The sequence below is a fragment of the Bos mutus genome, chromosome 16 (assembly GCF_027580195.1).
Source record: "Bos mutus isolate GX-2022 chromosome 16, NWIPB_WYAK_1.1, whole genome shotgun sequence".
Taxonomy (NCBI): domain Eukaryota; kingdom Metazoa; phylum Chordata; class Mammalia; order Artiodactyla; family Bovidae; genus Bos; species Bos mutus.
The window spans coordinates 45,235,870-45,296,817 of NC_091632.1; the positions used below are offsets into that span (position 1 = coordinate 45,235,870).

At 39.5% G+C, this 60,948-nt stretch overlaps 1 protein-coding gene across 4 annotated transcripts; it reads left to right on the forward strand.

Annotated features, from left to right (window-relative positions):
- Positions 1-17,368: 17,368 nt before the first annotated feature.
- TNFSF4 (TNF superfamily member 4) lies at positions 17,369-49,754 on the forward strand. Of its 4 annotated transcripts, XR_011467151.1 has the most exons (4): positions 17,369-17,633; positions 34,859-34,907; positions 36,649-37,482; positions 49,686-49,754. XR_011467151.1 is itself a non-coding variant. In XM_005888157.2 (3 exons), exons 1-3 carry the CDS (start codon positions 17,478-17,480, stop codon positions 36,996-36,998), a joined length of 555 nt encoding a protein of 184 aa, XP_005888219.2. In that variant the 5' UTR covers positions 17,369-17,477; the 3' UTR covers positions 36,999-39,322. The 4 variants fall into 4 exon arrangements, 3 of the variants coding, with proteins under 3 accessions (XP_005888219.2, XP_070240576.1, XP_070240577.1); XM_005888157.2 differs by lacking the exon at positions 49,686-49,754 and having other exon boundaries at positions 36,649-39,322; XM_070384475.1 differs by lacking the exons at positions 17,369-17,633; positions 49,686-49,754 and adding an exon at positions 19,077-19,350 and having other exon boundaries at positions 36,649-39,322.
- The last annotated feature ends 11,194 nt before the right edge of the window (positions 49,755-60,948 follow it).

A 60,948-nucleotide genomic window follows, 5' to 3' on the forward strand; every position in this document is an offset into this window, starting at 1 on the left:
ATTTATCACTTTTTGTTGTTGTTCCGTTGCTAGATCTTGTCCGGCTCTTTGGAGCCCCACAGACGGCAGCATGCCAGGCTCCTCTGTCCTCCACTATCTCCCGGAATTTGCTCATGTCCATTGAGTTAGTGAAGCTATCTAACCATTGCAACTTCTGCTGTCGCCATTCTCCTTTTGCCTCCAATCTTTCCCAGGATCAGGGTCTTTTCCAGTGAGTCAGCTTTTCACATCCAGTGGCCAAAGTATTGGAATTTCAGTTTCAGCATCAATCCTTCCAATGGATATTTAGGGTTGATTTCCTTTAGAATTGACTGGTTTGATCTCCTTGCATATTTATCACTTACTCTCATACTTTATTATGGAGAATCAAATCACATGATCACAAATGCTAGTGAAGCTGGGAAATGTAGTCTCTACCTGGATGACAGAGCTCAGGAATAAGAGGAGGGACGACTAGTCATCTGCCCCACGAATATTTGTACAAAACTGACTCTGATCATACTCTGAACAATATGTGGTGTAAGGGATGATGTACCTGTAATTAGGTATGCCAAATTATGCCCCAACCAAATCAATACCTGATTTGTTTCTTTAAGAAAGATCATCAGATCAGATCTGTCACTCAGTCGTGTCCGACTCTTTGCGACCCCATGAATCGCAGCATGCCAGCCCTCCCTGTCCATCACCAACTCCCAGAGTTCACTCAGACTCACGTCCATCGAGTCAGTGATGCCATCCAGCCATCTCATCCTCTGTCATCCCCTTCTCCTCCTGCCCCCAATCCCTCCCAGCATCAGAGTCTTTTCCAGTGAGTCAACTCTTCGCATGAGGTGGCCAAAGTACTGGAGTTTCAGCTTTAGCATCATTCCTTCCAAAGAAATCCCAGGGCTGATCTCCTTCAGAATGGACTGGTTGGATCTCCTTGCAGTCCAAGGGACTCTCAAGAGTCTTCTCCAACACCACAGTTCAGAAGCATCAGTTCTTCGGTGCTCAGGCTTCTTCACAATCCAACTCTCACATCCATACATGACTACTGGAAAAACCATAGCCTTGACTAGACAGACCTTTGTTGGCAAAGTAATGTCTCTGCTTTTGAATATGCTATCTAGGTTGGTCATAACTTTCCTTCCAAGGAGTAAGTGTCTTTTAATTTCATGGCTGCAGTCACCATCTGCAGTGATTTTGGAGACCAAAAAGATAAAGTCTGACACTGTTTCCACTGTTTCCCCATCTATTTCCCATGAAGTGATGGGACCGGATGCCATGATCTTCATTTTCTGAATGTTGAGCTTTAAGCCAACTTTTTCACTATCCACTTTCACTTTCATCAAGAGGCTTTTGAGTTCCTCTTCACTTTCTGCCATAAGGGTGGTGTCATCTACATATCTGAGGTTATTGATATTTCTCCCTGAAGTCTTGATTCCAGCTTGTGCTTCTTCCAATCCAGCGTTTCTCATGATGTACTCTGCATATAAGTTAAATAAGCAGGGTGACAATATACAGCTTTGACGTACTCCTTTTCCTGTTTGGAACCAGTCTGTTGTTCTATGTCCAGTTCTACTGTTGCTTCCTGACCTGCATACAGATTTCTCAAGAGGCAGATCAGGTGGTCTGGTATTCCCATCTCTTTCAGAATTGTCCACAGTTTATTGTGATCCACATAGTCAAAGGCTTTGGCTTAGTCAATAAAGCAGAAATAGATGTTTTTCTGGAACTCTCTTGCTTTTTCCATGATCCAGCGGATGTTGGCCATTTGATCTCTGGTTCCTCTGTCTTTTCTAAAACCAGCTTGAACATCAGGAAGTTCACAGTTCCCATATTGCTGAAGCCTGGCTTGGAGAATTTTTAGCATTACTTTACTAGCGTGTGAGATGAGTGCAATTGTGTGGTAGTTTGAGCATTCTTTGGCATTGCCTTTCTTTGGGATTGGAATGAAAACAGACCTTTTCCAGTCCTGTGGCCACTGCTGAGTTTTCCAAATTTGCTGGCATATTGAGTGCAGCACTTCCACAGCATCATCTTTCAGGATTTGGAATAGCTCAACTGGAATTCCGTCACCTCCACTAGCTTTGTTCATAGTGATGCTTTCTAAGGCCCATTTGACTTCACATTCCAGGATGTCTGGCTCTAGGTCAGTGATCACACCATCGTGATTATCTGGGTCATGAAGATCTTTTTTGTACAGTTCTTCTGTGTATTCTTGCCATCTCTTCTTAATATCTTCTGCTTCTGTTAGGTCCATACCATTTCTGTCCTTTATCGAGCCCATCTTTGCATGAAATGTTCCTTTGGTATCTCTCATTTTCTTGAAGAGATCCCTAGTCTTTCCCATTCTGTTGTTTTCCTTTATATCTTTGCATTGATCACTGAAAAAGGCTTTCTTATCTCTTCTTGCTATTCTTTGGAACTCTGCATTCAGATGTTTATATCTTTCCTTTTCTCTTTTGCTTTTTGCTTCTCTTCTTTTCACAGCTATTTGTAAGGCCTCTCCAGACAGCCATTTTGCTTTTTTGCCTTTCTTTTCCATGGGGATGGTCTTGATCCCTGTCTCCTGTACAATGTCACGAACCTCATTCCATAGTTCATCAGGCACTCTATCTATCAGATCTAGGCCCTTAAATCTATTTCTCACTTCCAAGGTATAATCATAAGGGATACATACCACTATTACTCACATTTTGTAACTTAGGTAAAATAAACTTGTTTTGAGGATTTACTAGATTACCGGGTGCCTAATAGTCTTTGTTTCGTTGTTTCATTTTCTAGTAAAATGACTAGAAGATTCTTATTCCTCCTCCACATCTGTAGCTGATAGGAGTCTTCTTGCACAATCTCTGTGTTCAAGAATTGTAACCAACCTAATTTCTATTTTTAACCTTTACTTATTTTTGCCCAGGCATGGCCACTTAATTTCAATTCATGGTTCCTCTTTTTGCTCAGATCGAACCTAAATTCTAGGGGCTTACACAGCACACAGAAATTATCGGGGCTATGTCTAACCTGGTGTTTGTTAAAACAGCCATCATCCATTTGGACCTTATTCATTTAAAAAATTTGTAAAGTACCTACATGTCAGGCACTGAGAAACACGAGTCCTTCTCCTTTTGGAACATATCATCTAGTGAATTTTGGTGCATTTTGAAAAATATCTGGCCCAAGAGCAAGGTCAAACTTGGGTTAAGCATGTGTTAGAGACAGAAGTCACTTTGAAAGATTGGTTCAAAGTGAGGAGGAGGAAATTAATGACTAAAATTAATGACTAAAAATCTGGGGGTTATTTATATTTTTCATTTTGATGAATTTGTCATTCCATCATGGTCTTTGAAAATTAAGAGTTGGTGATGTTTAGAAGTCAGAAGAGACTTAGAAGAGGATGTGTGTGTGTGAGAAAGGGTGGCTTCTGTTTCTCCTGGGGAATTCCTCTTTCGATGTTGGGGTCAGGGGAGGAAGAGCACTATAAACACGCGGCCTAATGCAAGAGGGTTTAACCAATCTCTCACTACATGACGGTAGCCTTCTAGTCACTCTGGGATGACAAAGGGACCAAGAGCCACAGTTGTGAAAGTCGCTTAGAGTCTATCCAAAGAAAGGTTTCAGCCTGCAGAGACCAGCAAGAAAGAGAGCATACTGGTAAAACACTGTTTTGCAAATAAAGTATAACTATGACAAAGGCTAATTTATAGATTGGCAGAGAGGAGGAGGAGATGGTTATAAGTGGCAGAATAGTGTGGCCAATTAATTGCAAAAGGGGCAAGGACCCTGTGTACAGGGGGCCGAAGTGTCAGGGAGGACAAGCCTGGCTCGAGCCAAAGACTGGGTGGGAAGGTTTGCTTTTGCAACCATGCTCTCTCTATCTGCTTGTGCTGCACAGGCCTGCAGGTCTGCTCTTCCACTCTCAGTTTATTCCCATTACTGTTTACAGCCTCAGGAGCTTTGCAGCCAGAAAGACCTGAGTTTCAGTTTTGGCTTCACTACTTACCCCTACGTGGCCCTTACCTCTCTGAACCTAGGTTTCCTTATTGCCTTGCAGGGTTTTGATGATTGTAATGAGCCACCATATACAATGTATCCAGTAGAGTTTTCGAAGTACTCAGGAGGACTAGATACTATGGCCATATACAGCCTGACAGTGCGATGATGAGTACTGGGACCCAGGTGGCAGGATGGAGCAAGAAGGGGTAAAGTGTTTTAACCTCAGACAGTCCCGAGTTCACATTCCAGCAATATCATTCCCCTTAGAGTTCCCACACTGCTGGGATTATGTGAGATCATGAAGTTGCTCCACACAGGCCTGGTACACCAGCAATGCCTTTAAAAAATGTTTGTTTCCAAAAACCTGAAAAAAAATATACATATATAAAAAAATGTACAAATATATTGAAAACTGAATCACCTTGCTGTACAGTTGAAACTAACACATTGTAAATCAACCATATTTCAATAAAAAGTTGTTTTGAAAAAATAAAAAGGAAATGTTTGTTAACTTCTACATATCCACTTTTTTGGAAAAAAATTATTTATTTTTAATTGGAGGATAATTACTTTACAGTGTTGTATTGGTTTTTGCCATACATAGGGCTTCCCAGGTGGCGCTAGTGGTAAAGAATCTGCCTGCAATGCAGTAGACACAAGAGTTGCGGGTTTGATCTCTGGGTTGGGAAGATCCCCTGGAGTAGGAAATGGCAATGTGCTCCAGTGTTCTTGCCTGGAAAATCCCATGGACAGAAGAGCCTGGCCGGCTGCAGTCCATAGGGTCACATAGAGTCAGACACGACTGAGAGACTGAGCACACACACTGCCATAAATCAACATCAACCAGCCACGGGCGTACGTATGTCCTCCCCTTCTTGAACCTGCCTCCTGCCTTCTACTCTTTTTCTTTGTTCTCCAACATTCAGCTTCTAGATTTCTAGTTACATGTTTGTGCAGAGAGTAGGACAATGGATGTTGATGAGGGCTTGTCTTGACTTGCCCTTGGTATGAGCTGTTGAGCAGCATTACTTTGAGTAGTCTTTCTTTTCCCTCACAAAGAATCTTGTTTTGGCAGTAAGTTACCCTAGTACTGCCATTACCTTCCTGCCCTCCAGTCTTAGCTTTCTAGCTATGATCCCACGCTGCCCTTTCTGGGGAGGAAATCACCTGGGGGCTTTGGACTGGGGCATATCCCTCCAGAGAAGCTGGGGAGTTGACAGGCATCCCCCCAGGCAACCACCTCGTTTGTGTCTTTATTGTCAGGGGGTCCCCAGGATTGACTGGCTGGCTGTCTGCTTTCGGTCACCACTTACTCTTTCCCCTGGGGTTTCTCTCCTCCTGGAGCTCTTACTGAAACAAGATAAAGACACATTATAGTTTCTCCCCTTGCCTTTCATATTTGCTTCCAGCCAACACAGCTTTTCTGGTTGCCTGGGTTTCCTCTGATATGTTTGGGAAAAGAAAGAAGAAGAATAAAAATAATTTACAAGAGGAAGTCACGATTCTTTACGACAGATTAGAAATGATCTTAACCTTCATAGGCATGTAAAAGTTGGCCTTTCTTACCCCTCCTCACTGATTCTTCTTTTTCAAAGAACTCATGAAATACACTTCTGTCCAGTCTTCCTGTCTCTGTTTTTTAAATTTTTGGGACTTTAAGTAATGGTTTCCTACTAATTTTTTAAAGCAATTTTGGAGTGGCCCTTAGTGAGTGCTCAATAAATATTCGTTTCTAGAGTGGTGGCAAGCCACAGAAGTGGACTGAAAAGGAAAAAATTCATGACTTTTTTATTTTTTAAGACTTATTCCTACTGAGAAATCCTGGTTTAATCAGAATGAAACCACAGATAAAGATATAATAATGTAAATGCCTATTAAAAGCTATGTGCCAGGTACTTTACATGCATTACCTCACTGACATCTCACAGCAACCTTGCAGAGTTAGATACTAGATTCAGTCACTGTATCTTTCCCTCATTTATTATTGAGAAAAACAAAGGCTTTAAAAGGTTAAGTAATTTGTCCAGTTACTCCAATAATTCTTCCATTATGACTATAAAGCTTGAGGCAAGCTGGAATTCAGACTCAGGCAGCCTGCCTCCAGAACTCTTGCTCTTAATAGTTCTACTAGACTGTCTCCCCAGACTGCAGGCACCAGAGACCCACCCAGAGGTGTAGCCAGGATCCAGCCTGGAGGAAACCTGCCTGGGGTGGGGTGGACCCTATACTTCTGAAAAAAGGCATGACACATCAGCCATTTTCACTTGTCTCTTTGTGGTCTTGCTTTTGCCCTACTTCCTCTCATAGCTTTTCATACCAAAATTAATACTCGATTTACTTTTCTAAGTTATTGAAAAGGCACCATTTTGGTGACTGTGTAGTGGGTCATTCCCCTTCCCTATCCCTGCTCTCCGTTGTCACTGATTTTTTACTGCTGGTGTTTTTGGCCGTTGATGGAGAAGTGGTGATATCACTGAAAACATTCTGGAGTTAGGGTATCCATTGGGATGGTGGAAGAGGTTGCTACTCAGGGAAGGAATTTTCCAGGCATTTAAACTAGAATGTCTCAATCTTGCTAATTTTGAACCAGTTTTTCCTGTGAGGTCAGACTAGGGGACAGGCTCTTGAATACTCCTCACCTTTGGTTTTCCAGTATCAAGATCTCTACTGCATGATTGTATCATGTGTGTGGTTATTTTTTTTTCACTGATGCAACTAACTTTCCCTGATTAAGGTTGGGACTTTTTCTCTTTGGTCATTTCAGACCTGTTCAGTGGAGTTTTTGTATCTTGTCTTTTGTCTCTGATGTTTCCTTTACTTAGTCAGGCTTTATTTCAGGTTTCATTTAGTACATCTCTGTCCCCTTCCTCCCACCCCACCTAATTTTTAGATGTTAGAATATATACATCATAGGCAATTAAGTTGTCATTCTGGTATGTAGTCTTCATAATGAGTCATAACCAGTCTTCAGCTAGTGCCAAAGCTGAAGGACAGTTGGATAGAGAAAATATACCTCCTACTGCTGCTACTGCTAAGTCACTTCAGTCGTGTCTGACACTGTGCGACCCCACAGACGGCAGCCCACCAGGCTACCCCATCCCTGGGATTCTCCAGGCAATATACCTCCTAGATGGGTCTTTTTAGTTGGAGTACACCCAAGATCATAGTGCTGCAATATTGCTGACTTTGAAAGCGACCAACTGTAGTATTCGCTAATGTTTAGCCAACATTTATTGTATGCTGTGTCTTGCACATTGCTTGTCTTGTCTCACTTAACCCTCACACGGATCCTGAAACTCTCCATTTTCATGAGGACAAAAATCACACCTCAGAGAAATTAAATGCCTTGTCAGAGGGTCGCACGACTAGTATATGGTGGTACTGGGATTCAGATTCAGCAATCTTAACCTCTGGGCTGCTGTGTAGAGGGAAATATCACATGGAGTGAGTTAGCCAGATGATCTTGGTCAAATTACATAACCTCTCTGTGATTTATTTTCCTCATCTGTAAAATGGGGAAAATAAAATGAGGCCTGGAGTCCTTTTAAACACCTTTCTGGTGTTTGAATGAGGAACTGTCCAAAGCAGAGTTCCTGACTTGCAAACTGCCTCCCTTGTCTGCTTCTCCTGTCTTCCTCTTATGCTCAGTTAATGATACCACTGCACAACGACTCAGCCAAATCACTCAGAAATCACCTTTGAGTCCTTGATTTCCTTCACCTACCACATCTAATCCTGTAAGCCTTAGTGTTCTGCCTGCAGAGTCTAGCCCACATCTGGTCATTTGTCACCATCTCTATTACCATGACCCAAGTAGTCAAGCCACTTCACATCATACCTCGACTACTGGGTCTTAACTGCTTCTATAAGTATTAATAAGCAGGTAAAAAAAAAAGAAGTAAATCTTTCTCCCTCTTATTTATCTAAGCAGTAACTAAAAGACTCAGGAAAAACATTATTTTTACTAAACTTTCAATAACAGAACCTCATATTTAACACATTATGAAGCAGCTTTAATGAACAAGTTAGAGGTGGGGGCAGTAGTTAACATCCAAAGTAGTTTTTTGTATGTTAGGGTAATTTTGTCCCTTGTGGAATTTTCTCCTCTCTCTGGGCCAGGAATAGATCATGAGGTCTCAGTAACTGGGGAGAGAGTGTAAAAGAAGAAGGGACTTATGTGTATAAGGAGCCTTAGGATTTTTTCTGGAGAAGGCAATGGCATCCCACTCCAGTACTCTTGCCTGGAAAATCCCATGGACGGAGGAGCCTGGTGGGCTGCAGTCCGTGGGGTCGCTAAGAGTCGGGCTCGACTAAATGACTTCACTTCCACTTTTCACTTTCATGCATTGGAGAAGGAAATGGCAACCCACTCCAGTATTCTTGCCTGGAGAATCCCAGGGACAGAGGAGCCTAGTGGCCTGCCGTCTGTGGGGTCGCACAGAGTTGGACACAACTGAAGTGACGTAGCAGCAGCAGGATTTTTTCATTGGTGGGCACTGAGTTGTCTCTTACCTTGCCACCTGGAACTGTGATGAAATGGATAGAGACCCTTAAAATAGAGATACTGGGCTCTTGGGTCCTGTGAGTAGACATTTCTAATAACTATGGAAGGGACCTAACCCACAGCAAATTGAACAAGAATATAGAGAGATCAGTCTGGAATGTCAAGGTGATTGGATGATGACTCAGGAAGAACAATGGTTCACAGACAGAACTGCTGATAAAGGTGGCAGATATCAACGTGGACCATTTTTTGGAGCACCTGCACTCTCCCTGGATGCCCCAAAATACCTGGGAACCACATTCTGGGGTGTTGATGGGTTCATGCTAGCATGTGGGTAAGGGTCTGTATAGCCCAGCACTATCCAAAAAGAACATCGCAATGTAATCTAAAATTCTTTAGTAGCCATATTTAAAAAGTAAAAAGAAGTGAAATTAATTTTAATAATTATTTAACCTAATAGATCAAATATATCATCATTTCAATATACAGTACTAGCCTAATGGTGTGCTGGTAAAGCAGCTGTCTGAAAAAAAAAAATCCCAAGTGTTAACTAATTTCAGTGATATAAATACTCTCACCATGGCAATTTTCAAGTTACAATAATGATACTAACAGTGACAATTAACAATTGTTGAATGCTAACTTAGATACTCACTCTGACCTGTAGTAGATGAGTGCATGAAGGCTGGGAGGTTAAATAACTTGTCCAACGGCAAGTAGCAAAGCTTTGATTTGCATACAGGTCTTCTGACTTTTGTCCAAAGTGTCAAGAATAAAAGCAAAGTGGAATCAAAGAAGAAGCTAGAAGGATAGAAGAAAAGAAGGCTAAAAGCTCTAAAGAGCTGGAGTACAGTTGTAGCCCCAGTTCAGTCTGATTCACCTACAGTTTTGAGCACAGCCATGGACAGGTGCTGGGGGAGCAAAGGCATATGAGAATGAAGAGGGCGTGGACTCTCTTCCATGTGGCAAGACAGGCACACACACGCAGAACTCTGACATAGGGCAGACTGTGATGTGTGATAAAAGAAGAGCCTAATCCATCTTCCCCAGACTTAGCCTAGAGCAGGAGGAAGGTGGTGTGGTGAAGAACCGCACACTCGGGCAGAGGGATTGGAGGAACCTGGAGCATGAGCAGTTCCTAGCATGACATCCTTTGGGACTTCAGGATCAGTTATAAAACAGGAAGTTGAGATCTAGGCCCCAAGTTTAACCAAGATAAGTTTGAGCTAATGCAGGAAGAAAAATGGAAGGAACTGCAGAAAGCACCAAGGAACACAGCAGAAAGTAGGAAGGGGAGGCCTGGAGGAATTCCCTAAGCTGATTTGCATAAAGCTGTAGGGGTTTTTGTGTGTGTGTGTGTGTGTGTGTGTGTGTGATTTTTGCAGAAAGATATACCCCAAGGGCTTACCAGTACAGTTTAGGGAGGCAGAAATGAGTGAACAAACCATATACAGTGGTATTGGGGATAGAGACATAGGGAGTACTACATTCACAAAGAGAGAAACTGCTGATTGAACCTTCCAGAAGCTTTAAGGAGTGGTTAATGTAAAATATCAGTGAAAGGATAAACACTGAAAAGCACTTACAGGTTTAAAAAAACACAAAACAATACCGGCTATTTAGGGCCTACTCTGTCTAGACACATTGCTTGGTGTATTGTATAGCTTGTTTCATTCTAGCTACCACATAGGAGAACATTCAGAAAAGAATTCTTAGAAGGACATTGAAGATGACAGGGTGAAATTCGTTAGAGTGGGTATATCTAAGGGTAGAAACGAGAGTTTAAGAAACAATGCTCTTCTGGTACAGTTTTTATTATTTTCAGCTGTCTTGGTCTGGTTGGGTTGCCATAACAGAATACTGTAGAGTGGGTGCTTAAACAACAGAAATTTCATTTTTTTTTTCACAGTTTGGAGCCTAGAAGGCCATTAAAGAGCCAGCAATGGTCAGCTTCTGATGAGAGCTCTCTGCCTGGCTTGCAGATGTCTGCCTTCTCACTGTGGCTTCGCTTGGCAGTAGAGAGAAAAAGCAACTGGTACTTCTTCTAAGAGCGTTTATCCCATCTGATCAGGGTCCTGCCCTCAGGATCTATTACCTCCCAAAGGCCGTATATCAAAATACCATCATATTGGGGGTTAGTGCTTCAACATACAGATTTTGGAGGGATGCAGACTTTCATTTTAAAATACCAACTATTGAGGGTTTGGTACAATTAAATGAACAGACAAACCCAGATGATCTTGGTTTAAATCCCAACACTGTTGTGGTTAATTTTCTCTGAGACTCTGGTTCCTCATGTTAAAGATGTGGTTAGTAATTACCATGCACAGTGTTCCTAGGAAGATGGAATGAAGAGAGGCTTTAGTGCTATGTACAAACAAGACATATAAGAACATAAGATATACTCCCATTCACCAATAATTTGAAAATAATTGAAAAAAAAAATCTCTGATAAAAAGAAGTTATTTTCTCTTATTGAATAGTGGTTGTATACATTTGGCATGTTAATATCTGTTTAGATGTATTGACTGTTTACTGAGTTGAGACACAGAGCTTATATCTTTATTTAGAAAAATCAATAGTGTTACAAAAATAAATAGTGGAATTTAAGAACAGGCTCTGGAGTAAAAGAACCAGGTTTCAAATCCCAGCCCTGCTACACACTTATTGTGTGACCTTGACCAAGTTAGTTCACCTCTCTAAGCCTCAGTTTCTTTCAATTATAAAATGGGGAAGAAAATAGTGCCGTCTTCATAGGTTTGTTTTTGGGCATTGGAGAGACATTTAAGGCAGGACAATAAGCAAATGTAAAGGCTCAGAAAGTGAATATTGTATTGCCTCATTTAATCAGTTATGGACATGGACATCTATACTAGGGTTTCTCAGCCTCAGCATTACTGATATTTTAGGCCAATAATCTTTTGTGGTAGTGGGCGCCGTCCTGTACATTGTAGGATGTTAGCAGCAAGCATGCCCAGCCTCTAACCACTGGATGTCAGTAGCACCCACCCCAAATCCGGGTAACAAAAACCATCTCCAGATATTGCCAAATGACTCCTCGGGTGGAACAGTTAAAATCACCCAGTTGAGAATCACTGGTTGACACAATTTATACCCAATTTAAAATATTTTGGAAAGAGAAGGGAATTTCTTATGTATTCAGTTTAAATTTGTTTGTGGAATGATTGTTATTTAAAGAGAATTTTCTTTTGGGAATGAGTAAATGTTCTGTATGTGACGGTGGTTTTCTTGAGAGTGTACAACTGTCAAAATTCATCTAATTGTTAACTTGAAGTAGATACAGTTTTATCTGTAACTATTTCTGTAAAGTTGATTTTTAAAAAATGGCCTATACTGTTATTAGTTGAAAGATTTGCTTACAATTTTTTATATATTCTTGGCATTGCATACATATTTTAAATGCACAGCTTAAAATGTAATTTTATGAGCCAAAAATACTGTCTATATATTTGCTTTCCATAATGGTGTAGTACTTCACGGGGATATTTCCATAGAGAGAAAAAGATTCTGCAGCAGTTCTCTGCCACTAAGTTTTAGAATCTATCATCATGCCCTAAAATAACTTCCAGTGGTCGATTCAAGATAAAGAAAAGGAACAAACATGAAGAATGAAAGGGAAAATCAGTATCGGAAGAAGAGAAATTGACAAATAAGGGGCTAATGAGTCTGAAACCCAACGGAATATCATTATACGAGTTCACATGTACATTCGTACTAATGGTGTGCATCCGGTTTCAATGAAAAGTACACATTTCAGGTTTGCTAATCTTTCACATCTAAGATCAAAGTCCACTTATCAGGAGACTTCTGTATTTAATCGTGCCATTTTCAGTTTTGTTTAGACTCTCATTCTTCTTTGGTCCTGAAAATAGCATACTTCACATCTGTTGCAAGCAAATTTAATTTAATTTGGCAAATCTTTATAGAAAGACTATACTACTTTGGCCATGTGAGTGTGTGCAATAGAAGACTCTTGACCTCAAGATCTTTCAGTATCATGGAGGCGGGGGCGGGGGGATGGAAACAGATTTGAATAGTTGTGTAAGACAAGACAGAGCATGAAAAATGCTGTCTACACAGGAGCAGGAACAACCGCATCCTTCTGGGAGGCCCTGAGCAAGGATTTATATCATAGAACTGTAACAATGAAACAGACTTTAAGTAGTCATTTGGGGAGATTCACAATTTTGGCTCTTATGGAAGCTTTTAGAAATACAGATTCACAGGCACTATTCCAAACTTATAGAGTTTCTAGAGATAGGGATTAGGAATCTGACTTTTTCAAAAGCTCTCCCAGTGATTCTGATGATCAACTAGGCTTTGCGAACTTCTGATCCTACAAATCCCCTACTCAGTGCCAGAATTCTGTGACTAGTACTCATCCCTTCAGGATTTTTGTTTAGACCCTTTGGAGTACCATAAGCTCACTACCTACAAGGCAGCTAGTCCTTCATGGAAAGTGTGTAGGGTGTAGGATTTTGATCATCAGAGATGGAGGATAAGGATATTTGAGGCAAAATGATCATCAGAAATAAACAGAAAATGGAGATAAATTTGGAGACTTGGGGTTTCATTACAGAGTGACTTGAGTGTTGTGCTAAAGAATTTCAACTTAATCCTCTGTGAGATAGATACTGATCCTGTCAAAGCAGTGTGGATTAGACATCAAGGAGAATGGAAGTAGGGAGAAGTATGGAAATAGGGAGAGAATGGAAGTAGCTGTAGGTTTAATTCAGAGATTCAAATGAGATGTAATACGGACTTGGGACAGAAGCAAAGCTTAGTTCAGTAAATATGATCTGTATTGCAAGGGTTAGGCCTAGAAGTCTGACTGATTGAGGCAAGGAGGAATGAAAGCTGATTCTGGCGTTTTGAGATTTTGGAGTGCTAAGTTAACGTTAAGTTAACTAGAATGGGAACATTAAGATCAAGAGAAGATTGTGACAGCAGATGGCAGATCAGGTGTTTCTGATATTTGAAATGCATTTGTTTCTATCACCTCCCATCTTACTCTGTCACCTGTCCCAGGTCAGAGCTTAGTTATGACTCCCTTTGTACACTTTAGGGTAGCACAAAGTAAGCGCTGAAAATGTTTGATGAATTTGTATATCCGCTGTGAATATCTTCTCTCTTAATCTCTCTGCTCTAGACCAGGACCTTGTAATATTTCTCTTGAATAATTACAGGCTTGAGGACCACCCCTGCTCTTACCCTAGCTCCCATTCTTTGGGTGAGTTAGAACAAGGAGCCCTGTCTGAGTTTATGAATTAGAGAAGGGTACAGTTATATGTGTGGAGGCAACCCTTTGTTCAGGACTTGGGAAGCAGGGCACACCTTTGTGGGAAGGTAAAGGCTCCCCTTCATAGAATGAAACCTCCTATTCTAGGTCAGCAGGCATGGAGAGCCGAGTGCAGAGGTGGGCTTTTAGGCTTACCCATCCCCTCAACTGGCACAGAACACCCTGGAAAAGTCCCCCAGTTGATCTTATGGATCCCACCCTGCCATTTTTGTTTCATTCAGTGATTTTTTCCTAAAATGTAATACTGTTGTGTCCTGCTTTCCGTATTTCCCCAGTGCCTTCAGGATACAGTTCAAAGTTCTTAACCCAGCCCTGTAGAACCACCTTGGACACAGTCCTTTCCTGACTCTGCTAGTTCTCCCTTCCTTTTTGTTCATTTATTTTCCCCCAGCACCACAGTGTAGGCACCTGGCTCATGCTTGTCAAATAGACTGATGACTTAAGAAACAAGTGAAAAGTGTGGATTTTACCACCCCCCCAAATCAAAACAGTTTTCCCCCAAACTAAACAACAAAAAAGGCAGACACCACCCTCCTACACAAAAAAGTTTTGCTGCTTCCTAAACACGATGTATTCTGTCAGTTGTCAAAGCTTTTTCTTAACCCCTTCCGCTATACTTTTCTGTAGTCTTGAAGTGGCTGTTTATTTGGAGATTGAAGATCTGTGAGAAGATAATTGCTTTGAATGAAATCTGAGGCTGCCAATCCAAGGCTGATTTGCTCTGGCGGGTCTGTGTATTGGATCTTTGTGAAATGCTTTTAAAAAATTGCACACAGATTCAGGTGACATCAGTTCAGTTCAGTTCAGTCGCTCAGTCGTGTCTGACTCTTTGCGACCCCATGAATCGCAGCGCGCCAGGCCTCCCTGTCCATCACCAACTCCCGGAGTGCACCCAGACTCACATCCATCGAGTCAGTGATGCCATCCAGCCATCCCATCCTCTGTCGTCCCCTTCTCCTCTTGCCCCCAATCCCTCCCAGCATCAGAGTCTTTTCCAATGAGTCACTCTTCACATGAGGTAGCCAAAGTACTGGAGTTTCAGCTTTAGCATCATTCCTTCCAAAGAACACCCAGGGCTGATTTCTTTTAGGATGGACTGGTTTGATCTCCTTGCAGTCCAAGGGACTCTCAAGAGTCTCCTCCAACACCACAGTTCAAAAGCATCAATTTTTTGGCGCTCAGCTTTCTTCACAGTCCAACTCTCACATCCATACATGACTACTGGAAAAACCATAGCCTTGACTAGACAGATCTTTGTCGGCAAAATAATGTCTTTGCTTTTGAATATGCTATCTACATTGGTCATAACTTTCCTTCCAAGGAGTAAGTGTCTTAATTTCATGGCTGCAATTACCATCTGTAGTGATTTTGGTGACATACTTGACCTCTAAAAAACATGTCAACTTTGGAGATAGAGGAGTGTGTCCATCTGCCCAACACTGATCTCTGATTGATGGCTTCATTTGTTCCAAATGTTTAGACCAGCCTAATGATGAACTTTTGAAATGCTTTCATAATCTTGTCAAAAGTTCTTGCCCAGAACCCCCAACCCAGTTGCTATTTATCTTTCCATGTGTGTTTCTCCTCTTTCCACAAAGAATGTGAAAAAGTTGTGAGAATGTATTCAGTTTAAAAAGAAACAGTTAACTGTAAACATCATTTAAGTGTCAATAAAAAATTGTAAGTAGGTAAAACATGGCAGGTAGGAGATGGGAGGTGTGCCTCAGGTGTGCAGGCCCAAGTGTTGGTATAGTTGGTTTAACTTTCCTGGGACATCACCAAACTGGAAATTCATTCTGTTGCAGAGTTTTCATTGGTCTGTAAAGACAGTAATTTGTATATCAGTATTGTCCATTTTGCTTCATAGAAGCCAAGCTAACGTTAACAATGAGAAAACATGCTGCTTAGGCCACAAGGGTGAACTCTGTAAATATTTATTTTTTTATTTAAAAATATTTTTAATTTTCAGCCTTAATAGTTTTCACTATTTATTTTTCAGATGGTCTCTATTGTTTCCAACAGTTATATTAGGCTTTTTTGTTGTTGTTGTTGCTGTGGCTTTTCTAGTCAGTTTTTGAAATAGTTACCAATTTTAATGTTTATTTATTTAGAACTATTAACTACTACTCAAGAATTAGACTCTCATAGGAATAACTGTTTAGAATTAAGTTTAGATGGAACTTGACTTCCAGTTTTGGCTTGGAGTATGTAGTGTAGTGTCTTAGTCACCGCATAATTCAGACGAAAACTTAAAGACCAGTATGTTCTGCAAATGCAAGGTAAGATGATTATAATGAGGGTATCAATTCATATACTAATTGATTCAAACTGTTATTGTATTAATAAATGTACTTTCCATTTCCTATAAGCTGTTTCCCTTTTGATTGTGCCTCATAACCAATTTTCTATAAAAATAGGTTGCATATGACAGCTCATTTATTTTGTTGATATTAAAAAATTTTTCTCCCTTCCCTTCTTTAAATATCTGTTGAGCAGCTGTTGGGGAGCTCAGAGAGACATACTGGCCCGTGGAAGAGTTGTTGTATCTTAAACAGCCCCTTCCAGTGTACCTGTGCTGTCCAGTATAGCATAGCACTTACTGTGTACTCAGTAAATATCTATTAATTTGAACTTGCCATTATCAATAATTTTATCATTTATTTCATTTAATCATTCATTTCAGTGGTAAAGGGTAAGTAGTGCCTACTGGTAGGGTACTCTTACTTTCCAAATTCTAAGTCTACCCCTGGCCTCAAAGAAAGATACAACCTTCAAAGCTTATTTGAAGCTATTCATTTGTTCATTCACGCAAAAATTATGTATGAAGAAATGTAAAGTAGAGAAGAGGGGAAAAAGTCAGGATACTCTTCTGCTTCTTTCCTGCTATGCTTAAAATTAGTCATATAAGTATTTACTGAATTTGCCTCAAAGATGAAATGAGAAAAAGATAGTAGACTGTTTAGCACAGGGTCTGACACATTGTATATGCTCAGTATATACTAGTTTATTTATTATAATACCTTGAACTAAAACTAGAGGATCGCACTCCTTTATTCTGCATAATTTGCCATCCTATCTTCATCTTTTCTTTTTCTTTTTTTCACTTCAAGGATGGTCTTTGTGTGCCTTTTTTTCCTGAATCTGTAGAATGGGTTCTATGCTTAGTTACCCAATGAAGTTCAGGCAAGAACTTAAGCTAGAATTTTCCTTAAATTTCTTCTATGATTTAAGACACCTTGGGGAAGAGATAGGTGAGCTTCTACATCAACGGATGATGATTTTTATCTTTATCAAGTGACCCACAATTTGGTTACTGGTGCAATGAGAAATTAAGAAAATAGCACACTTTTATGACTGTCTTTTCACAGTCACTCAAATCAGAACTGGAATGCCACAAAAACAACTCCCTGTTAGCCCAGAGAAAAAAAAAGAAAGAAAGTAAAGGGGAAATTCAGATTAGTCACAAAGAAGTTCCCCCGCCTGCCTGCAAAAGCTGAAGCATTAAAACTGAGAGAGTCCTCTCTGCTCTTTCAATCGCCTCTTATCTCTGGCCCTGGGACCTCTGTGTGTCTTCTGATTGATACACCTTGTGTTGGCTTCATCTCCTTCTTTGTGGGGAAGAAGTCGGTTCTCCCTCAGGTTTCCCCCTGTCACGGTTTTCATCGTCCCTGCATCCAGATTATGAAGATGGAAGGGGTCCAACCCCTGGACGAGAATGTGGGAAATGTACCAGGCCGGAGATTCTTGAGGAACAAGCTATTGCTGGTGGCCTCCATAATTCAGGGGCTGGGGCTTCTCCTGTGTCTCACCTACATCTGTCTGCACTTCTATGCTCAGGTAAGATGCACCAACCAACATGTCCTTTCCTCCAGCTCAGGCTGATGGCAGCTCCAAATGTCACTTGGAAATAGTCTGACACCAAAATTGTTTTCCCTTTTCTGCTCAAATATTGTAAAATGTGGTCAAGCACCCTTGTGTCTCTCTTTTCCTTCCTTTTTTTCAGCAGTGGCCGTGGTGAGGCACAGTGGAGATAGGGCAGGGGCACTGCTTCTGAATTAATCTTTTTCTTTAAAACACAAAAATCCTGGTATTCTTTTGTGAACTATCACTTTGAAGCTTTGAGTCCCTGACATACCTACTTGGTTTATCTGTTCTGCTAGTAAGCGACTGATCAGGGAATTAATGTAAAAAGGAAATAATAAATTTTTTATTTCCTTTTTACATTATTATACTTTCTCATTGTATTCATAAACACCATAGACTCAAGGAGATATGCTTTCTGAAGAATGCTGAAGGTATCAATATTAAGTTCTTTTAAATAGCTAACCTGTATATATTTAAGAGCAGAGATATATATGTTCATGTCTGTATGTGCACATGGCTGAACGTTTATCCCAACAACTTAATCAGATATTGTTTTTCAGTCTTTCTCTACCAATCACAACTTACTGACATCACTTTGTCCAATACATTATGTAGTGGAGGATCATCATTTTAGTATTCCCTCCCACCCCTTAATGAAGAAATTCTTTCCATTTTTCCATCTCTTTATTCTGGTCCCGTTTACATTATTATTTTTTTCATAGTTGTTCATATATAAAAACATTATTAGCTTTTTAAGGATGTTCTTGACTGCAGGAGATTCCACTGAAAAAGAAAATAAATGTGTAGTGGCCTTGTGTTCCCTTGTTGGGGCTAGTCTGATAATTCTTGTTTGCCTGGTGGTTGCTCTTGGTTAGAAAAGACTCTCACTTGTATAGGTCAGACAATGAGAACTTTCATTTCTGATGGCCAGGTCAGAGACTGGGTACCTCAAATTAGATCAGGATAAGATGAGCAGAGTCCTAGAAGATGCCTGGGCTTGTCTCTGTCTACAGGAAACGGGTTTTCGGTTCCTGCAGTCTAATGGGGGTGCGGTCGTGATCACTGTCCCACAGAGGGTGCTCGTGTCTCCAAATTCCCGAAGGGTTCTAGTGTCATGCTCAAGTCTGCAGACCAGTGAGCACCCGAGCACACCCATACTGTCTTCATCACGCCACACATTTCCTTCTCTGCGCAGAACCCTTTGGGTGAAATTAGAGTAGGTGATTTTGGGGAGAGGGTGTCGGGGGAGGAGCAAAGTGTCCATGGCAGGATGCCCAAGACAAAGACCGGAATTAGGCTCTTCCGAGAAGAAAACAAAGAGAGTAACCCAAAATAGAACAGCTGAGTTTATTCACCAGGTCCGGGAGCCCTGAGACTGCTTTTTGAAACAACCGCAGTGTTACATATTTCCTTGCACTGTGGGATGATTAAAAAAAAAACAAAACAAAACAGAACAGATGGCCCCAGTCAAGTCTCAACAGTTAATTGCACTAGGGCTCAGAGAATGGGAGAGAGCAAAACATGAAACAGATACAGATGTGTAGCTAGCTGGTGGCAGGGGGCCACCCTGGAATATCAATACCCAGAGGAGGCAGAGGAGAGGGGTTCTTTCTAGCAAGTCACCCAGCAATTCTGTGCTAGATCGTGGAAGGACAGCTGAATGCTGGCTTCTAGGATACTGGAATTCACGGTGAGCTGATCTTTGGGAGAGAATTAGCTTTCTCTGGTCCTGGCACAGAAATGGAAGCAAAGATGGAAGAGGTACGTTTGAGCTGTTTGCTCAAAAAATGTCTTCTTATATACTCTAGATACAAAATTTTCTGTGGCTCAGATATTTGAAATTGTTCACTTGACATTAATTATTTTCTCATTTCTCACTAGACTGTTTTAGCTAACACAGTTTCTTATACTATTAAGGAGACCCAAGGCAGCACGATGTGTCCTTAATCGTAATCTCATACACTTTGTTAAGGGAAAAAATAGCTTAGAGAGGTCATGTGTGTTTTTCCCAGAACTTGATCGGTCATGGTGGCAGCAGTGTGTAGAGGAGAGAGACTGAGAGAAAAGGGTATAAAGTAACTGCTGAAGAAGGAACATAGACTAGGAGGTTTTCTAAATTCATGGGTAAGATTGTTTTGGATTTTGGTTGAAGGATAGATAGGTGGGGATGCCTATCAAAGCTCTACTTTTATAAGACATTGTATTACAGTGATCTATAGAGGAGATGAAATAGAGCTGAAATACTCATCATTTACCTAGTTAAATTGGATCTCTTTTATTGTAGGAGAAAGATATTTGGGCAATAATCATGATTTTTCCTCATTTCTTAGATTTAATTTTTAACTTCATAAAAATTTTCCTGTGTGGATGACTCTGTGAAAAAAAAAAAAGATATGTAACTGTTAAACTCCATTTGGCAGTCAGCCTTCCTTTCAATCAAGTTTATTTAGTAATCTTTGTTTTCTTACCACTTGGTTAAGTTTTACTATGTGAAAAGCAGAAGTTTTTGTTTTTGAGATGGCAGATAAAAAGACCTTACCCACTCCTTATATAATTCACTTCCCTCTTTGGACCCTGATTTTCTCATCTGAAAAATGAGGCAGTTGGATCAAATGGTCAGAAATATCTCTTCCAGGTCAATATCCTGTGAATACTCATAAAATGGGTATGAGGATCTGAGAAATACAAATCTAAGTGAACAGATTTTTGTGCCTAAGCTTATAGAAACCCTGGTTCCTAAGAAGGGACTGGAGGAAATCAGATTTGTACATATACATGTAATCTGTATTTATTCATATACTATGCACATTTCTAAATAACTTATTCTGGATTAGCAAAATACCTTATTTAGAAAGGGGAAAGAAATAGACACTAGAATAATATCCATGATGCAAGTTACAAAATTGAGTCACAAAAACCAATACAATTATTGGGGCTGCCGCTTAAAGTATCAGGCTTCCAGGCTTCCCTGTAACTTCAGCTGGGAATGATGGCAGAAAAAAGCTGATGTATAAGGTGAGAAGCTTTTGTAAATTATACCCATGTATCTCAGAGCTATTGAAGCTGGGCTCTTCCAAGATCTGTATCAGAGCACTTGAAAGATGTGCTTTTAGTGATTATTTGTCAGCAAATCCCACCCACAGTTAAAAGTTTATATTCTTACCGCTTTTATTCCTGGAGAAGACAGAAAGGGAGGTCATTGAGCTGACCAGTTCTGTATCAACAATGGCCAGAGTTAGAATTCAGTTTCTTGGTGAAGTTTCAGACTATAACTTGGACTTTATATCCTTTAGAAAGAATAAGAGGCATTTTTGCTTAAAAATTTTTGTCTCAGATTTTAGGTCAAATTAAATGTGTCCCCATGTGATTTTAACAAGTTTTTAAAGACATTTTTAATGATAGACATGGAAATAAATAATTTTCAGTGCAATTGAATTTGCATTTTATAAGCAGTTTTATGGGCTTCCCTGATAGCTCAGTTGGTAAAGAATCTGCCTGCAATGCGGGAGACCCCGGTTCAATTCCTGGGTTGGGACGATCCCCTGGAGAAGAGATAGGCTACCCACTCCAGTATTCTTGGGCCTCAGAAGCCTGGCACAATGTAGTCCACAGAGTTGCAAAGAGTCAGACGTGACTGAGCGATTGAACTCAACTGAAGCAATTTTATGGGCTTCCCTGGTGGTTGAGATGGTAAAGAATCTGCCTAAATACAATACAGGAGGTCCAGGTTCGATCCCTGGTTGGAAAAATCCCCCTGGAGGAGGGAATGGCAATTTTATGGGAATTAAAAAGAAACACCTGAAGTATTGAACTGATTTGTCATTAAGTATTTTGAGGCTCTTAAAGGAGATACTACTGAAAATGTATAGACTTATTAGGTTGAACAGACATTAGACACAGTCCACTTGCAGATAGGAAAACAGAAACTCAGGGAGGATAGAAGCTGGAGAAGGAGGTGATGCTTCAGCTGATATTAGGAGTAGAGGGACTTCCTGGTGGTCCGGTGGTTAAGACTTTGCCTCCCAATGTAGCGGGTGCAGGTTTGATCCCTGGTCGGGGAACTAGGATCCCACATACCTTGGGGCCAAAAAACCAAAACATAAAGCAAAGACAGTCTTGTAATAAATTCAGTAGAGACAAAAAATGATCCACATCAAAAAGTCTTAAAAAATAGTAGAAATTCTTTAAATAGACAAGAGGAATGATGGTGGCTGGGTAGGGGCAGAAGGCTTTCTAGGTAAAAAGGCAAGTTGTTCAGAATGGTTGCAGGTGAGTGTTCATTGGAGAAAGTGGACGAAGATAAAGTTGAAAATCTAGGTGGAGACAGGACACAAAGGGTCTTGTGACGTGTGCTAAGGGAACAAACGGCATTCCATTCTGTATAAAAGAAAATACAGGAAAAATTACCCAAGTTGTTGCTTCTCCAGATTTCACTTCTTTTGCATGGTCTGCTGCTGCTGCTAAGTCACTTCAGTCGTGTCCAACTCTGTGCGACCCCATAGACGGCAGCCCAGCAGGCTCCCCCGTCCCTGGGATTCTCCAGGCAAGAACACTGGAGTGGGTTGCCATTTCCTTCTCCGATGCATGAAAGTGAAAAGTGAAAGTGAAGTTGCTCAGTCGTGTCAGACTCTTTGCGACCCCAGGGACTGCAGCCCACCAGGCTCCTCCATCCATGGGATTTTCCAGGCAAGAGTACTGGAGTGGGTCGCCAGTGCCTTCTCCGCTTACATGGTCTACATGCAGGCAAATACAGAAAATGTGTCTCATCTCACGTAGCGCTAGGGGGCACCACAGTAAAACTAACAGTTCTCAAATAACTTTTAAAGAGAACCCACTCTTTTTTTTTTTTTCCTGAGGAGTTAAGATTAGAACACTTTTCTCAAGAAGCCAAGTGCTCATCCATGTGTAAGAGGATGGACAATATCAGGAGCACCTAATATTGTTCACTGTTTATGCAGTGATGATATTTTCTACAAGAAAAATTTAGATATCGGTTCTGACCCAAGTACCCAAAATAGGACAGAGATTGGACAGGAATCATGCTGGAAAATGTCAAGTATATACACATGAATAGAAACAAATGCACAGACTCAGAGGAGAGATGTAAAGTGAGCAGAGAGGCTCTTGGTATAGACCTTGGAATATAACCTCCCTATTCCTCTGACATCAGCTCCTAGCTGCTAGCCCTGAGTAGACCTAGCCTTGCCTAATGCCTGACCACATTGCCCTTCCAATTCTGTTTCTTTTAATAGAAATTATTTCTGTATCCCTCACTCTCAGAGAACCCGCAGGTTCCCACCCACTTCAGGAATTTTGCATTCATGGCTAATGAATGTTAATCTTCTGGGACCATTTAGGTTGAGGGAGCCATGTACAGTATTCAGTTCAGTTCAGTTCAGTTCAGTCGCTCAGTCGTGTCCGACTCTTTGTGACCCCAGGGACTGCAGCACGCCAGACTTCTCTGTCTATCACCAACTCCCAGAGTTTACTCAAACTCACGTCCATTGAGTCGGTGATGCCATCCAACCATCTCATCCTATGTCATCCCCTTCTCCTCCCGCCTTCAGTCTTTCCCAGCATCAGGGTCTTTTCAAATGAGTCAGTTATTCGCATCAGGTGGCCAAACTATTGGGAGTTTCAGCTTTAGCATCAGTCCTTCCAATGAATATTCAGGACTAATTTCCTTTATGATGGACTGGTTTGATCTCCTTGCAGTCCAAGGGACTCTCAAGAGTCTCCTTCAACACCACAGTTCAAAAGCATCAATTCTTTGGCACTCAGCTTTCTTTATAGTCCAACTCTCACATCCATACATGACTACTGGAAAAACCATAGCTTTGATTAGATGGGCCTTTGTTGGCAAAGTAATGTCTCTGCTTTTTAATATGCTGTCTAGGTTGGTCATAACTTTTCTTCCAAGGAGCAAGTGTCTTAATTTCATGGCTACAGTCACCATCTGCAGTGATTTTGGAGCCCCAAAAGTTAAAAATCTGTCACTGTTTTCATTGTTTCCCATCTGTTTGCCATGAAGTAATGGGACCAGGTACCATGATCTTCATTTTCTGAATGTTGAGTTTTAAGCCAACTTTTTCACTCTCCTCTTTCACTTTCATCAAGAGGCTCTTTAGTTCTTCTTTGCTTTCTTCCATAAGGGTGGTGTCATCTGCATATCTGAGGTTATTGATATTTCTCCCGGCAATCTTGATTCCAGCTTGTGCTTCATCCAGTCCAGCATTTCTCATGGTGTACTCTGCATATAAGTTAAATATGCAGGGTGACAATATACAGCTTTGATGTACTCCTTTCCCAATTTGGAACCAGTCTGTTGTTCCACATCTGGTTCTAACTGTTGTTTCTTGACCTGCATACAGATTTCTCAGGAGGCAGGTACAGTGTTGTTATTCCTATTTAGGAAATGAAAGGATAGCAGCTGAATAGCAAAGTAGAAAGGTTGTTTCTCATAGTCACAGATAAAATATATGGTAGTGTTGGGATGGAATTGGATTCCCCAATATCTCATGGCTTGTGTGTTTTGTTTGTAGCTAAATGAAGGAATTAAAACACTTTTTATAAAAAAATGCAACATATCTTCTCAAAATTTTAGGGAAGTCATTGAGGTATAGGAGAGAATACATTGGATCAGGAACTAGAAGATTCAGTCCAGTGTTTTAGCTTTGTGACTCTGGGTAAATTCCCTGAAATTCCCCAAGTATCAATGTAATCATCTCCAAAACTGGAATTTGATTATTGTGAGGAACAAATCTGTTACAGAGCTTTGTGAATGTTAAATTTACTATTATTTATAAACATGCTTCTATAAGCATAACACCCACTAAAATGTTTACCTTGTAGCACACATGCAATGCCATAACTCAGATCTCAGAAAGCATATCATAGGTAGGGTCAACCTTAACTTCATGAATTTGGCTTTCCTACTGTAATTTTTAAGATTAAGAAAAACCCCTTGAAATAATTTTAGTTTATTTGAATTTAGATGTCTAATTAAGATGGCCATGGCTGTATTAGCAAAGTAAAAATGAAGGGGAGAATTTATGAGCATATAAAATATTATCAGGTTAGTGTCTGAAAGTGGCTCAGAAATCTAAAATGACACACTTAGAACACATGGCCCAGATGGGTTCCAGCTCCCCTTATATTAATGTAGTTCATCCAATTCTCTAATAACTTGGTTGCCAAGTAAGGCAAGTTTGATGTGTTATTAATTTGTATAAATTTGTCTCGCTTTGATGACATTGAAAATGCTAGTTAAGAACACACTCTGACAGAAAGAGCAGCAAGTAGACCCAAACTTTAGTTCTTCCAGTACTAATTGAATAAGGGCTATGGATAGAAAGCTTCACTCCTAGGATGTTATATAGGTGGGTATCTGGGGGGATGAGTGTAAATGATATACCCTCCGGCTGGGCTGTCCTGTAGGTCACATAGCATGAGCCTACAGAACCTAAGATCAAAATGAAAATGACAATTAACATTGCAAAAAATTATAAGCATCAAAATAGTCACCAAGGGAAATTATAAAATCTTTACTGGGTTATAAAAGAAGTCGTAAAAGACATGTTTTACTGCTCAGTAATGTAAAGTATATTTTGAGTTAGCAGTGTGTTGGGTGGTTAATGTTTTTAATTTCCAAGGCCTGTAAAATTCTTAATCTGGCCCTGAATGTGGTATGATGAAGGCTGGAAACCCAGCTCTTTTTAGGGAGAGGTTGACAGGCATCACTCCTGGTGCTACTTGCAATACCATCTCTGGTTTTGTGATCTTGTCCCTGCATTGTCCTTACTTCTTCACTCTGACCTTGGATGGTGATAGATATTCGTAGGCAGTTTTACAATGAGGAAATCTGAGGCATAGAGACTTGTCTAGGTCAATATAGGAAGGTCTGGTTATAAATCAGGACTAGGTTTAAATTCTAGTCCTGTCTCTTTCCATTACACCTGGCCAAGACTCCGTAGCTCTAAGCTGTAAGCATTTTACCTGGCTGTTTTAAAATTTTTTCCTTTCCTGACATTAATTGCTTATGTAGAAAAACTGGGGGAAGATTTATAACCTGGAATCAAAGGGAGAAAGATTCTTTTAAAAAAAGAATCTCCTGCCACAAATTCAAATAACACAATCAATGAAGCTTTAACAAATGTGTGATACCTTATAGGTTAGTATGATAAAACAAATCATTGCCATGTATGATTCATTCATAGAAGAGAAAGGGGACTGGGATTGGGGCATTGGCTCAGTCATTTATCCACTCCAAGCTCTACTTTTTTTTTTTAAACAGGAGATGAGACTATATAATCTCCATGGGCCTTTATAGTTCTGTCAGACTGATTTGAAGAATTATTTTAATGTTGTAAGTGTGATTTTACACTATATGCAAATATCTTTTCAACCAGGGTGGCACTGCAAATTTGGTGGCTTAAAAGAAATGTAACCTTTCACAGTTTTGGAGGATAAGTATTCAAAGTCAGTGTGTCAGCAGTACCCTGCTGTGTCTGAAGGCCATAGGGAAGAATCCTCCAGGATCCTTCTGTGCCTCTTTCTAGCTTCTGAGGGCTCCCAGCAATCCTAAGCGTTCCCTGGCTTGATAGTACTGGGTAACCTAGTTGAATACAGCTCTTCAGTAAGAATTTCACAGAGGGCTAGATTCAATAGCTAGTTTCTTGATTGGGATTATAAAGCGAGCATACTTTGATTTTTGCATCAGGTGCTTCATTTCTCTTCCATTATTTAGCAGGAAGGCTTTAGTTTAAAATGTCATTATCATTATTGTTATTGCCACCACCATCATCGCTCCACTGCTGTTCTGTGATGATTTTTACTAGTCACCAGTCTTAGTTCACACCATAATGTAGCTTGAGGATTATTTAGCTTTACTGCAAATGAGGCTAAGAGCCTCATTGCATAAACAATACAAAAGATACTCATGATTCTTTATTAACTATCAGAGGGAGCCACTTGGGGAGAAAACCTGTTCTTTTGTTACGGCTGAGGGATTTATTATCGTGTATTATTGTGTTGAAAAGATCTTGGGTTCAAACGATCTTCTTATCCACCAATAGTTTGGTTTTTTTCTTTTGAATGTTATGATTTTCCTAATCTCTGGTATTGAAAAAGTCCTTAGATAGTCCCCATTCCACTCTGCTTATTCAACCATCTTAATTGAGAGTTAAAAAATGAGGACATAAAAATAAGGAAATTCAAAACTGAGAAAAGGAAGGACTTGTTCTGGCTTACGACCAGACCTGAGTGTTCCATTCCCAGCCCAATGCCTGGTCCATTTCTACTAGGTTGCCTTTCCAAGGCAACAGTGCCTACTCTTTTATACGGCCAATGAGATGGGGAATGAGTAACTTCAGATAGAAAGATACTGATCATAATAATTGTGCTATCCCCTTTGTACTCAAGGATGAATGGGGCAGTTTAAAAAAAACCTCGAGCCACATATGGTTTTGGCTAGTGTCCCCTGGAAGAGGGCATGGCAACCCACTCCAGTATTTTTGCCTGGAGATTTTCCATGGACAGAGGAGCCTAATGGGGTACAGTTCATGGGGTTGCAAAGAGTTGTACATGACTGAGTGACTATGCATAGCACAGAGCAAGTGTCAGGGTACAGTCTAAGAGACTCAGTAACCATTTATTTATAAATGCCATTATGTTTAAGGCATTGTAAGATTTATGATAATGCAGTGGGTACCTTGTAAGCCAACTTTTCCAGTTGCTTTGCTGCTGCTGCTGCTGCTGAGTCGCTTCAGTTGTGTCCGACTCTGTGTAGCTCTACGGACTGCAGCCTGCCAGGCTCCTCTGTCCATGGGATTCTCTAGGCGAGAGTATTAGAGTGGGTTGCCGTGCCTTCCTCCAGGGGATCTTCTCGACCCAGGGATCCAACCTAGGTCTCCTGCATTGGAGGCAGATTCTTTACTGCTGAGCCACCAAGGTAAAGACTAGGATATTTTGAAAATTACCTGATTCCCAAGGTGAGGAAGGGAGTTGTTTCTTTTTTTTCAATTTAATTTTTTAAAATTGAGGTATAGTCAATGTACAAGATTATGTAAGTTTTTTCAGGTGTATGATAGTGATTCACAATTTTTAAAGATTGTATTTCATTAATTGTTATTATAAAATGTTGGTTTTACTCCTTGTATTGTACGGTACATGCTAGTAGCTTATTTTACACATGGTAGTTTGTACTTTACAGTTCCTACTTCCCTCTCCTCTCACTGGTAACCAGTTTTTTGTTCTCTATATTTGTGAGTCTGTTTCTTTTTTTTTTGTTATATTCACTATTCTATGGGAGTTCTTAGAAATGTTTTGGCAGACCCCTCTGTTAGTGTACTTGAGGAATTTACAAGCAAATGTGGAAAGGGAAACCCAGATAAAAGAAAATCTTCCCCTTGAGGATATGCAGAATTGCAAATCACAAAATTTTGAAGGTGCGTTCATGTCACATGGATGCTTTTGGTTCATTTGGTTGTTTTTCTGAATACCTGATACTCCTTTTAGCGATCCATTAATTGCTAAGCGTTTGGGACAGTGAAACCACAGTTCCTGTTCTCTGAGATAGAGAGGAGAGGGTCAGTAAGTAGAGGCTGGCCATTACTAAATAAATTTGACAAGAAAAATGCAAGTGGTTAGAGAGAGGGGGCTATATTAGAATATCACATGGGCTGTGTAGTAGAGAGTATAGTAAGAATTTAAAAAGAGGGATTACAGCAAAAAGGTGCTGGCAGCCATGGTGAAGGGTGGTGATAGAGAAAAGAAAGTCTCGAATGACATTTAAAATGGCTTTTCTTTGTGTTCTTTCATCTTAATAGACTCTTTATTCAACATGATTTTCAAAGTCACACATCTTCATGTCTAAGAAATATCACTTTGAGGATAAACTCCTGATTATGGAAGACTGGTCAAATAACCAGTTTTTGTTCATTTCTATTCCTTTCTCTGAGTTGGATTCTGAACTTTCCTGATCAGAAGTCGGGGCCCTACTCTTTGTAAGGGAGTTTCCATCGAGTATACACTAAATCCACCAGGAGAAGAGTCTGCCTTCCCAACCCACTGTAATGGGTAAATATGGAAAATTCCATCTTCCTCTTCGGAGGCTCATTCAGAAACACCCTCAGAGCCTATAAGACTTTGCTTTCACAATCTCTCAGGTCTTCTCTGATTGACGTGAAGCCCATTGCTGGGGGAGGAGACATTCATATCCCTGTGAAGGTTGCATGCTGAACCACGATTCCCATCGCATATCTGTTTCTGCACTGTCCTCCACTGACTCACATCTCATCCCACTCCAACCTGGGATCTTGACTGATAGCAAGTGAGGAAGGGCAAGGCCCACATAGTGAATGCAGAGCCCACTTCCTGGTTTCACATTTGATGAGTATCATTCCCTCCTGCCACAGATACACCCCCTCCAGGACAAATGCCACATGAGTATAAGGCAGCCTCATGCCACATCCCAGTGAGTCAGAATAAGAAATTCACACATTCTAGAGATGAGCTCATGAAGCAAGCAGCACCTTTTGGGGAACATGGTACAGGCTGCTGGATAAATGCTGTATATCAGACATTTCCCATCTTTGTTCTCAGATAGTTCAGTGTTTCAGGTACTGAGAGAGGTCAGGAAAAAGGACATTATTCTGACTCTTCTTTGCATCACCTACTTGCTGCCTACTTTATTTGTCCTGCTGCCCCTTGCCAGAACAGATGCGTCTAATTAGAGTCCAGCTAATGGCTTTGTCAACCTGAACTATACAAACAACCTTGGAGAGTTGACTAAAGAGCTCTTTTCTGAAGAATGTTTAGATACTTTGAGATACATCTGAGTATTTTGACAACTATCAAAAACCTAATCTTTTAATCTTGTTTAGAGTTTAAAATTAAAAATAAATTAATCTTGAACTCTCAGAAAAATGTTTTCATAGGGGTTTTTTACTCTTAAGATAGAATAGAATAAAGAGAAAGGATGTTATCATGAACTTGAGGTTCAATCAAACTCAAGTTAATACCTGTTTATTCCTGAGCAAGTTCTTAACAACACTGATTCTCATTTCTTTCTATCTATAAAACATGAATAATTATTATTTCTGCTTAATGGTATTATTTTGAAAGCAAAAGTTAATGAGTTTCAGAAAGAGTAATGCACTGCATGGCGTGTTTTAAGTTCTGAGTAAGTTTTTACCGTTTTTCTTGAATATACCAAAAATGGTCTAATTTCTAGACCCTTCCTCTAGGCAGTGCCTTTGGATTCTCTGGGTCCTCTTTCTCTTTCAAGGCCTAAGCCCACATCTTTCCTCCTTGAGCTGCCAAAGCCTGCAGTGGTTTTTTCTGTTCTCTGGAACCTTGTGGCATAAATTGCCTATTGGTCTTTACCAGTGGTTTTATGTGGAGGAATTATCTCCCCAATTGACATACAAGTTTGTCAAAACTAAGGACTGTGTATTCTTTCCCTTTGTGTTCTTAGAGTTGAATGTAATATCTGCCAAATAGTAGGTACTCAATAGTTATCAATGCTATTTCAAGTCACCAGTAATATGACAATCATCTAATCTATTCAATCAACTATTAAATAATACTGATAGTTGAGCACCAGCTTTAGGACAGGCATGATTTTTGCCAAGGGAATGGTTGAAGATATATTTTCTGGATTTGGACCTTTAGGAGTTCACAGTAGAGTGTAGTAATTCTCAAATCTTGAACCTTGGGTGTTTGTAAAAATGAGATTACTGCGTCCATCTAGACCTTTTGAATCAGAATCTTTATGAATAAACTGGAAGTCTACACATTTTTACAGATTTCCCAGGTGACTCTAATGTAAAGGATAACTCTGGACCAGCTGAACTTCAGTTGCATCATCAGCTGCTCCTAGACAGGGCATACACATTACTCAGGCAGTTGGTCAGATAGCCCATGTATCAGCTGCCTCTGAGTACTCTGTGTTCTTGGCTCTATTTATGACAGCCCGCAAGCCTAGGAGGGAAGCCTAAACTTTTGGATTCCCATGATGAGCTCATCATGAGACCATCACCCTGCCAATCTGCTGTGCATGATCACATCTTCCTTCCTCCAACTTGGCACTAAAGTGGACACAAGGAATGGACTATTAGTAAAATCTTCAAAGAAATTTCCCTCCACTTTAAATTTGCATGAGGAGAAGAAAAACTGTTGTTGTGTGAAACAATGAAAGTTGTTCTGGGTTCCAGGGGGCTGGAGTTGAATCCCTTTCCTTCTGTGGGTCTCATTTTCTTCATCTGTAGAATAGTGTTCTGTTGGAAGATGACTTCTTTTATACTCATGCTTCTGAGGCCATCTCACTGAAACTTCAGGACTGTACTTTGATCCTGGTGTACTGACTTACAAGAATTTCTAGTCCCCTTTGAAGATAGTATGAGCTCTTCAGACTTTGCAGATTGAAGAAACTTTGTTCTGTAGCTTGTCCTTACATGAAAGTCCTTTGGGATCTTTGATATAGTCCATTTTTTTCTATTATCTGGTGAAGATATGAGGATTTTTATTTTCTTGATATATATATATATATAAAACTATGCCTGTGGGTAAAATTAATATTATCTGATTTTTTTTTTCTGGTAATTTTTCTTATAAAGCCAGAATCATTTTGTGGTGTTCTTCTGGGCTACAAAGAGCTGGTATTTTAGGGATTTGGTTGTACTTCCTTTCTTTTTTATTAGTTCTCTCATTCTGTAGTCATATATAAAGCTAAATTAGTGTTATATAGGCTAAATTAAGAACATGACATGGATCTTGTCTCCCATGAGCATCCAAGAATAATAGCTGACATTTATCAGCTCCTTACAGTGTTACAGGTCAGGTGCTAAAAATTTACGTATGTGATCTCATTCACAACAACCTTCTGAGATACTGGGTTTACTCTTTCCATTTTATAGATGAAGGAGCTAAAAGTCAGCAAAGTAATGACATTTTCCCAAGAGCACACAGCTAGGTAGTCTTGCAGCGGAGAGGAGACATGTATCTGGTGGTGGTAGAATGAAAATCAGTAGAGTGATTTAAGTTTTTTTCTTACATCAGGGTTCACTCTTGGTATTATACATTTTATGGATTTTAACAAATGAACAATAACATGTACCCACCATTAGAGTATAGTGTAGAATAGTTTCACTGCTCTAAAAATCTTCTATCTTCACCTATTCATCTCTCCCTCCTGCCTCACCCCTGGCAACCACTGCTCTTGAACTGTCTCTGTAGTCTTGCCTTTTCCAAAACATCACACATTTGAAATCATACATTATGTAGTCTTTTCAGATTGTCTTCTTTTATTTAGTAATATACATTTAAACTGTGTCCATGTCTTTCCGTGGCTTGAAAGCTCATTTCTTTTTAACACTGAGTGTTACTCCATTGTTTGGATATATCACAGTCTGTTTATCCATTCAACCTACAGAGGGATATCTTGATTGCTTTTCCTTGACAAGTTTTAACAATAAGAAACAAAGCTATTATAAACATCCATGTGAATAGAGTAATTTTTAAGTACTTGCTATGGGAGACCAGAAGCCAGGGATTTGATTTAGGCCTTGAAGTTGATATTTTCATGGGTAGACATAGATGAAGGGACATTCTTGGTGGAGAGAACAAAGGAAGCAAGTATTTTTTTAATGCTTACCACGTGCCAGGCAAACTCCTGAGTATTTTCACATATGTTAACTTATTTGAGCTTTACAGTCATCTCCTTGAGCATTCCAATAATAATATTCCTTATTTTTACAGACGTGAAAGCTAAAGCTCAGAAGTGGTATATAACATCCAAATTCAACAGAACTAGAGAAGTTACAATTTGAACAAAATTTTATTTCCAGGCCTGCACCCTCTTGTTTTGTCCTACCAGGCTTTATTTAAAGGATTAGAGGAAATAGTTGATTAGAGCATAAAGCACAGAAAGGATATAGGTAGCAGTAATGCTTGACAAGGAGGTTGGCACCAGGCCATAGAAGGCCTTGAAGTGGGCACTGTGGGGGTATTTCTGGGCAGTGGGGTAGTCAGCATGAAGTAATCAGGTTTGGAGGATGAAGGGCAAGGTTGTGGAAGGTCATGGAACAAGAGAAAGAATCATCTTATTTCACAAAATGGCCAAGGCCTGGTGGTGTTGACGCTAGGAAGATGAGAAAATGTGAATTTCTAATCCTGGGTAACCTTCAGGAGGAAAGGAAGCCTGGGGTCAAGTGAATCTACCTAAAACAGGAAGTCCTATGTACTTTCCTTGCTGCCTGTCAGCATCTTGGTCTCAGAATGTCTTCTTGATCATTACCGCTCTGACTTCTCCATCACAGTATTTCAGAACATTGGGAAATGTCATTGTTTTGCAGGAACCTTACGGAAAGTTTACACAGTCAGTCAAATAATCAGATCATGAGGACTTTTAAGTCAGAGAGTTTGACGTAAATTTGGGATGAAGAGGCTTCCTGTTTCTCTCTTTCATTGAAATTGGTGTAGGGTTGCAACTTTTAAAATTTAAATCGTTAACAGTGGTAAAAGGGATGTCTCTGATCTTTGAGGAATTTCTAAAGATGGAAAAAACTGACACCCAGAGGTTATGCAACTTGCCTGAGTACTTGCCTGGCTGGTGTTAGGACCAGGTTGCTGCATGCTGAGCGCTGTGCTCTTTGTGCAGCTGCACAGGCTGTTTCTAACTTCAACAAGGTGGCCAAGAGACCAGCCTGCCCGGAGAGCAGTAGGGGCATTCATTTACCCAGGGAATTATGGTGTTTGGGTAATGTACCTTTTGAGAGGCCTTCTTCTAGAACATCGCTTTAAGCATGAAGGACACTAGTCCAGTCTCACAAACAGTCCACAGAGGGGAGAGAGCCAAAGACTGTCGTCCTGAGTCAGCACCTCTCTGTGTGCTCACCACTGACTAATATTGCTCTAGGGGCCCAGCCACTGGCAGGGCTCAGCCAGGCTCTCCCTTCTTCCTACACCGCCTGTTGGTTTCAGCTTGATGAGGCTTGTGACTTTACGTACAAGGGAAGTAGGGGATTCTTCATCCGCGTGGGCAGGCCCCAGTGGACTCCGTTTGACTGCTGCTATGAGTGTGCCAGAAAAGTGGGAAGCAGGGACTCCACACCCCAGAGCATGAAAACAAATTCCTCCCCAGACCTTTGATCCGGACATCTTGCCAAAAATAACCTGGTGGGAGGAGCTGCTGTTCTCTGCAGGCACAATAGGTGGTAGGTTTTTCTGTTTGTTTGTTAGTTTCTATTTCCCTTCTTAGTAGGTAATGTAAAATTTTAAAAATACAAGAAAGTAAGCCATGGAAAATACATGTGCCTCCCACTCCTGTCCTCAGGCTTCTAGTTCCTTTCTCCAGAGGCAGCGCTTTATTCTTCTAGATAAATTCTGTGCCCTCACAAAAACTTTTTTTTCTTTGAACACAAATGGAAATGTACTTTATTCTCCCCTTTGCTTTGGCTTTTTTCACTTAATATATTTTGGAGTTTGCCCCATATTGAAGTTTGTTCTTTTAACCACCAAATTTCCACAGATGTTTTATCTATTAACTTTTCTTTCTTTGTTGCTTTACTTCTTTCTTGCTTTCGAGTTCAAGTTAGGTTTTACACACGACTAAAGAGTAGAGAAAGATCCAACATTTAAAAAATTTACACACAGATCTACTCATCTCTGAAGGGTTTGAAGAGTTTTTATTGCCTGTGGGCCCTGAAGGTAGGACACTCTTAATCCTGTTTTACAGTGAAAAAGAGAGCAGCCAGGAGGCTCCCAGACTTCACTCCTAGTCCATTCTGGGAGTCTGTGACCATGAAGGATTGACTGGTCACAACCTTGTCCATGAAGAATCTCTATGACTGAATGGGTTTCTTAACAAGATAACTTTTAAGTGCTCTATTATCTAAAATGGGAAATTGGGGCTCAGGGAGCCAAAATAATATACCAAGGAAGAGTTTGGCAAGTGAGGACAGATCTTACTTAGATGCTTGCATGAAAGAGCAGAAGACTCCTAACTTACCTTATGAAATGTTACAGAAAAGCAATGGGGGCAGGCGGAAGGCTGCGTCTAACTCACATAGAAAAAGGCAAGTCTCTTCTCAAGTCAGTCCCTTTACCTGCTGCATTTCTGCTTCATAGGATGGATGTGACTCGTCAATTCTACTTGTTCATTTTTTTTCCCTAAAAATATATCCTTTTTCTTTCTTTAGGTGCCATCTCAGTACCCTCCAATCCAGAGTATCAGAGTACAATTTACCAGTAAGTATTGTCAAAAGTTTAGTTGGTTCATAGTTTTAAAAGAATCTTCTCTCCAGCTTCTTAATTTCCCCTAGAACATAAGATCTCTCCATTTTCTTAGGGAAACATTAAATCCTGAAATTTTTGGGGCCTGCATATTATTTTCATTAAGGTCAAAGAAGAAAAGGGGAGTAATTAGTTAACAGATAAGTGCTTGTCACTATACAGATTACATTATATTCCTCACTTAATCCTCCTAGGAACCCTTTGAGTAGAAATTACTCTCACTTTTTTTAGGTAAGAAAACGAAGGCTTCTTACAAGTCTGTCTGGCTGTAAGATATGTCATTCCCCAGTAATTCTATTACAGGACAAAATTTTACCTTAATGAGAGTTGGGGGACTTAAAGGCAATGTGATAACTCTAACAAGAGAACATTATTTGGATCCAAGATTAATACTAGGACAACCACCAGTGGTTTATGTATGGATATTCATTTATTAAGTCCTCTTGAGCCAAAGGAAAGTATATCTTGCCTTCTATAAGTGATCCTCGTTTTCAATTCAAAGTATTTCTCAGGGACTTGATTCACAGCAAGAATTACTGAATTGTGCCCAGCAGTGGGAACTTACTCTTTCTTATCACCGAGGGACATGGTCCAGAGTGGAGATTTTGAAGTGTCGTTACTTGACCATTCCAGGTGATACTGAGGCTGCCATGGAAATGGAAGACATTTAGTTTTTGATTTATGCTTGAAATGGCCCCACACAAAGCTGTTAAAGTTATCATTCTGTGTTCTGCTGCTCTTCCTTTTCTTTTTCCTGTGGCAACCACTATTCCCAAGGCACCTTCCAGTAAAAACTGACAATAAAAAGGTAGAAGGGAGAAATAAGTCTATGTTCTTGAGCTCTTATATCAGAACCTGAACCCACAGACTAAGCTTTACTTAGTATTGAAGCATAACTAAGCTTAAGTGATTGTTGACGAAGGCCAGTAATACATGTTGTTGGGAAGTCTAGTTGCCAGGGCATGTGAAGAATTTTCATTTCATGGTGACATGGAGAGAAGAATAAAAGAAAAGTGAAAGTGTTATTCACTCTGTTGTGTCCAACTCTTTGCAACCCAATGGACTGTAGCCCATCAGGCTCCTCTGTCCGTGGAATTCTCCAGGCAAGAATACTGGAATGGGTAGCCATTCCCTTCTCCAGAGGATCTTCCCAACCGAGGGATCAAACCCAGGTCTCCTGTGTTGCAGGCAGATTCTTTACCATCTGAGCCACCAGGGAAGCCTGGAGAGAGGATAAAGAGTTAAAGCGATTACTTTGTGTGGACGGGGTGTGCAGGACCCAGGCAAGAGGCACTTCCACCACCCTTTGCCCTAATCAATCCATTGAACAAAGAAGGCAGCACTGAAGTTGCCAATACCTCCTGATTTTGAAAAAATCAGGGAAACCTTGAGAGTCCATTTCCTGCCACAGGTGTGTTGTGACAACTGCCAGTTGCTGTAATCTTTCCACTCTTGAATCCCAGCCCCCTCTGAAACTCTCTTGGCTACTAGTATTAGCTTTGCCTTTTCCATTCCACAGGGAAAGTGGATTCCAACCCTCATGTAGAAACATAGTCTTCTCTTCTTTTATTCTTTTCAAAATCTGTCCTTATCATTTTCTCTTCATATGTTTCTAGACATATTGGATGATTGTTGCTTAATGCTGAGTTAAGGAGTCATTCTTTGTTTTTTTTTTCTTTTACCCTACCCTCCTTAGAGTGTGAGAATGAGAACGGTTTCATCATCACATCCCCAGACGCGGATGGAACCATGAAGGTGCAGAACAACTCAATCATCATCACCTGTGATGGGTTCTATCTCATCTCTCTGAAGGGCTACTTCTCCCAGGAACTCAGCCTCAGGCTTCTGTACCGGAAGGGTCGGGAACCTCTCTTCTCCCTGAACATGGTCAAAATTGTTGACTCTGTCACAGTGGCCTATCTGCGTTTTAAGGACAAAGTCTACCTGAATATGACCACTCAGAATGCCTCCTGTGAAGACATCCAGGTGAATGGTGGGGAGTTGATTCTCATTCATCAAAATCCTGGTGGATTCTGTGTCTACTGAGGACCTGATGGCTGCACCCAAGCCAGGAACCAGCATGAAGGCCACACTGGGGGTGGACAGGACCCTGATTCTTCCTTGGGAGTGGAGGTGTTGTCCCAGCTCAGCCCTCATATTTGGCCACGTGAGATGTGACCAGAAGCAGATCACTCCTACCCCCACTCAGGGATATTTAAAACTTATTTTTACATACCAATTAACTTTATGTATTTATCCTGTATCTTCTAAATCACCTAACCCTCCTCATCCCTCAAGATTGCCTCAAGCCTGTTAGGCACCTCCGCCAGAGTGAGAAAAAAGGTGCCTCTTCCTCAAGATGTTGTTCCTTTGGTCAGGAAATTATCGTAATAAACTTTCATTATTGAAAAAGACACTTGACTACCATTTGTCATCTGACACTGTCAAAATGAAGAAGACCAGGGAGAGGGGTTTTGAATCTGCCAAAGCCAGTGGACTGACTGCTTGCAAGCAGAGGTGCCTCTCCAAGGTGAGATTTGTTGTAGTCTGCATAGTGCCCCAATCTCTGTCTCATGTGGAGGAATTCAAAAGGAAAATCACCTCATCAACAGCTGTCAGGACTTGATGAAGATAGCTGGCTAAGTAATACTCCGCTCTGGGCTTTTTTTTTCCCCCTTGTTTTCTCCATTTTGCTCTCCCAGCCTCCAAATATTCTTGATAGAAATTTACCTTCAAAGAACCGTCTCGGGGGTGTGATGCTTGAAAAACCTAATCAGTGATTTAAGGAAAGCTGATGAGACTTTTCTAAGCTGGGAGAGTGAGATAATTTATTGTGAGGGTTATCTTTATCACACCGGAGTGCAGTGAAACCGCACCTCTCAGGATAAGTCAGTGGACATTTGAATAGTCTGGGGAGGAAATCACGTTTGCCACAGAGAGGCAGTGTAACGCATGCCTAATGCTGAGATACATACTCAGCCCCACATCTTGTGCTCAGGTACCACCTTGCTAGTTTCAAAAAATTGCTTTCGGTGAATTGTCCCCCCACCCTTGGGCTGTGCTGCATGGCTTACAGGATCTTATTTCCCCAACCAGGGACTGAACCCAGGCCCACATCAGTGAAAGTGCCAAGTCCTAACCATTGGACTGCCAGGGAGGTCCCCGACATGAATTGTTCTATGATACATGTCTTGACTACTTAGAGGATTTAAATGTGTGTGTGTGTGTGTGTCTACTTGTTTGTTATTGACTGTTCTGCAAAGTCAAAGTTATTCAGAGTGGTTGCTAATAAGTACATGTTTATCACTGTAGATAATATTTAAGAAAATACATGTTTTTTAAGTTTAGAGTTTCTGACTGTATTTTTTCTGGACATATGCATTCCAGGCCAAAGCTTAATTGTTTTGTGAGTTGGCTGTCTTTTGTGCTATGGCCTCTCCTCACAGGTGCCCCCTCCTTTTAGGTACACATGGCCTGCTTCTCCCATGCTGGCCTCCTTCAGCAACACAGGGACACTTCTTCCAGCTTCCACCCATCAAAGTACATGTGTCCCATTTAAATCATTCAATCAAAGGGATAATAAACCTTTTTCTGAAAACAGTGGAGTTTTGTGTAAATGAAAAGTCAGGAGATTGGAATTCTAATTTTGACTCTGTTGCTAACTGGCCACAGGACCCTGGACCCTGGACAACTAATTTCCTATTTTGGGATCCTGCTTTTTTCTCTTGTCTCTAAAATGAATGATCATTTTAGAATCTTATGCTCATAAAGCTAAATGTGAATGTACATAGTAAATTCCTATGTACTGGTCGCTGTGAGTCAAGATGTATAATCTCTTTTAATGTGTGGAATAATTTTTTTTTTTCTCGACAACCTAGTATTTTCCCTCAGCATTTTTGGTGATTTCTGTGAGCATGCATGCATGCTGTCGTGTCTGACTGTTTGCAACCCCATGGGCTGTAGCCCGCCAGGCTCTTCTATCCATGGAATATTCAAGGCAAGAATACTGAAATGGGTTGCCATTTCATTCTCCAGGGAATCTTCCCAACCCGGGATCAAACCGAGGTCTCCTGTGTCTTCTGCATTGCAGGCGGATTCTTTGCCCGCTGAACCATTGGGGAGGCCCCGATTCCTTTGAGAACAGTTGCCAGTTGTTACTTAGTGACTTTCTGTTTAGGGAATGACTGAAAGGATTCCAGTCTTGATTCAAATCATAATTTGTTCTTAAGCATATCGGGCAGGTCCCCTATTTTAAATCATAGTTTTGTATTTAGTGCTCTCCTGGCTCTCAGAGAGTGTTAATATTAATATTAATAATATAGCTAATAATAATATTGATATTTACATGGAAACAAATAAAAGATCTTAGAATTCACTACTGATTAGAGTGTTGAGAGTTTTTATTTATCTTTTTCTTCCTTTCCATGTTCTGATCAGCTAATTCCCGGAATAGGGGAGGACAGGGCAAACTTTCTGGTTTCCTATCTGCCTCCAGTTTCAGCCATTGGAATTATATCCAAGGGATGGTTGACCTGCCAGACTCCGCCTTTGCTTTTGAAAACGTATTCACCATAAGTTCTCAGGGCTCCTCTTCCTGGTTCAAGAGGTGGATTCAAATAGAATTCTATTTACTGTTACCCTTTCCCTCAGTACTGCTTGTCTTGTTTCTAAGTCTGGGATGATCTCCGTGAGTATTACATCCCCTCTCCTTCAAAGTCATTGCATCTGCAGTCTTAAGCAGAGGTCCCAGCTCTTAATGAGTTTGTGTGCACAGTCTGGTCACAGTGATCCCTGTGCCACCTGCGATGGTGTTAACTCCTCTTCTTCCTGAATGCTCCTCTTCCTTGACTTTCTTTGAATTAACCTCTTTCCAGGCCACTCTTTCCATCTCTGTTCTCTGCCTGTCTGATCTCCTTTTACCCCTCCTCTTTCTCTGCCTATCTCTTTTGTGATAATGCTCTATAGAGCTCCATCCTCAGCCCTCTTTCTCTACACAATGGGGGTCACAATCTGGCAGCTGACAAGCCACAATCTAGCTTATGTATGTGTTCAGTTTACTTATTAAGTTTGAATTTAGTCACCAACACTTAAACACTGGGAAATTTTTGACTTGTTTTGACAAAACAATGCAAAACAGAAGATCTGGTGATGCTGGGCCCAATTTTGACATGACAGAAATCATCTCAGTCTGGGTAGCAGCCTCCCTCTTTAGAGAAACTATGCACTCTCCATTTCTCTAGAGTCCCCCCAGTTCATTCTGTGTGCAAATATGCTTACACCAACTCACTTCACTCACTTTCTGGCCATGGGGCATTCGAGTTGTGATCTCTGCTTCAACGACTTGCCTGTTTCATTGATTCTTATGCCTTCAACCACTGCTCCTACACCAATGACACCTCCATTCATTCTCCAGCTCAGATGTCTCCCACTCCAGGGTCACACTTACTTTAATCATCTGTATAATTGTAATAACATATAATGAGTACGTATATGCCAGACATATTAGCCATTTTATATGAATTGTTTTTTTAATTGGAGGATAATTGTTTTACAATATTGTGATGGTTTCTGCTGTACCTCAATGTATATCAATTATAACAATATATATATCCCTCCCTCTTGAGCCTTCCTGTCCCCCCAATCCCACCCCTCCAGGTCATCACAGAGCACCAGACTGGCCTCCCTGTGTGCTATACATCAACTTTCTGCTAGTTATATGAATTTAATTCTGTCTTTCTAACAGCTCTTTGTGGTAGGTATTATTCCTGTTTTACATATGAGAAACAAACCCTCAGAGGTGAAGTAATTTGTCCCAAGACATGAATCTAAGAAGTGGTGGAGCTCAGATTCAAGACCAAGGCTGGTTGACACCAAAGACCATGCTTTTAACCACTGTTTCCCTGCCTCTGGGCAACTCCATATGGAAGTAATGGGTACTTTACTCAGGATGCTCACAAAAGAATGTCCTCTCCTTTACAAAACCCACTCCTCTTCCTAATTCATGCTGTTGTTTAAAGGCATCGTAACCAATACTGAAGCCAGAAGCCCCGGTGTCATCCTATTTTCCTCTTTTTCCCAGCCCCCACCCACAAGCTTGTGGTCTTTGGCTTCTCCTTTTGCAGTGACCTCTCACAAGGCCTGCATGTCTCAGTGAGTTCTCATTGGATTAAGAGAATGATATCCTCTGTTTCAATAAATGAATGAAATCAATGGACAAAATGAAGCAGAATGCCATGGTGGAAAGCTTGTGATATTTGGAGCCTAGTTTTAAATCCTCACTCTGCCATTCACTAGCTGGCTGACTTTGGCAAGTGTTTTTTTAAACTCTTTGAATCTTCACTTTCTTTATCAATAAAAAAGGGATGTTAACACATATCTCGAGCTATTTTGAGTATTAGAGTATCTAGTATATTGCCCGGAACATAGTTGGTCTCTATAATAATTATTAATTTACAAAAGTCACATCCACAAGACAGAAAGTGATTGCCAAATGAATAATGAAATTTATCTGGTTTAGAGATGGAGAGATCACTCAAGCAAATGGAAGAGCTTTGCAGAGTTTAGATTGGAGAAGAGGAAAGGAGAAGATAGAGGAGAACAGTGTATGTGAATGTCTCTGAGGTGGGAATTCTCATGGTACTTTCTGGGGACAGGGAGCTTTCACTGTGCTTATGACATTCATTCTCTCATTTTTTAATTTGAGCATATTCTATTTTCCAGGATAGAAACCTGTGTTTAGTCATGGTTGAAGGTAAGGATTAATGAGTAATTTGAGGATAAAATATTGGAGGCATTAAAGACATAGCTAAGAATTTTGGATCATGGCCTATAAAGGGAGACACTCAGTGTTTTTGAATAAAGAGAATTTATCATGATTTGGGGACAGAACCTAAGTTCTTGTCAATATCACTTTTCATTTTGACCCAATTTATATGAATACCTTATTCTCTGTCAATTGAACAAAAGCTTTGAATTACTTCTAGATGAAAATAAGAAAAACAAATGTCATAAAACCCAAGTTTTTAATACTTTTGGCAAAAGATTACAAATTATTGTTTAATAAAGACCATAATGGTTTTTAAAATATTAATTAAAATTTTATAAGTCATATATTAGGATATCAATGAGATATTATGAGCACTAAAAAAATAATCACTGAAGAATTCAAGCACCATGAACATTTTTTTGTTTATAACTTAAACTATTTAGTTTTCAGCAGTGCTTTGGAATTGCTTACCATCTGTCTACCTATCCATCTATCACTCATCAGTCATCTAACTATTGTACTTTCCCCCTGAAATAGCCTACCTCATAGAATGTGTGGGTAGCTTGGAACCTTTCTCAAGAACATCCTTAGTAATTAGTCATTGTGGCTGTTACGGCCACTCATTCAATGCATAATCCATGGGATCAAGACATGGAAGGATTTGTTAAAATTTAAGTGTAAATATTACTTAGGAGAGCTGATATGTGAGCCTGTTAATGCTTTATCACCACCACTTTACCCCCAACCAAAAGCTGGTCATATGATTCATTCCAGTCTTGAGGGTGTGGGATGTAAGGACCTTTAGCTCTGACTGATGCCTGGGGGACAACTAGGGTAGCACTGAATCCAGAAGCAGTCAGGGAATTGCCTTAGGAAGAGAATGTTGAACTTCCAGGTTATCCTATCATTCTGACATAGCCTTTCAGAAATCTGAAGCCACGGTGCCTAGGGGTGTGTTTAAACATGGACCTTGACCAGCATTTTGATTAATGGAACTTGTTGACTTTGTTCATCTTTCTGTGGTCTGTCTGTGAGAGGAACAGAGGAATGCTAGGACTGAAACAGACCTCAGCATTTGGGTTTTCTTGGAGTCATGCCAAGGCTGAAAAAAGACTTTTACATTCACATACATACTCTTTATTGACGATAGATATAAAAGACCTTTTATTTTTCTCCTGATTTATTCAGTCTTGACCTTTAGTTTTTGAGGTTTGAGGTTAAAAGTAGAACAGTAACAAAGTAATATGTTTCTAGAAATACAAGCAGGAAATAATTTCTAAAGGTCATTTCAACCCAGCTCTTTACGTTTATTTAGGGTGTACTATTTATTAGTAAGGACATTTATCATCTTAGTGATTTTTAAGATATGACAATCTATATCCACCCCCTATAATCAGTTTTAAGAGTTAATATTCTGCTATCCTTTGACTGTTCTTTAAGTAAGGCAACTTGAAACTTTGAATTTATAAAAATCTCATTCACTATTATAAATTAAGCAATAGGCAGTCAGTATAAATGTGCTCTACTACTACTATATACCACACATTGTACTTAGCATTTAGTGATACCTTTCTTCTCGAACCCAAACCAATAAAGTAAATGGCAACGGGGTCATACTTATCAATAATTACCTTAAACATAAATGTGTTGAATCCCCCAACCAAAAGACAAAGACTGGCTGAATGGATAGAAAAACAAGACCCCTACATATGTTGTCTACAAGAGACCCAACTCAAAACAGGGGACACATACAGACTGAAAGTGAAGGGCTGGAAAAAGATTTTCCATGCAAATAGAGACCAAAAGAAAGCAGGAGTAGCAACACTCATATCAGATAAAATAGACTTTAAAACAAAGGCTGTGAAGAGAGACAAAGAAGGTCACTACATAATGATCAAAGGATCAATCCAAGAAGAAGATATAACAGTTATATATGCACCCAACATAGGAGCACCTCAATATGTAAGACAAATGCTAACAAGTATGAAAGGGGAAATTAACAATAACACAATAATAGTGGGAGACTTTAATACCCCACTCACACCTATGGATAGATCAACTAAACAGAAAATTAACAAGGAAACACAAACTTTAAATGATACAATAGACCAGTTAGACATAATTGATATCTATAGGACATTTCACCCCAAAACAATGAATTTCATTTTTTTCTCAAGCACACACGGAACCTTCTCCAGGATAGATCACATCCTGGGCCATAAATCTAGCCTTGGTAAATTCAAAAAAATTGAAATCATTCCAAGCATCTTTTCTGACCACAATGCAGTAAGATTAGATCTCAATTACAGGAGAAAAACTATTAAAAATTCCAACATATGGAGGCTGAACAACACGCTGCTGAATAACCAGCAAATCACAGAAGAAATAAAAAAAAGAAATCAAAATTTGCATAGAAACAAATGAAAATGAAAACACAACAACCCAAAACCTGTGGGACACTGTAAAAGCAGTCCTAAGGGGAAAGTTCATAGCAATACAGGCATACCTCAAGAAACAAGTCAAATAAATAACCTAACTCTACACCTAAAGCAACTAGAAAAGGAAGAAATGAAGAACCCCAGGGTTACTAGAAGGAAAGAAATCTTAAAAATTAGGGCAGAAATAAATGCAAAAGAAACAAAAGAGACCATAGCAAAAATCAACAAAGCCAAAAGCTGGTTCTTTGAAAGAATAAATAAAATTGACAAACCATTAGCCAGACTCATCAAGAAACAAAGGGAGAAAAATCAAATCAATAAAATTAGAAATGAAAATGGAGAGATCACAACAGACAACACACAAATACAAAGGATCATAAGAGACTACTATCAGCAATTATATGCCAATAAAATGGACAACGTGGAAGAAATGGACAAATTCTTAGAAAAGTACAACTTTCCAAAACTGGAAAACAGAAACGAACCAAAAAGAAATAGAAAATCTTAATAGACCCATCACAAGCACGGAAATTGAAACTGTAATCAGAAATCTTCCAGCAAACAAAAGCCCAGGTCCAGACAGCTTCACAGCTGAATTCTACCAAAAATTTAGAGAAGAGCTAACAAACTCTTCCAGAAAATTTCAGGGAAGGTAAACTTCCAAACTCATTCTACAAGGCCACCATCACCCTAATACCAAAACCTGACAAAGATGCCACAAAAAGAACTACAGGCCAATATCACTGATGAACATAGATGCAAAAATCCTTAACAAAATTCTAGCAATCAGAATCCAACAACACATTAAAAAGATCATACACCATGACCAAGTGGGCTTTACCCAAGGGATGCAAGGATTCTTCAATATCTGCAAATCAATCAATGTAATACACCACATTAACAAATTGAAAAATAAAAACCATATGATTATCTCAATAGATGCAGAGGAAGCCTTTGACAAAATTCAACATCCATTTATGATAAAAACTCTCCAGAAAGCAGGAATAGAGGAACATATCTCAACATAATAAAAGCTATATATGAAAAACCTACAGCAAACATTATCCTCAATGGTGAAAAATTGAAAGCATTTCCCCTAAAGTCAGGGACAAGACAAGGGTGCCCACTTTCACCATTACTATTCAACATAGTTTTGGAAGTTTTGGCCACAGCAATCAGAGAAGAAAAAGAAATAAAAGGAATCCAAATTGGAAAAGAAGAAGTAAAACCCTCACTGTTTGCAGATGACATGATCCTCTATACAGAAAACCCTAAAGACTCCACCAGAAAATTACTAGAACTAATCAATGAATATAGTAAAGTTTCAGGATATAAAATCAACACACAGAAATCCCTTGCATTCCTATACACTAATAATGAGAAAATAGAAAGGGAAATTAAGGAAACAATTCCATTCACCATTGCAACTAAAAGAATAAAATACTTAGGAATATATCTACCTAAAGAAACTAAAGACCTATATATAGAAAACTATAAAACACTGGTGAAAGAAATCAAAGAGGACACTAATAGATGGAGAAATATACCATGTTCATGGATTGGAAGAATCAATATAGTGAAAATGAGTATACTACCCAAAGCAATTTATAGATTCAATGCAATCCCTATCAAGCTACCAACGGTATTCTTCACAGGGCTAGAACAAATAATTTCACAATGTGTATGGAAATACAAAAAACCTTGAATAGCCAAAGCAATCTTGAGAAAGAAGAATGGAACTGGAGGAATCAACCTACCTGACTTCAGGCTCTACTACAAAGCCACAGTCATCAAGACAGTATGGTACTGGCACAAAGACAGAAATATAGATCAATGGAACAAAATAGAAAGCCCAGAGATAAATCCACACTCCTATGGACACCTTATCTTTGACAAAGGAGGCAAAAATATACAATGGATTAAAGACAATATCTTTAACAAGTGGTGCTGGGAAAACTGGTCAGCCACTTGTAAAAGAATGAAACTAGAACACTTTCTAACACCATACACAAAAACAAACTCAAAATGGATTAAAGATCTAAACGTAAAACCAGAAACTATAAAACTCCTAGAGGAAAACATAGGCAAAACACTTTCCGACACACATCACAGCAGGATCCTCTATGACCCACCTCCCAGAATTGTGGAAATAAAAGCAAAAATAAACAAATGGGACCTAATTAAACTTAAAAGCTTCTGCACAACAAAGGAAACTATAAGCAAGGTGAAAAGACAGCCTTCAGAATGGGAGAAAATAATAGCAAATGAAGCAACTGACAATTAATCTCAAAAACATACAAGCAACTCCTGCAGCTCAATTCCAGAAAAATAAATGACCCAATGAAAAAATGGGCCAAAGAACTAAATAGACATTTCTCCAAAGACATACAGATGGCTAACAAACACATGAAAAGATGCTCAACATCACTCGTTATCAGAGAAATGCAAATCAAAACCACTATGAGGTACTATTTCATGCCAGTCAGAATGGCTGCTATCCAAAAGTCTACAAGCAATAAATGCTGGAGAGGGTGTGGAGAAAAGGGAACCCTCTTACACTGTTGGTGGGAATGCAAACTAGTACAGCCACTATGGAGAACAGTGTGGAGATTCCTTAAAAACTGGAAATAGAACTGCCATATGACCCAGCAATCCCCCTGCTGGGCATACACATCAAGGAAACCAGAATTGAAAGAGACACGTGTACCCCAATGTTCATTGCAGCACTGTTTATAATAGCCAGGACATGGAAGCAACCTAGATGTCCATCAGATGAATGGATAAGAAAGCTGTGGTACATATACACAATGGAGTATTCCTCAGCCATTAAAAAGAATACATTTGAATCAGTTCTAATGAGGTGGATGAAACTGGAGCCTATTATACAGAGTGAAGTAAGCCAGAAGGAAAAACACCAATACAGTATACTAACGCATATATATGGAATTTAGAAAGATGGTAACAATAACCCTGTATATGAGACAGCAAAAGAGACACAGATGTATAGAACAGTCTGTTGGACTCTGTGGGAGAGGGAGAGGGTGGGATGATTTGGGAGAATGGCATTGAAACATGTATAATACCATATATGAAATGAGTTGCCAGTCCAGGTTCAATGCACGATACTGGAAGCTAGGGGCTGGTGCACTGGAATGACCCGGAGGGATGGTACGAGGAGGGAGGAGGGAGGAGGGCTCAGGATGGGGAACATGTGTATACCTGTGGTGGATTCATGTTTATATATGGCAAAACCAATACAATATTGTAAAGTTAAAAAAATAATAATACAAAAAAAAGAAATGAAAATAGGCCATTATTTTTGATCTTTTACTCTCAAACCCCAAATACTTGCTGCTGTTCTGTCTATTGTTTATGCCTCTCCTAGCACTCATGTTGGAGAAGACAATGGCACCCCATTCTAGTACTCTTGCCTGGAAAATCCCATGGATGGAGGAGTCTGCTGGGCTGCAGTCCATGGTGGCTGCAGTCCAATAAGAGTCGGACATGACTGAGCTACTTCACTTTCACTTTTCACTTTCATGCACTGGAGAAGGAAATGGCAACCCACTCCAGTGTTCTTGCCTAGAGAATCCCAGGGACGGGGAAGCCTGGTAGGCTGCCGTCTATGGGGTTGCACAGAGTTGGACGTGACTGAAGTGACTTAGCAGTAGCAGCAGCACTCATATATTATCCAGATGCACTGTAGAATATTATTCAGTCAATACAAAATTGATTAAAGTATACATTATTTGTATATTTTTCATTTATACTATTTCTCTCCATTTAGTCATGTTGATACTATTTTAAACTCTTAAAATCTATGCAAACACACTCTTTTAGGCAATAAGCAATTCTCATTCCATTTACAATTAAATCTTACTTTATTAGAGATCAAATACATAGCATTTTTGAAAGAGCAGACATCTGAAAGTTCAAAATAAGTTTGTCTATGAATTTTCATTTTTAGAATGTTGAATTATAAGATAAAGAGACTAGAGACTGAGTTAATACATTTCTTATATGCATGCATGCCTGCTCAGTTGCTTCAGTTGTGTCTTTGTGACCCTATGGACTGTAGCCTGCCAGGCTCCTCTGTCCATGGGAGCCTCCAGGCAAGAATACTGGAGTGGGTTGTCATGCCCTCCAGGGGATTTCCTGATCCAGGGATCGAACCTGCATCTCCTGCATTGCAGATGGATTTTTACTCCCAGTGAGGCACCGGGGAAGCTTGATTTCTTATATAGCATTCCTTAGTGTTCTTGCCTGGAGAATCCCAGGGATGGGGGAGCCTGGTGGGCTGCCGTCTGTGGGGTCGCACAGAGTTGGACATGACTGAAGCGACTTAGCAGTAGCAGCAGCAGCATATCATTATTATTATTATTCATCTACAGATAATTGTTGAATTCCTACTTTGCATTATGGTGTGCCTACTATGCTAGGTAGTCAAAATATAAAGAAAAATACAGAATCAGTTCTTTCCAGTAAGTATTGAATATAGTATGTAGCACTAAGTGGAGTGAGGAGAAGCTAGATATCTGATATCAAGATGTCAGATAAAAACTGATGTTGATAACTATAAAGAAAGGAATCGATTTGAAAGATATCAGGAATGAAAACTAATAGGACCTGTTGATTGGTAGGATGTAAGTGGTAGATTTTGTGGTGAGGAATTCATTTGTTCATTCATTAAAACTAATATTTTGAGAGTCATGAAGAAATAAGAAACAAGTGAAAACAAAAGAAATAAAAATGTTAATGCTATGAGAAAAAAAGTGTGAGGTTATTGACTTTAAATGGGGAAGAGACCTTGTTGAGGAGATGCCATTTAACTCAAGATCTGAAAATCTGAAGAAACTAGCTGTTTGAAGCAAAACATGTTGGTAGGGGCCAATGAGGTGGGGGTGGATTATGAAAAAGGAAGTTAAAAAATTGGTCACTTCTATGACCATGTGACCAACTTTGTAAATAAGAACTATAATAATTATGAGTATTTCTCTTATTTTGATATGACCATGTTTATGTATATATTACTGGAGGAGGACATGGCAACCCACTCCCGCATTCTGGCCTGGAGAATCCCCATGGACAGAAGAGCATGGTATGCTACAGTCCATGAGGTCGCAGAGTCGGATATGACTGAGTGATTAAGTACAGCACAGCACACACATAAATTAACCACTCTTTTCCTTCCACTTTCCCATTCCTTCCACTGTGAGCACTGTAGCTGTGTTCACAGTGTTAACTTTATATATTAGTGTGACTCAGCTGGAAGAGCAATGAACATCATCCAAAAATGAATAAGTGAACTTTGTATCTTATTTGTGGGAGAGAGTTAACATGCTTTTGGTTATACAAGGAATAGATCCATCATTGGGTGGAAGCATCATTTTGGTATTCTTTTTATTTGGAAGTTAGTATGATTGAAAGATGCTGTGTTGACACTGGGTGAACTGTGGAGGGTTTGTACTAGTACAAGTTAGCTAACCTTGAAGTTTAATTCCTCGCTTTCTTTTTCCTGTGTGCTTGCAGGGAGAAGACTGCGTGAAATTTAGAAGGTGGAAATGAAGGAGCAGCTATTTTTATACTCAAAGGTATAAAAATGTTATCTTTCTGGGTCCAGTATTCAAGGGAAAGTGACAGCATGGAGAAAAGGCAAGGAAGCTCCAATATGTAAGATAATAGGAGTCCTTGAGGAAGAAACCAATTTTAAAAACAGAAAAATGTGTCCAAAACTATAGTTTAAAAAATCTCTTCTGAAATGATAAAATTTGAAACCGCATATTACATGCATGGGAATACTGACCCTGAAGGACCAATACCAAGACATAGTAAAATTACTGAATGTAAAAAAAGAAAATAATAGGCATCTAGGCAAAAATGTTTTCACCAGACTCTTTGAGACTAACACTTTATTCATTTTCTTTTTCTGCTGTAAAAGATTATCAGAAACTAGTGGGCTTAAAACAACGGAAATCTATTCTCTTAACAATTCTAGAGGCCAGAAGTCTGACATGAATCCTATAGAGCTAAGATCAAGATGGCAGAAGGGCTGACTCTTCTGGAGGCTCTCAGGGAGAATCCATTTCTTTGCTTTTTCCAACTACTAGAGGCTGTTCTCATTCGTTGGTCAGTAACCCTGGCTCACTTCACATTTTCTCCCCTTGCTTCAATCATCACATTGCCTTCTCTCTTTTTTTGTAGTCAAATCTGCCTCTGCCTTCCTCTCATAAGGATACCTGTGATTACATTTAGGTCCATCTGGAAAATCTAGGGTAACCTCCCCATGTCAAGACTCTCAATCACATCTGCCACATCCCTTTTGCCATATAAGTTGACATATACACAGGTTGCAGATATTAGGAAATGGAGATTTTTGAGTGGGGAGAGGCATTATACAGTCTACTAAAAACACACAGCCAGAAGAAAATGGAGAACATTTAAAATACTCAAGAAAATACAAGACAAAATTTTTATATCCAGCAAAAATAACATTCAAGTACAATGGGCATAGAAAAATTGCTTTCAACTTTAAAAACTCAGGAAATATTGTTCCCATGAACCCTTCTTGAAGAATCTATTAGAAAATAAACTATAATAACTAGATAGACTTTGACCTAGGGACTTGTGATCTGAGAAACCAAGTTTTTTTTTTTTCTTTTTAATTAATTTTATTTTATTTTTAAACTTTACATAATTGTATTAGTTTTGCCAAATATCAAAATGAATCCACCACAGGTATACATGTGTTCCCCATCCTGAACCCTCCTCCCTCCTCCTTCCCCATACCATCCCTCTGGGTCGTCCCAGTGCACTAGCCCCAAGCATCCAGTATCGCATTGAACCTGGACTGGCATCTCGTTTCATACATGATATTTTACATGTTTCAATGCCATTCTCCCAAATCTTCCCACCCTCTCCCTCTCCCACAAAGTCCATAAGACTGTTCTATACGTCAGTGTCTCTTTTGCTGTCTCGTATACAGGGTTATCATTACCATCTTTCTAAATTCCATATATATGCGTTAGTATACTGTATTGGTGTTTTTCCTTCTGGCTTACTTCACTCTGTATAATAGGCTCCAGTTTCATCCACCTCATTAGAACTGATTCAAATGTATTCTTTTTAATGGCTGAGTAATACTCCATTGTGTATATGTACCACAGCTTTCTTATCCATTCATCTGCTGATGGACATCGGAGATAAGACTTGAAAGGAGGAGGTTATCCTATACAATGGCTATATCCTCTGACACCATAACTTTAAAATGGGAAGGGGAAGATATATTAAAAATATATTTTAAACTGATCTTATTAACTGTATTGGTGGTAGTTATATTAGTATTTTGAAACTGTTGTGGAAATGTGGAATAAAATAAAGGTACAATCATCATTTAAGAATTAACTCAAAGAAAGCTCCTCTGTTAAGTCCTCCTTTAATTCTACTAGGAAGAAGAGCTCTTTTCCTTTCTTTAAATTCTCATTATACAATTATTTTTATGACACATTATTTAAAATTTTTTTGCTATAGTGATTTGAAGCAAGTTTTTTTGTCAAGCAACATAATGATGAGTTTCTATACCTGGCACAGTGCTGAGTATATAAGGTTGGCCAGTGCATAATTTTTTGTGAGTACATAAATGATTTACCTGGAAGAAACAGCAGATACAGAGATAATACATTGATATTGCTAATAAAATGGGTCCACATTTCTTGCTTTCCAAAATGTTGCAATGTCTGAACAATAGAGTATCTTTGTTAATAATGTCAGTTTATGAAATAATGAAATGTTTCTTATATAAGCCTGAATCCTGCCTCCAAGTGATTTGTTTTTACTTACATTGGTAGTATGGAAATAGGTCCCTAAGGACCCATACTTTTATTGTTTTCTGAAGGTAGTTAGTTCCTATGGATACAATTTGTTAGACAAGTCTCATAAACCATAATTAGCTACCCACCCCCACACAAAATCATACCATTATTACTCACCTGCCCACAGCATCTTTGTGCATAGAACAGGTTACTTTATACAGACTGTAAAGTAGCGATAGAATTCATTCTGAGTCTGTAGCCTGGTCATGTGCTTACACGCAGAAGACAGTTGTAACAGGAAGCTTCTGCTGGCTGCTCTTAGACTAGGAAAAAAAAAAGATTTTCCTCTGGCTTGGCTGACTTCCCTATTAATTTCGTGTCAATTGAAAATATAACTCATTTAGTATGCAACAGGAATATTTCTGGAAAAGGAATAAATGTCTAGCTAAGGAGACAAGGAACTGAATGATCAAGCTAAGTCTAGACAAGCAGACAGTTGAGTCTAAATCCACATTCCATTGAATTAGTTTTTCCCATAAAGTTAAATAAGATATGAAACTTTCTCAAATTATTGTAAGTCACACTCTTCATAAGACTTTTGCCAGAAATTCTTGAGTGGCAAAGTGGCAGTCAGCACAATGTATGATATAACTTCCTAAATAAAAGCTTCCTTCTTAGAAAGGCTTAAGATGGCCCTTGGGGGCACTGAGAAAGGGAATGAGGGAATGCAATGAAGTAAAAGCAAATATAAAACTGGCATGGAGAAGACAAAAAAATCTAGGAAGGGACAGTGTAAATGTCCTTTAAGAGCATAGATTTATAATAGAGGCTTATTAAACTTGAGGTTTACAATAAAGGTTTATTATTATTTCAATTCAGTTTATTTGAACGGGTATTTGTTCAATTTCTTTCACTAGGTGCCTGACATTTGTAGGTATTCTGGAAAATCTGAGAGAGATATATAAAAAGGAAGCAGAGTGATTTTATTGGTATAAACCCAAGATTTGGAATCAACAGAGGCTTAACTTCAAGTTGAGATTTTACCTTTACTTATGAGCTGTGTTCTTTGGCTATTATTTAGTTGTAGGTCCCCTACTCATTGCCTCCTCTGCTCTACCACTGTACAAATAGGGATAATGAAACCTATCTGACTGGATTGTTGTGCAGGTGAAATGAAGCCCTAAGCACAGTTCAGTTCATGACATTTTCAAGATATTTAGTAATCTTTAGTCACTACCTGTAGTGTCTTATGTAACAGAAATCAGAGATATAAGAGCTTCTTAAATAAGCAGAGAGAGAATAATTTGTGGGTTTGCAAGAAAGATGAATAAGATAAATTGAATATTTTGCATCACTGGCAAATAGCAAAGACTTTATGATCTGTATGAAGCAGTGGGGCTGTAGCTTTTTGTTTTATTATTGAAAATTATATAGGCTTAAGCTTTCCTGAAGGCTTCACTTGTGGCTCAGATGGTAAAGAACCCTCCTGAAAGGTGGGAGATGTGGGTTCAGTGCCTGGGTTGGGAAGATCCCCTGGAGAAGGGAAAGGCTACCCACTCCAATATTCTGGCCTGGAGAATTTCATGGACCCTTTAGTCCACGGGGTCGCAGAGAGTCGGACATGACTGAGTGACTTTCATGTCAAGCTTTCCTGATAGCTCAGACAGTAAAGAATCTGCCTGCCATGCAGGAGACCTGTGTTTGATCCCTGGGTCGGGAAGATTCCCTGGAGAAGGAAATGGCTATCCACTCCAGTATTCTTGCCATGGACAGAGGAGCCTGGTGGGCTACAGTCCATGAGGTTGCATAGAGTCAGACACAACTGAGCAACTAACACACACAAATAGGCTTAAGAAAGTTTTAAAAAAAGACAGATTTATCATTTTACAGATGAGAAAACAAAGATTTACCTTGGCAGAGGCTACTAACTAATCGACAAAACTGTCTTCTTTTCTCTCTGGTACTCTCAGCCCCCTCACAGTTGGAGGTGGCCATGTGACTGAGTTCTGACCAATGAAATGTGAGTCATAGCCCTTCCTACTTGGCATCATCCATGTTCTTCTCGTATATACGGACTGGATATTGATCTCCAGGGCAACTTTGAACCCTGTTCAGCCTAGGTCTGTAAACTACATGCAATAGAATATCTTTCCCCTTTCTCATCACCAATCAGAAACACCTTTTTGGTCTACACACACAAGAAATTTCCACTGCTTTAAGTTATTGAGCGTCTGGGTTGTTTTTTTTTTTTTTTTTCACAGTAACTAGGATTGCTCAGCTAAAACAGTTGGAGAGAATAAGAAATTGACTGCATAAAGAACAACTCACAGAGCCATGTTAAAAACCTCAAAATATCAAGGAATCAGCTCAAATCTACCTTTATCATTTTTACACCTATTATATTTTTAGACGTAGCTTGAAACTTATAAAACTGTGCTTGGTCTGGTTTCTAATTGTGCTGAGGTTAATGCATGTTGGTGGGGAGTAATCATGTTTATATTTGTCTTAAAAATACAAGTGGTCAAATGCAAGCTTTCTTTCTTTTTTTTTTAATTAATTTTATTTTATTTTTAAACCTTACATAATTGTATTAGTTTTGCCAAATATCAAAATGAATCCACCACAGGTATACATGTGTTCCCCATCCTGAACCCTCCTCCCTCTTCCCTCCCCATACCATCCCTCTGGGTCGTCCCAGTGCACCAGCACCAAGCATCCAGCATCGTGCATTGAACCTGGACTGGCATCTCGTCTCATACATGACATTTCACATGTTTCAATGCCATTCTCCCAAATCTTCCCACCCTCTCCCTCTCCCACAGAGTCCATAAGCCTGTTCTATACATCAGTGTCTCTTTTGCTGTCTCGTATACAACGAAAAGAATAAAATACTTAGGAATATATCTACCTAAAGAAACTAAAGACCTATATATAGAAAACTATAAAACACTGGTGAAAGAAATCAAAGAGGACACTAATAGATGGAGAAATATACCATGTTCATGGATTGGAAGAATCAATATAGTGAAAATGAGTATACTACCCAAAGCAATTTATAGATTCAATGCAATCCCTATCAAGCTACCAACAGTATTCTTCACAGAGCTAGAACAAATAATTTCACAATTTGTATGGAAATACAAAAAACCTCGAATAGCCAAAGCGATCTTGAGAAAGAAAAATGGAACTGGAGGAATCAACCTACCTGACTTCAAATGCAAGCTTTCCATCACTCTTGTAGTCAAGTGATGCTTTGTTTTGTGTAGTTTCTAATGTCATTATACAGATTAATTCATGCAATATGGCAGTACTACAAATTATTCTTCAGAAATCTAAATATTTAATACAACCATTAAAATAAAGTCTTGAATACAAACAGCAGTGACATCTTCAGATTAATTATTTTCCAAGGGCCTTTTCCTACTTTGAAATCATAGAATAGTGGTTATGATGTTAGCAATTGATTTTCATGGAACTTATACTTCATGGAACAGTGCAGGCACTGTTTTAGGTGCCTGGAGTAGAACCCTATCCACCACTACCCCAAAAAGATCTGAGAGTCCACACCTTTGCTCCAAAGAGATTTAAAATGACTCACTTGAAATTTTTACAAATATAATATCTCTAGATTCCTTGCAGTAGTGATCAAGCAGAGAGATGAAAACTTCACCATTGACTTTTCTGGTTTAATTCATTACTTGTGCTTTATTTCCAAGTCAAGAGTTAAGGTATCCTGTGAAACCTAGCCAATCTGGTGTTCTAGAATGAGTGATGTACTTAAGGTAAGATCCTCAGGTTCCAGAACAAAGTCTGCCACTCACTTCACAACCATGGGCCTTAGATCTATAATTTCTCATCCTAATTCTTATTGTCAAGAAGTTCTAAATCTATGGGACGGATGAATCTGTTGATATATTCCCTCAAACTTTGAATCTAACGTTCTACTAGAGGACCAGCCATATTTAAGAGGAAAAGTTACCACCAGCACTGCCTTCAGCACCATTGCCATCATCATTATCACCTGTCTGCAGCGGTGGGATAGTGTGGCTAGAACAGACTCAAAAATCAGATGACCTATTTGCATCTTGGTTTTACTCTTCACTAGCTGTGTGACCTTGGGCAAAATACTGGACTACTCCATGCCTCAGTTTGTTCTCTAAAATAAGAAGGAGGGTGGTAATATTTACTTCACAGAGTTACTGAGTAGATTAAGGTAATTCATGTACATAAAACATTTAGAAGATTGCCTGGCATACAGTAAGCACTGATTATGAATCAGGGTAACTAATGTTACGGTTTTTATTTTTATGGTTTTATTGTTATGGCTTTTGGGTAACTTATGGCACTGGGGGAAATATGAGGCCTTTGAGGTCTCATATTGCTGTCACCTCTTTCTATAAAGAACTGGTCATAGGTAAGCAAGAAGCATGGATATTTTGACTGTCTGTGGGTGAGGGCTTTTAAACATAAGGAAGTATTGCTAACATTCTGATTCTTAAGTTGGATAGGGAGTAATGAGTATTTTATCACTATGTTCTATAATGTATATATTTTGCATGCATCAAATACCTCATCGAAAACAATAGGATTTGTGAAGTCCTATTTACAAATTTATATAAAATTATATAAATGGATGTGCATATATAATTAGAATGGATTCATAGCATTTCAAAAATCATGGGATAAGCACTCCAACTTCCTCAGTTGTAGAGTGACATCCAAAGAGTTGAGTTACATGCAGTGTTGACTTGATTTGCCCAGATGTTGACTAGCTGATTCCAGGAAAGCTTCCTTTTCATTCTAAGTCTAGACAGTTACCCTTTCTATTTCCATTAAATGCTGTAGTTTTTGTCTTGTCTGGTGACAACTGGAAGTAATAAATTGCTTGTCTGCTTTCTTTACTAGGTTTTAGGTCAGTGAAGGCAAGAGTTATGTCATGTCTATAGTTCTCTTTCTAAAATCTAGCAGCAATCCTGGCACCTTTGAGGCAATCAGTAAATGTGTGGTGACTAGTGAATGAATGAATGAATGAATTCATACCAAAATGAAAATGTTTGATTTATCTGAATGAACTTCTTCTAGTTGGGCTATTTTGACTGTAAAAAGACGTCAGAGTTTAGCTCCTATGTAAGAACTTGGTGGTCCTTTTTGGTTCCCCTGATATCACATGATACAGCCTCTTGTCCCCCAGGAGCAAGAGAAGACAGCAGATTTCCACTTTTGTCTGTAATTTGCCTTTATCAATATGAACTCTTTACTCTTCCTCCTCCTCTTCCCAAATAGCATGGTTTAGGGGAAAATTTAATCAAGGATGACTATTTCTTCAGAGAAAAGACCATCTCTAATATAAATCAAACATAACCTAAGGAATCAGACTAGCTGTTTTCAAATTAAGTAATGGGTTTAGAGGAGAATGTCACCATGTGTCCAGTGCTGCACAGATACCATTGACTCTTTGTGTAAGATTGACTTTTCACCCCAGTTTTTGTTACCCACACTTTCATGATCTTTGTTTCCCTCCTGAAGAGATAATTTGCCAAATGTTAGCCCTCCTTGGGATCTGTGTCTTGGAGAGACTGAAACCTGGCTGGGAGTATTTGTTAGCCAAGAGTGAATTACATTGCTTATGATTTTTTGGAATGATCTTGTGTCTAAAATAACTAACACAAAATTGTTATGCAAAACAAACCAAGTTCTCCAACACAAAGATGAACAAAAACCTAAGAAAATCCCACAACATGAAAAAAGAGGCACCAAACCCAACAAACAGAACCATTTCCTCTGGTTAGGAAACACAGTGTTAGAAGAAACTCATATGAGGAAGAAGGCATGAGAACATCTGATGCTAATGCAGACACAGCTATTTGTGAGGCTTGCATAGGTCTTAGAAGCTCTTCAGGAGACACTGACCTACAACTTCTGTCACACAGCTTATTTATGACATGTCCTCATTTTTCATACTTTGGTACCATAGAAACTTTCTTTGGAGAATTGTGAAAAAACAGCTTGGAAGCCAGCAGTGCTTCTGGTTGACACTGGAGTGGACAGAGACACTGAGACAGGGGTGACGGGCAGCAAGCACTGAGTTGGGTACATTCCTTGGGCAGGATCCTAGTAAGCCACTAGGTAGGGCTGGGCGCATGCTGGGAAAGTGGTGAGACTCTGATCACATGACTGGATTGTTTTTCAGAAGCTTACTACCCAGTGGTGTCCCAACTTCTAAACGTGATGATTATACAAATATTTGCTGAGTGTTTCTCAGGTATCAAGCATGGGAGGTGTATGTATGAATGTCTGTGGCAAATATCCCCAGGTGGAGTTCTCTTCCCTCCACTCCAGTTACTTTTACAAATAAGACAATAAACAGCAAGATAGTAGAAGATTCTATGAGTGCGGTGAATGGGATGGACATGGACTACTGCTGTATTGGCAAAAGAAGTCATTGTGAGTTGGAGCTCCTTGAGACATCTTCATGGGTGTGGTAAGCTATAGTTGAATGTTGAGATTTCTGATTAAGTAGCAGAAAAAATAAATAAAATGCTAGGCAGCTTGCCCTATGACTTGTAATCTTCATGAAGCCTAATGGGAACAAAACTTCTATTGCCAAGAAAAGTTACAAAACCCAGACATTCCTTCAGGCTTCCGGAAAAAAGACAAGAATTACTCCACAGTGCAAATAAACAGGATGGGAAGCCAGAATAAACCATAATAAGGATATCTGTCATTTGTGGCTGTCCAAAGTCTTAAATAGACCCTATACTTCAACTGTTCTGTTACAATTCCCACCTTTGTTGAATAGAATGTTGCCGGCATGTAATCTAGATTCCACCAATCAGACATGCAACTTTGGAGTAAATAATGTGAGGAACAGGGCTGGGTATGGGTGGTAATGGCTTGGTTCTGCGACCTGTGATGGAAGAGCTATTCTGTGGTGAAGTTCTCGGAAGAGTTTTTGGAATCTCAGCCATAAGTTTATTTCTCTGGCCCCTTGAGCTACCCAATATCCCATAATAAATTCCCTTTCTGCTTAAACTAGCTACTAGAGATCCTCTTTTTGTAACTAAGAGAACTAGTTGCCTTTAGATAACCTTTGTGGGTCTTGGCTTTAGAACTGCCCTTCATCCCTCACTGGTTACCAAGTGGATCACAGGAAATCTAAGCAGTAGAGTGACCATGTATAATTCATGACAAGTACAAGTTCATTGTCTTTTAATGACATCCTTTTAATGTTTATTTTAATTTATTTAAATTAGTATTAATGATATTAAATTAATACTAAAATAAATTTAATATTTATTCAGAAGAAGAACTCTTTCCTATTCTCCAGTGAAAACTGGTGGAACCCAAGGCTTTTATGTTCAGGAGGTAAGTAAGTAACAAACCCATTCTGATGTCAGTAATTAGAATATCCAGGAGAAGATATTAAATAGATATCAAAGTGTGATTTAATGGCTTATCATCTCCTACTCCTGAATCAGCCTGTTTTAGCCTAGAAGCTTCTGGAGGGAAAGAGGAATGTGATTGGCTGCATCTCCATCTGCCTATCTTCTCATCCTTCCCCAACTTGCTGGTCACAGAGTATAAAAGGGATAGAAAAAGCATCAGTTGAACTGACTAAATAAAGTCAGTTTAAGTATGTCAGCTGTTTAAAGCAGAGTCTTTCATGAAGCACTTTGGTGGCCAAGATCAAGTCTCTTAGACTACAAATTCTCTTGTTCTAAGAAGATACTTCCCTAATCTGGATTGTTGCTTGTGCATCCTCTTGTTTCTAGTAATTTGGCTTTCATCTCCAGCTTTTTGCTGCTGGGGTTCTGCTGCCTCTTTAAGATGCTGTATAGGACAAGCACCCAAGACGAGCCCTCACACCTGGTTCCCATCAAAATGGCTTGCCCTGACAAACTCCAATAGTGTTGGCTAATCTCAATATAGAAGTTCTTCCCCTGACCTTGCCACCAGAGCACTTAGCTTGTATTTTGAGCTGAGATTCTCTGGGTGGTATTAGACTACAAACCCTTAAGACCTCTAGTGGTCAGATGTTAAGCTCTTTCAGTAGCCCCATGAAAGCCCACACCCCTCTTATGAGTGAGGTGAAGGGGCAGGAATCTCTTTCTAACATCTTGTTATAGAAGTAAAAGACAGATATGTGTTTTGTTAAAGATGAAAATAAACTAAATTCAGCAAGCATATGTACAGTGGGTAGTGAGTTAGCCCCTGGGGATGCAACAGTAAATAAAGCATGTTACTTCCTCCCCATGTAGAAGATCTATAATTGCAAACAAATTGCAAAATGGAATGTACCAAGGAGAAATTGGTGATGTAAGTCACTCTGCTGGAATGATCTGGTCAGAGGCATAGATAATTAAGGAATGAGTAATGACATAAAGAGAGAGTATACCACACAAACTCAATGGAAATGTCTGGATGTGTGAATGATATGGAAACTTTGAGAGAGATTATGCTAGGAATTTGGCTCATTGAAGGGGGAGTTTCCCTTTCATTTCCTGAAGAGAAGTTTTAGATTCCACTTCAGGTGACATCTGGGAGGCTCATGGCTTCAGATAACTGCATACTTTGCTCAGTTTGAGGTGTCTACATACGTTTGAGAACATTCACTGAGAACATCAGGAGTACTAACCAGACTTTTGCTTCTTAAATTTTCTCAGGGAAAATAAAAGACAAGCACCAGGAATTTCTTAATGAGTAAAATTATTTTCCTTGGACCTGAATAAATTAGCAATAGAAGAAATTCTCCAGGTTATATTCTCTGGTCACTGTATAATAAGGTAGAAAACATATTAGTAATACTTTATTGTTATTATTGTTATTGAAGTAAGCATTCAAATGAATAACAAGAAACCCATATGGCAAATGTTTATAAATCTCCAATGTAACTGCTAAAATAAGACATAAGCCAATTACTTAATAACAGATCTTGAAGTAAATAGCAATAATTAGAACTTGTAATACAGAAAATCCTGGGGATG

What these genes read in the sequence shown, in the direction of transcription:
- TNFSF4 (XM_005888157.2), top strand. Translation starts at nt 17,478, where the DNA reads ATGAAGATGGAAGGGGTCCAACCCCTGGACGAGAATGTGGGAAATGTA. An exon ending in GTCTGCACTTCTATGCTCAG is followed by an intron (nt 17,634 to 34,858) that starts GTAAGATGCACC and finishes TTCTTTCTTTAG; the next exon opens with GTGCCATCTCAGTACCCTCC. An exon ending in TATCAGAGTACAATTTACCA is followed by an intron (nt 34,908 to 36,648) that starts GTAAGTATTGTC and finishes TACCCTCCTTAG; the next exon opens with AGTGTGAGAATGAGAACGGT.